We start from the raw sequence: 70906 nt of genomic DNA on the forward strand, positions 1-70906 counted from the left end.
CCCTTCTGCGTGTTTATCAGAGAAAAACACACAAACTCTGTTTTTGAAAAGCTATCAGCATCCCCGTGTTCACTGCAGCATTATCCGCAATCACCAAGACATGGCAACGGCCTGGGTACCCGCTGACAGAGGACTGGGTGGAGAAACTGCGGTTCGCGTCTACTATAGAGTGTTGCTCGGCCACATGGGAGAATGCAGTCTTGCCGCTTGTGGCAACACGAATGGACCTAGAGGGCATCATACAAAGTGAAACAAGCCAGAGAAAGACAAATACCGTATATCACTTACATGTGGAATCTAAAAAAATGAACAAACAACACAGACTCATACAGACAGACAGCAAACAGGGGTTTGGCAGAGGGGAGGGACATGGGGTGTGGGTGAGAAAGGCGAAGGGAAAAGAGGTACAGATTTCCAGTCATAAAACAAATTAGGGGGTGTCCTGCACAGCACAGAAAATATAGTCAATACTATCGTGGTGACTGCATGGTGACAGATGGTTACTAGGTTCACGACCGCACCGTAAGGTGTATAAATGGTGAATCAGTGTGTTGCACACCTGTAACTAACATGCTATTGCCTATCGGCAACACTTGAATAAAAAATAAATTTTAAGAAGCGTTTGGCCCTTTTTCCGTCCTGACATCACGACTGTGCAGCATCTGAACCTGGATCGCTCCCTCCTTGAAAATCCCTCTTCGGCTTCTGTGAGGAGTCTCCCTCCTTTGCCTTACCTTTCTAGCCAGTGAACCCCGATCAGCTCAGATTCAGGCTGAATTGTCCATTGGACTCTTTTTAGTGAACTCAAATGGAGAAGCCAGAAAAAGAACCAAGGCCTTGGGCTTCGAGTGCTGGAAACGTCACAGTCATTGAAGAGTCGCCCTTGACCTGAGCTCAGCTGGAGCGAGTAGAGTAGGATGGACTTGGTCCTCCTCGGGCCGCTCCATCCCAGTCTGGATCAGGGTCCCGCGTCGTGGTACCTCTTCCTACGGACAACGTTGGCTGCCTGCACAGCCATCTCTGCACTCATCGGGCCGTGGGTCCCAGACTCCCACTCCAGGCCGTCGCTTATGACCCCCACGACCAGCCACCTTCTGCAGGCCATCGTTACTTCCTTCCTGTACCCAATGGCTCTTCCTCCTCCAGTAACACCCATCTCCATTCGCAGGGCTGAGAGTGAGGTTCCGAAGCTCGTCCCAGTTCAGGTAACTCTGTGTCTCGTTTTCCCTGGGGAATGACATCCATGCCCCTTACAGTGACATTCAAGGCCCTCTGTGATCTATCTGGTCCCGATGCCTCCGTCCTTTTGAATACTGATTCCAGCCCTACTGCTCAGGTGGTCTCAAATAACAGCTTGTCATTGTCACTGAGTGCTCACTGAGCCGAGCACGAGCCATCCTTCCCGTGGAGGTCACAGGCTTCACCCCGAAGTAACCCTTGTCCTGCCTCGACTCTCCTTGTCTGTCTGTACCCCACTCCAACCATTAGCTCCATCGCTTCTCTTCCTTCTACCCTGGACCCGCCAGTTGGGGCATCCTGACTTTTTGACTTCTCTAGTTGCTTCTGCCATCTTTTTTTTTGAGTTCTGTCTTGTCATCCCCATGACATTTATGCAGCTTTCCTGTTTGTTAACTAGTCCTCCGGCTTGTCCCCTGGATGCCCTCCTTAGAATTTCCACTACAGGAAAACTTGCTGGCATCAGTCCCAGCGACTTGGGCCATCCTTTGTTCTTTGGCTTTGATGCCAAAAGGGTGGGCAGCTGGGCATTCTGAACCTGACTCGCCTGATTCATTATAAAACGACAACAGAGATTTCCCAGAATCTCAGGTGTGAAAGGAGTCCTAAGGTCTCTCACAGCGGGACCTCTCTCCGAGGTGAAAGCCCTGTGTTCTCTCTGTTGTTTTGCCATTCTGTATAATAAATAGTCTTCCAAAGAGCTGATGGCAGGTTTCATGTCCCCAGGTCTTCCCTTTCTAATCTGGACATCGCAGTTCCTGTAGGTGCTGTCTCCAGCCCTGATTGATTTCCTCTACATTAGCTTCAATTAGTCACTGCCCCTTTAATTAGCTCCTGCCCCCTTGTACAATGGGCAGAAGTTTAAAACAATGTCCCAACTATATCCTGACCATTTTGGACTAGGATAGGGTTTTATATTATTTATACTCACTTTTGCCTGGCCTTCTCCATGACGCAGATTGGGATCTTTTAAAGAATGTTTTCTGGAACCAGTATATCAGCTACTTCCCGCTTCAGCCCCAGCCTCATCTCAGATCCGAATCGGGAGTGGGATGGGCAAGGGCCCGAGCTTCTCCCAGTGGCTTCTCTGAAGCAACGCAGAGGTCGGCAACTTGCTGCCCCCGGACCCTCCAGGTCTGCTGCGGGTGTCTGCGGCTCGGGCGCCTTCTTCTCCTGCCAACCGCACTGCCCACGCCCCTCCCATCTGCTTACTGTGCCTGACAGTCATAGAGGGGGAAACTTCAGTCCTTGTAGTTGACTTCTCAGTATCCGTGACAGATCCCTTCCCCTACACAGCGGATCGAGCGAGACACACCCCTGTGCCCGTCCGTCACAGGTGAGAGTCCCCCACCTGTGCTCTGGTTGGCCTGGTGCGCATTCTGCTGTCGTTGAGCAGGTCAGTGTAGCTGTTGCACCTACGCCCTGAAGAGCAGAGAAACCTCATCGGGTTTCATCCCGTCTCACCCACTCCTCTGAATGAGAGCCCGCGTGAAAAAGCAGCCCCCAGTTTAGTCTGACGCGACTTTCCTTCCCCTGCTTTCACATTCTTGTTTCCACTGCTCCATCTGAGTTTTAAAAGCTTTAGAGTCTTGACTCGGTCCACGCCAAGCTCCCCGCTGGGCAGTTTCCTCCATTCACTGGGGTGAAACAGGAGTATTTTGTTCATTGATTTTTTATTGCTTGTAATTGGGATGTGATTTTCCTGTCCCGCCCCTGGGACACACCCAGCCTTTTGTGCTCACGACCTCCCCCCAGGCCTTTGCCGACAGGGTCCCCTTTCTGGCGCTGCTTAGAACTGTGGCTGTATTTGCCTCGGCTCCTCAGCTGCAGCCAGAGCTCCGTGAAGGTGAGAATCCTGTATTCTCTGTACAGTGTCTGCTGCAGAACCTGGAGACCAGCAGGAGTTTGGTAAAGACACGCTTTCTGAACAGATGAATGAGAACATTCATTTTTCTTCTCAGTTTCCTTCCTCGTGAATACCACGGCCACTGGTATCCCACATTTAAGCCTCTCCAGTGCCCAGAGTGAACCAGGGTGGCAGTGTGTATGCCTACCTAGTCCACAAACTTAACGTAAAATGCTGTAGGATTTTATTTATTTTACAGAGATATTTCTGTTTCCTTTCCCTAACTCTTTCCCTTTTAATTAGAAAGGCCACATTTGCCTTTTTCATTAACAGTATATTCATTTCCCCTATTCCGTTTTCAGGGATAGGCTGGTTTATCTCATACATAAAAGATTTGAACTTTCCCCCAGGGATCCCCGCACCAGCACACTCCCCTGCACGGGCTGCACTTCCTCGTGACCCCAGTAGGCTGTTTGGATGACGAGGCGGGTCTGGAGTGAGGGCAGGCAGGGAGCAGGACCCAAGAGTGCCGTAGGGGAAGAAGATAAACTAAAGTGGAGGGGGAGAGACAGCACCCAGTTTTAAGAAGTCTGGGCTTTTTATCTGTGGGAAATACGTTCCAACAGTTTGGGGAGGAGACATTCGTACGTGGTCCTCGGGGTGGCACGCCCCAGTTACCCCGGAGCCGTGATTGGGAGACCACTGTCGGGGTCACTCCAGTGTGAGGGACGGGGCCAGGGGGGCAGGGCTGGAAGGGGAGATGCAGGTGGGAGGGAGGGAGTGGGGCCGGTTCTGGTGGCGGCCTGGGTACCAGGGCGCAGAGGTAAGATGACTTAAGGGGGTTGTGGTTTTCCCCCCATTGTGAGTCCTGAGAATTCTCTGAGCCACAGATGGTAGGTTTGTATTGTTACTGTAGAAAATTATTACAGACCACATGGCTTCAAACAGCGGAAGTGTGTTACCTTACGGGTCTGGAGGGAAGCTGAGTCTTACGGGGCTAGTGAAGGCGTCCGTCCGGAGGGGCACCTGCTCAGGGGGGCTCAGGGGGGCTCAGGGGAGGACCCTTCCCCCGCAGTTCCCAGCTTCCGGAGGCTCCACAGAAGCCTTGGCTTGTGGCCTCTTCCTCTACCTTCCGGGGGTCTCACTTGACCTCCGTGTCTGTGGTCTCATCTCCTTCTCTGGCTCTGTCCCCGTCTTACGAGGACCCTTGTGGTTAGACTGACCCACTTCAGTCATCCAGCAGAATCTCACCAACTCGAGACCCTTCATCACGACCTTCACCGTGGAAGGTGACACCCACAGCCTCCAGGAATTAAGACGAGGACCCCTGCGGGGGCGGGGGTTGTCATTCAGCCCGCCACACGAAAACCTGTGCGGAGCCCGTCTTTGCAAATCGGTCCGTTTCAGGCGAACACACAGGAGCCAGACTCTGTAGCCCGTAGCTCACTGCCTTTCTGCTTGTTTGGTGCGCTGCCGCCCTTTGGGGGTCAGGCTGGGTCTGTCTGGGCTGCTGGAAGTCTTTCTTTTACTCTCACTAGGACAGATCACCATGAAGCACTCATTTTGCTTAAAAAAATTTTGTTTTGCTTTCCCACCATTCATCTTGCTGCACTTTTACCTCTTTATTTCCAAGTTCCCCAATTCAGAAAGTCCAAGTGCAAGCACGGGCTGTGCTTGGGACCCGCAGCTATTTCCTCATGAATTCGCTCGTGACGGCAGGTGGCCCGTGTAAACCCACGTGCTCCTTCTAAAGTCAGCTGCAACGGGGACGTGCCTGACGGACCAGCCTGGGTGTCTGACATACGCCGCCAGGGACCCTGATGTTCTTCAGACAAGCACACAGCAAAAACCTCCCTGGACCGTACCACCGGCTCTTTGTCCTTCCCATGACAAACTGAAGACCGAAGATACATTTCTTTTGTAAGATTCCTTCCATCTGTCCTCCAAAGACATCCGAGCCCGTGGAAGTCTACTTCGTGCGCGTGAATGAAGGCCAGCGTGGCGTGGAGAATAACATCGTGGGGCGTGGAAACAGACACGGTGTGGTCGGCGGCAGGTCCATCTGTCCCCAGGAGAATGGCTGAACCATCCTAGCTGGGCTTCCCCATTGGCCCGGTGACAGCCCCAGGCTGGGCCGTGTCGGGGGCAGTGAAATCATCCGCGCAGAGCACTTCATCCAGGACAGAGAGAGAGAAAGTTCTCAGTACCTGTGAACTCTCAGCTCTTTTTATCACATCCCATTAAAAAAGTGCCAGATGGTCCCAGAGATTTGCTCCCCGGCTTCAGTCCGTCTGAAAAACAGACATCGAAAAGCCCTGGGATTACTGTGACGGAAAAATTCCCAGGGCCTCCCTCCACCTGCGCTTTTAACTGATGCTGCCCCAGCCTCTTCTGGTGATGAAAAAGAAGCCTGCTGGCCTGTTTGGCCCTTCTTCTAGGACCCTGAGGACACCGTCTTTCTTCTGGAGGGAACTGGAAAGAGGGAGCTCTGAAACTGCGCATTAGGGCTCCCGAAGTCTCCCACTCAGGTCGGAGAGCCTGGGAAAGCAGGACTGTCGTCTGGACCCACCCTGGAGGAGCGGGGCTGCCCGTGCACGGCTGCATGAAGGGCCCAAGCCGCGCTGAGCCAGGCGAACCTGCAAGCGACAGACACTGGGACGGTTTCACGAGGTCGCCTAGACCCAGTCCCAGAGCCGCTTGGCTGAACATCCCTGAGCAAATCAAATGAATGAGTCAATCCAGTTGCTGAAATACAATAACTGAAAAATAATGCCATGCGAGGTAAACTGTGCAAGACTGGACAAGAGTGAGCAGACAATTCTGGAGGCATCTGGTCAACATTTAGGCGCCAGTGCTCGGCTGGTGACGCTGTGGCTGGGCCCGCAGGCCTCGGCCTCCTGTCTCACTGTGATGTGTCTCACTGTCACGTGGCATCTTAGGGCTCAGCCACCGCCAGGACCTGCCCTCTCTGAGCCTCAGAGAGTGTGGAGTGACGGACTGCAGAGTACAGCCCCCCCACCCCAACACCTTCTCCCCGGAGGCCAAATTTGGAAATTCCAGAGGGGGCTCAGTGCTGAAAGGTCCTTGGAGCACTTTCCCCTCCTTTTAATTCCCTTCAGGGCAAACATTCAAATGCTCAGGAAGCCAAAGCTGCCGCCTCACCCCCCCTCCCCCACCACCCTGAGTCTGGGTCTCAGATATTTATTTATAGCCCTTTGAGAATTCCAAGTGTCCCGGTCAGGTAGGGTGCTGTTTTTACTTGGTTGCTGTTTGAGGATACACTTGCCAAGGTTAACACACTAGAATGTAACTTTTCTGACTTTAATTGTATAACATGCAAAATTGGGGACTAGAGACTGGCGCAAGTGAGGACATCAGAACACCCGTCACACCACCCTTGTTGTTGCCACTTTGCTTTCTTTCCTCTCTGGGTACGAACAGGCTCATAGACACATGCCTTCAGATTTTTATGAGGCCTTCAAACTTTACATACAAAGTTTATTCTGCTTTTATTCGCCCATTATTTTAGTATTTCGCTCGTGGAGCATAATAAGCACTTCCTCATGTCAAGAATATTTTTTGAAAATGTCATTTTGCTAAACACTATTTTTTTGCGAATGTTATTTTCATCGCTAAATAATGTCCTGTTTCACCCATGCGTGGCCTGAGAAAAGCGATTCTCCCCCTTCTCACCGATGCGGCGGCCCTCGGACCCGATAACACAATTCTGGTGACCACCAAAGGCAGGAAGCTGGGAAGACGACCTTGGGAATAGTCGGAGGATGGGGCCCTAGACACAAAATACCAGGTGCTCAGAAAGCATCAATGTCCGTAAGAGCTGCCCTGACCCCGTTCATCCTGTTCGGGGGCTCGGACACAGCCCAGACCCCACGGCCGCTTTCAGGGTGTCCCGCACTTTGTCACAGCAAACTCTGCTCTTTCACACAGCCCGAGTTCCTGCCAAATGGGCCGATTTGCTCTTCTGGGCACAGGACTCGAGGGCCTTTGTCCCCTCCGCAGCATGCTCACCCTGTCCCTTTCACTCCACGTGTCCCCGCCCTTCCCGCAGCTTGTCTGCATCTTACCCAGGTGTTCACGACACACCTCTGGCAGCACCTCCTCCATAGAGCTTCTCTGCGCCCCCAGACCTACTCGTATGATGCTTCTGAGGTGCTCTTCCCAGAATATTCGACCCCCAGCAGAGAGTGGCAAGGACATTTGTGTGTGGTGTTTTGCCGTTCCTCTCTCTCTCTCTGGGCTCCTCTCGGCCCTAGAGCAGCTTCTCTGTCCATGTGTCACGGGCTCATCCAGCCTCCTCCGCCTTCTCCCACTAGTGTTTACACACCAGGTCTCTACACGGCTGCTATGTGAGGGGCACGTGGGTGCAGGAAAGGGCTTTCTTCTCTGCACAGTCTGCCTTCTAGAACCGTGGCCATCCCACGGATCCAAACGAGCCCAGCTGGAAATCGAAAACAGAGGGCGATTCTTTCTTTCTCGCCTGGGTTCTCTCTGTCTCCACAAACAACAGATGGGCGAGTGGGGGAGGCCTGGGACCAGCCGGACTCGGGGAGGGGTGGCCGCTGCCTTCGGTTGGAGCAGGTTCAGAAGCAAGGCAGGAGTTTCCTGCACCATGATGGGGAAGCGGGGACGTCTGTGCTTATCTCTTCTAGAATCTCGCTGTGAAAAGAAACACGAAATGGAGCTGTGACTAGTAGGGAGTGTGGGACGGAGAAATGATTGTACTTGATTGTTTTCCCCAGATGGAAGAGATTAGACTGTTATAAAAGCTAGTAGAGATCGGACGCTGAGGACAGGAAGTGCCTGAATGGTAGGCCAGGGTTCCAGAACAGGTGAGGAGATGGTGCAGAGCCGAGAATCCTCCCCAACACTCAAGTCTCAGTCAAGGCTCTGGGGAATACTGCCAGGACACCGAGTGGCCAGAGGGTGGCCGGCGTGTGACCTTCGGGGTCAGCCGGGAGATGAGCAGGCTGCCTGAGGAAGAGGAACTCAGACCAGGAAGGAGAAGCAGGCCCTCGTGAGGCTGTCACTAGGGGACGTGAACTTGTTTGTGCGGTGTCCTGCGTGGGAGCGGAGTGGTTTTCATGGTGATGCGGAAATGCCCACGGATCTCGGCCAGACGGTGACAGGCACTGCAGCGGACCGCAGCTCCCTGAGTGCGCTGCTGCTTCGAGTGAGCCTCGCGTGAGCGCTCCGGAATTTCCACACGCCCCACGGGGCCTGGGGCCAGAGCAGTGGTGTTCGTTTTCACCATGCACACAACCTCCTCTGTTCAATGCCACGTCGGTATTCGGCCTGAGGGCATTCACCATCCGGGTAATGGAATGGGTTTTAATTGCATGCAAGTTGGATTAAAGAAAGTCAGAAGCGACAGCCTTGATTATAACTGTGACTTTTGATACCAGTTCCCATGGACTGAACCCTTTCCCTTGAACAAGTTGGTTGAAGTCCTGCCCAATACAGTTTAATATAGAAGGTGACGGACTGTGTTCTCTTTGCCCCCGAAGTCGGTGTCATCTTATTCTTTTTTATTGAATGTATCAGGGTGACACTGGTTAATAACATTATATAGGTTTCAGGGGTACAATTCCATAATACATCACCTGTATGTAGTATTGTGTGCTCACCGCCCCAAGTCACGTCTCCTTCCACCGCTGTTCATCCCTCGCTACCCCCTTCCACCACCCCCACCCCCTTTCTCTCTAGTAGTCACAGAGGTCTCACTGTTGTCACTTAACCCCTTCACCTTTGTCACCAGCACCCACCCTCCCCTGTGCCCTCGGACGGCTGCTGGTCTGTTCTAAGTGCCCAGGAGTCTGTTTCTGTTTGGTTTATTTTGTTATTCTTTTTTTCCAAGACTGAAAGTTGCTTTTTCAATCACTGGATCAACTCTTTTTTTTTCATTTTTGTTTTTTTTGCTTCCCAACGCCTTCAAGAGCCCCTCCAGTGAACACAGAACTAAAACCAACGGCATTCTGTTCCTAAACAGCACTGTCCTCCACTACAAGCCCTGACATCTGATTCCACTCGGTTCAGGAACTCTTCAAGCAAAGCTTCCTGAGGAGTCCCTTTGGAGAGAAACCATGTTCTTCAACGGTAATGAAATCCTCAAAGCCACGGCATGCATCACTTTAAAGAAGTAAAATGTTCACTTCTCGTAAAATAAAAGGCACTTCAAAAGACAGCAGCCACGGCCCTGCCCTCTCGGCAGGGGGGCGTGGCTATGAAGGAATCCTTGCAGAAACTACTTCCTAGTATTAGAATTCACTTAGCTTGGAATACTTCTTTCCAGCCCCTTCTTGCCTATAAGAAGGGGCTGGAAAGAAGTATTCCAAGTCATGAAATCTGAAGACCTACATCCAAGATTGCTCTATCCAGCAAAGCTTTCATTTAGAATGGAAGGGCAGATAAAGTGCTTCTCAGATAAGATCAAGTTCAAGGAGTTCATCATCACCAAGCCCTTATTATATGAAATGTTAAAGGGACTTACCTAAGAAAAAGAAGATAAAAAAGATGAACAGTGAAAGGACAGCAAACTCACAGTTAGTAACAGCCACACCTAAAACAAAAGCAAACTAAGAGGACAGCTAGATCAGGAGTAGAACCATAGAAATGAAGATCACATGGAGGGTTAGCAACAGGGGAGTGGGAGAAGAAGAAGGGGGGAGAAGGTACAGAAAATAAGCATAGATGGTAGGTAGAAAATAGATAGGGGGAGGGCAAGAATAGTAGGGGAAATATAGAATCTAAAGAACTTGAGACACGTGGTCATAAACTAAAGGGGGGAATGGTGGGGGAGGGGTGTGCAGGGTGGAAGGGAATGAAGGGGGGAAATAGGACAACTGTAATGGCATAATCAATAAAATATATTTAAAAAAATAATTCACTTAGATGTTTAATTTGTTTCTCAAGCTCCGTTCAAGTTCATGAGCAAGGGACAAAAAAGAAGACTCCTAGCCCTTCGTCTGGCTAAAACACAAGGGAGAGCCTCTTAAATAAGCACAAGAGAATTACCTAAGGCATGTGTACATTTTCAAAGAAACGCTGTGCTGGAGAGCAGGGAGGGGAGTTGACTGGAAGGTTACTGGGAGAAGCTGAATTTTAGGGACAAGAAAACGGAAGCTTTCTCCTGCACAATTGAGCCCAACTGTTACCTTCCCCGGTGCTTTAATGGGCACTTCCATTGGAATAAATATTTTCCCAAAATCTGTCATGAGCCAAGCAGAAGAGTCATTTCTGGGGATTCAGTAAGGAAAGCAGATAAAGAAGAAGGAGGAGAAGAAGGAGAAGGAGACTAATTTTCTGTGTTAGGCCATTATTTGAATCTGCATTCATTCATCGAGAAGTTTTGGTGGGCGGGTACAACTTTCCTTTATTTGTAAACAATCTTGAGTTCTATTTGATACTTTTCAGGCATCATTTACCCAGGGCAGGAAAGATCGTGGCAATGGTTATAACAGGGGGACTGTCATGAAAGCTTCTGACCTGTTCACGAGAGGCAGTGTGACCGCCACGGTCTCAGAGAAGGAGACAGCAAACTCGCCCGTCTCATTAACACAACAAGTGCGCCAGCAGCTGAGAACAGACACTTCTGGGTGTCCACAGCGGGGCTTGAACCCATTTCTAGGAAAATGATGCTAGGAAGTCTATTCTGAGACAAATGGAAGCTCACTCCTATCCTGAAAGTGCTTCTGTTGAAACTCCCCAAGTCAGCCATTTGTTTCCTTCCCACTGAATAGTAGGCGAGTGGATGAGTGAGTTTTCAGATTTATAGACAACACGAGGTGTGTCTACCTGAGGGGCGCCTGCACTGTAACACCAAACGGCTGGAAGCACCCGCCACACCCACGTGCGAGACCAGCAGAGTCAGGTAACAAACCCCTCTTCCCGGGCCCCTGAGGCTGGAGCATGGCTTGCTCATCTTCCTTCGCCCATCTTGCATCTCGCTCTGCTCCTCCCTCTGAAAGTTCTTGGGACGAAGATCAGGAAGAGGAGGAAGGGGGGGACCTCCCTGTCCCTAGGGAGGCGTGATCCACTGTTTCTGACCCCACACCGCCACTGAACTCCTGGAGTCCGGCTCTTGGTTCTGGGGGGACTTTTCCTGTTAGCCCAGGACAGACGACACGGCACAGGATGAGCGAGGTCACCCGTTCCTCTCCTCCTCTTCCCAGGGCTCCCACCCCAGGCCCTTCTTCTCTCTAGACCTTTGATTTTCAAGAATCTTCTTTTTTAATGTAAATTTTACTAGCAGGACCCCCGCCCAGATCAAGCAACGGAACAAAAGTAGAAACCCTAAAACATTCTAGAAAGCTCCATCCTAGTCGGTGCCCCACTGCCCCGGAAGTCACCTGTTATCCCCACTTTAACACTAGGGTGTGTGTTAAAGTGTGTGTGTGTGTGCGCGCGCTTCGAGCTATATAGAAATGAAATCATATAGTATGTACCTTTTTGTAAACAGTTTTTAAAAATATCAGTCAATGTTAGCCAGGACCATGTAAAATAATGCTTATAGAAGCATTGCTCATAATAGAAAAAACTGGATATTCTATTCATCAGCAGTAGAACAGATAAATAAATTGTGGCAAAATCTTTTAATACTATACTGTAATACTGAGTAATAAATACTGTAGGCTGATGAAAAATGAATGACCTATAGCTACATACAACAACATGGGTGAATTATGCAAAAACATAATTATGACTGAAAGAATAACGTCAAAGGCAAATTAACTACTTGATTATGTTTATATAAAATGCAAAGCCTGGCAAAACCGAATAATGCTTTAGTTAGGACTACCTATGTAGGCATAAAGTCTCCAAAAAAAGCCAGGCAATGGCGAATACACAGTCCTAGACTGGTTGCTGCTGAGGGGCAGGCAACCAGCAACTCTGAGGAACATCAGCGCTCTGGCTTCGCTCTTGGTGGTCTGAACCCGGTGATCTTTAATTGCCTCTTAACATATGTGTGTTTATCTAGGTTCATGCTTTTGCATATGCTATATTTTCAATTCTTTAAATTATAGATTCCAAGGACACAAAACCAGATATTTCAATTCGATGGGTTAAGGTGGCCCCAAGAGACCCGAATTTTTGTCAGGTTTCCCCCGAGGATTCGGATAAAAGCGGTCTGAGGTCCGCACTCTCTGAGCATCACCTATCATGTCTATGGGTGTGAACTCTTCCTCCTTGGACCGCAGGAATTTCAAAAAGAGCCACAACGTGGTGAAAGCAAGCAGTGGACAATAAATAAACACGACTCTCACAAGTGCAGCAACGATCGCTTTACTATACAAAAAGACTAGCCATTTACAAAGGGGGGGTCCGAAGGAGTCACGCTCTTAGGCCACATAGGGAAAATCACCCAAGAGTGTGGTGGACAAACAGCACCGCCACACGTCTCCGTACCACGTCCGTACCATCCGGAGAAGCCCAGTCAACCATCACACCGTAGGTCCAAGAGTCTCGTACCTGAAAGTCACCCCAGCGCCCTGTTGGTTCATCATCTGCCTATAAAAAAATATAAACCCCTGGTGTGTTTACCAGTCTGAAGCTGTTGTCCGTGAACTTTATAGTAATCAAGTTTGTTACAGGAAACGAAATATAAAAAGATGAGACAAGAGGTAAGCCACCAGTCACTGTTAACGTTAAAGTTTTCTGAGTTGCGTTATGTTAGAACCATCAGTCCAGGCAACACTGTTTAGTTATTTGGAGCTCTCGTGGCAGGTGCTGCTATTCCGAGCAATCTTGCTATGGCGTAATTTTATTTTACAAATGTACAGATCACGTTGCCGTATATACACATCAGGGGCCCACGGCAGTCGCCGCGTCTCCATGGCAGTGCCTGCTTTCCCGGCAGAGAGTCTCCTGTTGGCTCTTGCTCCCAGCCAAGAGCATCCGCACCTGGTTCTTTGCAAGAGTTCCTACCACATCCCCGGAGGCCTGGGCGCTCCACTCGGGTTTTCATCACGGAGCAGGAGGAAGGATTTGGACCGATAAATAGTGGTTCTGGGGGAACATTTCAAGCATTCGCTACACTTTGGATTTCTGTGCATCTACAAGGCTGTAGGAGCCCTTCATGTTGGCTCTCCTGGCGAAGTAAACAATCGTGCCGATGGCAGGGATGAGAAGGGAGGAGGCGCAATAGAGCATGAGAAATCCAGGGGAAAAGTAATCCCTTTCTCTTCCTGGAAAATGACAAAATGGTGCGATTAATGTCTGGCACACAAAGAAACTGCTTACCAGTAATATTGACATGCTTTCACAGTGCAACTCGTCCTCGAAAGAGAAGCGGAACAAAGCAGTGGAAAGGGCCAAGGGGAGCCCAAACGCACATTCATCTGGACCAGCCGATGACCTGAGGGTCATGGCCATGGCCCTGCGGGGTCAGGAAGATATGCAGACTTCCACAGACCCGGACACCAATAGGTTCAGGTGCACCTGTAGAGCGGAAGGAAGGGTGCAACGTTTTAGGGCTCATTCACCAGCTGGAGCCTTGGAGAGGTGTGTTCACCGCAGGACACCGGGACATTTACTAAAGAACCAGGACTGTGACTGCCTTGACCAACCAGCTGTCCACTAAAATCCTGGCCACATCCGGAGCATGATCGCAAAGTCAGACCTCATGTATGTGACAGTAAGCAAAGGGATTCCTACCAAGAACTTCCTCAGAGATACACGGGAAGCTTATGTTTTGTATCTCTGAAGGAGGGCATCCCACCATTAATATTCCTCTTCACCCTTTATATCATCTCTTGATAAAGGGAAGTTTTGGGATAGGATCGTATTTTGGCGTAAATGTTACTCAAAGAAGCCTTCCCTCACCTGCATCTCCCCCAGCCTACACATTCTTTTATAACCCACCGGCCCTCGGTAGCTCTTATCACAGCACGTAATTAAACATTCGTTGGTATGCTTATCTATTAAATCTGGTCTCCTCCTGCTGACCGGATGTTACCTATTTGGGGTTTTGGTCCACCACTGAATCGCAGGGTACCTGGCTCACTGCTTGGATTAGTTGGCACCCAATGTGTGTGTGTGTGTGTGTGTGTGTGTGTGTGTATTTTTTAACAGTGGCATACTTTTTCTTTCTACATCTTATTTTTGTCATCTGGTTGTCAGCTGGGTCCAGAAGGGACTAGTATGCACAAACTAACATCAGTACTCTTTCTAATCTACTAAACCTCACCCGACAGATACGGTAGTATTTAACATCTTCACTTCGTGGGACCCGCCGAAGGAGGCAGTACTGTGTTTCCCGGGGACCCCTCTCTGTTCGTACTCATGTCTGTGTGGCCTCTCAAGTGCTGCGTGTCTTCAGGTGAAAAGTGGGTGTCTGAATTTGAGGATCCCCACCTTCCCTCTGGAAGATTCTCGCCACTGGAGACCACCCACTGGGGTCCCGCTGGGAAGTCAACTTTTCAGATCATTAAAGTTAAAAGCCCTTCACCCTAAACATAACAGCCATCTCCTAGGTATCTTCCACTTGCCCTCGCTGGAGTGCAGCGAGCTGGTCAAAGAGGGAGGGTCTCGTTGGAACAGGGTGTCCTTGGTCGTAACTGCGGCTGAGCGGCAATGTCGATGATGTACAGGGCAGGGGTTTCTGCACCCATTGTTTTCTTTAAATTAAATAAATACTATCTTTCCCCTTCATTTTCCCCTCAAGCATCTGCAGCAAAACACACATTTGCTACAGAGTCGGCTTCCAGAGCAATGTTCAAACACAACTTTCGATTCACTGTATAAACACTGAACATCCTAAAGGCTCACAACGCTGTCTGTCATTGGACCACATTCAGGTCAAAACCAGACAGAGCTCATTTTAAAACTCAGCTAAATGCAAAGGAAAAGTAGTTCGAACTCCCCGGGTGAACTATCAGAGTCTTGTCTCCATTCATTTGTAGTTATTTCAAACTGTAGTAAGTCTTGGGTGGGGGACTGGATTGCCAGCTGACTTCCCCATATGCTTTGAGCAATAAGTGGAAATGGCAAAAGTGTAAGTTCCTAACTCAATAAAGCAGTTAGAAAAGACAACGGTGTGTGAGAGGAAAAATTGGGTAGTGGAGAAGCTTTGCTATGTCTTTAAAGAGAATTGTTAGCTCTGAGCAGAATTACAGAAACGTCAGGCGCCCGATTTCCCGACTGAGACCTCCGTCCATCCAGACTTGTCGCCCACAGGGGTTGCATACACCCCCATGTCGTGCCAAGTGACAAGGTCAAGGCCCTACTGTCCGGACACAGAGTAACTCCAGTGGCCAGATCCACTCTTTTCAGGACAAGCACTGCGGGCAGATGGCTAAAAGTTTTACATGTAACCATGACATTGTCCCCTCCTTTAACATGTCTAGGTGGGCGTATTGATATTGCCCTGTTTTGAGGACATACTGAGAAGACAGAAACACAAGGTGAGACTTGCAATCCCCACAGTTTGGGCCGGGTGCATAAAATGTTACCTGCTTTGCAGCCTGGGTTCAGACTCTTTACACTGACGACTGGCTGCTAAGTCTTACAGCCCCACGCCAGGGGCCGAGAGGCGGGCTGCATTTGTGTGTCGTCCCAAGCACTGCGAGCCTGTCTTCCAGCCCACGGTGGGAGCCCAGGAGCTCACAAGGCGCAGGGGGCTGGTCAGAAAAGGCAGGTCTTACTGTTGTCCTTCACAGAGGGGTTCGGAGAGTAAGGGGTCCCTGGAGTTTCTCTGCTGAGACCATTGCCCCCCTCCATCAGAAGAGGGTAGAATGGACAAGGGGCTGGGATTTTGAGGGAGGCCATTCTGTAGTCTAAAGATTCTTTTATGTTCTACATGGAGATGGCCACTCCCAATTATTATCCTGAAAAGCACCAATCCAGGAGATGCGCAGTGACCCTGTGTTCAGGGGCAGGGTTCTCTCCTGTCAGGAAGGAAACTGGCCTGGCAGAGACCCTCCTTCTCCCATGCACCAATCCTACTTCTTAGTTTTCTTGTAACCCACAGGGACAGGTTTTGAAAATATGTTGAAACATTCGGGAGATGTAAGGCCTCAGAGGCCAATGACAAATTGTCCCCTTTGCAAAAAGCAGATGGGAGCTCAGCACTCACTTCTTGGCCAAGCCCCACAGGCGAGAGCAGCCGGGCATTATTATTTTAGGAAACATTAAGAAATAACCATAATCTGTGTCTTCTGTTATACTCGGATCCCTCACTTGTTTTGGCAATAAAAATCTGTACTGATTTCTCAAAAAAGAGAGAGCGAGAAAAAGGAGGGGGGTGAGAGACAGAGAACCACCATCATCGAATTCAGCTCCATTTTTGCCAACTTGTTCATCTAATCCTGGAAATTCTTCCCAGTCCCCCAAAGTCCTGACCTATTATTGAAAATGATGAAGAACAGAAACAAAACCCAAAGTCTAACCTTTCACGTCAAGTGTTATACTTCTGAACTGCCAGCCAAGCTCGCTTCTAGATTCGCATTCGTAGACTCCCGCATCCTCTAACTGGGCCTTGTGGATGATATAGGCACCTTCTATGGACTTTAGCACGGTGTCACCTGTCTCCGCCTTCTTCTTCAGGATTATCCATGTTTTAGGGTAATTTCCACATGTACAGTAGATAGTGACAGTGTCTCCTTCCTGGACCCTCTCAGAAGGAGAAGCTCTAAGTTGCATGTCTGGTGCAGTGACTGGAAAGAGAATTTGAAAGGCACCTCTGATTGGGTGAAATGTAAACCAATGTCTTATTAACATAATCGCGGCAACAGTAGATATCAAGGAGCTATTTGTGGTTATTGTTCGCATGAAGTGTATAGTAGGGTGGTGCAGAAAGATGCCAAGAATGGACTGGATGTTGTAAGGGATCATGTTTTTAATATAAGAGGCCATTTCCTATGCTTCTTGCGTATCTCCTAAAATAACCTTTTACCCAGCCGAGCCAAAAGACAGATGTTTAGTAAGCACCGATAGAAGTCCAATTTGGAAAGGAACTCTTTCATGCAACCAGCATGGTTTGCCCTTCCCTGAAGGACAAAGGCTTTTTATGGGCTGGGTTTTCTCAGGTCACGAAACTCAGCTGTGCTGAGGTGGCTTTATTCCCACTCCTAACAACCACGACTGCCCTTTACTCCAAGCCAGGCGTGGGAATGGGTGCCTGATACACAGCCTCCCCAGTACGGCCTAACCTGTGGACAGAGGTGCTCTGGCACCCTCTGAGTTGCCCTGTAAGTTTATCTATTCTCTGACTTGATTTGAGAGTCTCTCCTCCGCCGGAGTGACAGTATTATAACATCCATCCTAAAGGCTTTCTTTAGGGTTGTACATTGCCCTTCTAAGGTTCTCCCCTTAAAATACAAATTATCATTGAGACGAGGTAGTAACAAGAAAGTCACTAATACCTTAGTGGAAATAGCACCAAGGAGTAAGACAGGAAACAGTGCCAAGGAGCAGGAGAGCCCAGTGAAAAAAAGGGCTCTGAACCTCAAAAGGGAAAGTTATAGGGAAAAACTCCAGATTTTAATCACTTCATGGCTTTGCCTAAAATTGCCTATGGATTCAGCCTTTTTTGTCCTCAGTCTTGGCTGTCCAGCTGGAGAGAGGCTCTGGGTACGAGTCTGGTGTTTCTCTGCTACCAAAATGAACCAGAGGACACGGTCACTGCTACTCTTAACCTCAGCATTTACAAAAGGCTTAAGTGCCTCTTGGGCTTCTGAGCAAATACTAGGCTTCAGGCACCTTGTGAGAGAACCACTGAGAGTCCAATTCAGCCAGGTAAGGTCACTTTAACCCTAAGTAATTTTCAAATACAAAAATACCTCTTCTGAGTTATAATTCAACACCATATTGTCTCCTGAGGGTGACTGGAGATAGATAGAGATAGAGATAGAGATATATGATATAGAGATTTATATATATGAGATTTAGATGATATGAGATTTATATTTATATTTATAACATATAAAAGTAAATATATATATATATATATATATATGTATTTTTTTAAGTAAAAATTTTGTTTCCAAAGTGGACTTTGGTAATCATCTTGTTTGGGACTGTCTGCACTTCCTAGATGTTTATATCCATTTCCTTAGCCAGGTTAGAGAAGTTTTCCGTCATTCTTTTTTTCAAATAGATTTCCAGTGTCCTGCTCTCTCTCTTCTCTGCTGGCATCCCTATGATGCGAATGTCAGTGCACTTGAAGTGGTCCCGGAGGCTGCTTATACTCACTTTTGGGGGGTGGCTCTTAGCAGTTTGTAACCCACAAGGGAGCTCTCTTATGACTATCAGCTGACTTCTCAACGGGAACTTTGCAGGCCAGAAGGGAGTGGCATGAAATATTCAAAGTGATGAAAAGCAAGGACCTACAACCAATTACTCTGCCCAGCAAAGCTGTCATTTAGAATTGAAGCACAGATAAAGAGCTTCCCAGACAAGAAGAAGCTAAAGGAGTTCATCACCACCAAACCAGTAGTACAAGAGATGTTAAAAGGTCTTCTTTAAGAAGAAGGGGGAGAAAAGGATAAAAAATATGAATAATAACATAGCAATAAATACATTCCTGTCAACAATTATTTTAAATGCTAAAGGGTTAAATGCTCCAATTAAAAGACATATGGTGACTAAATGACAAAACAATAACCTCACATCTACTTTCCCCAGAGACTCACCTCAGGTTGAAAGCACACACCAACCCAATGCAATGGGATAGAAAAAGGTTTTTTATACAAATGGAAACAAACAAAAAGCTGGGGTAGCAGCACACACGCCGGGCAAAATCGAATTTAAAACAAGAGACAAAGAAGGGCCTGGCCACTCCCTTTCTGGGCACCGAACCAAAGAAACCCAAAACACTGCATGGAAAAGACACAGACACCCATATGTTCATGGCAGCACGGTTTACAATGGCCAAGACCCGGAACCCCCCTGGGCGTCCATCAGTAGGTGGGGGAAGAGGAAGTGGTGCGCACATGCAGCGGACCAGGAGTCGGCCACAAACAGAACACCATCCTGCTGTCTACAGCAGCTCGGAGGGCCCGAGGGGCATTGGGCTGAGTGACGGAAGTCGGACAGAGAGAGACAAAGGCCATATGATTTCACTTGTACGTAGGATCAAAAAACAAAGCAAAAAGACGAACAAGCAGAACAGATGCGGAGAACGTTTGGATGGTTGCCGGGTGGGAGGGCGGCTGGGGCCCTGGTGAAAGGGTGAAGGGATTCAGGGGCACAGACCGGCGGTTCCAGAACAGTCGTGGGGATGGAGGTACAGCACAGGGGACACGGTAACACTGTATTATCTGCCTGTGGTGTCGGGTGGGCTCTACACTTAATCGGGGCGACCGCTTTGTAAGGTGCAGAAATGTCTAATTGCAGGATTGCACACCTAATATAACTAATAGAACATTAGGCCTCAACTGCAACTTAAACATTAAAAAAATATTTAAAAAGAGGACTTTGTACAAATCCGGTAACACAACCAAAATAATACCAGCCGTAAGCTCATTAATCACAGTCTGCTCACCTTGGATAATTAGTTCAACTTCCTTTCTGCTTGTCCCAGCCTGGTTACTCCCTTCGCACACGTAAATGCCAGAATCTCCCCTTCTCGTAGAGGTCAAGGTGAGAGTCGTGTTCTCAGAGAGAACCTGCAGGCTCCCATCACGGAGCTGCCTGCTCCACTGGATTTTTGGAGTTGGAAGGCCGTGGCCAGAGCAGGTCAAGTTCACAGACTGACCCTCCTCCAGGGTGGAGGAGGGGCTGACCAAGACGGTCATATTCCTGGGGGCAACTGAAAAGGTAGGGACCCTTGTTAGTTTGACCCCATATGCCCTGAGTTCCACGGCATTTTAATAATGTTGCAAAACGGGGCAATGCAATGGATGGCTTAGAAAAGTTTATAAGCCTTGATGATCGCACTGAAGGAGGCTTCAGCCCCCTGCACTGTAGCAAATGCAGAGCCACGGACAGGAAAAATGGACGCATCGTGGCATTTTCTATCGGAAATAAGTTCTGCAGAAAGGCTCGCTACCCAACAGGGGGTGACCGGTGACGGTGCATTATCAACACTGATGGCACATTCCACGTGGCCACAAATTACTTGAATCTCCTGTGAAAAGGCAGAGTCTGTGTCTCTGCCCCTTGCATCCAGGCTGCCCTGTGACGCCCTGTGACCCACACACCACAGAGGCTGTTGACACTGTTGGGACTGTCCAGCCCAGGGCTTAAGCAGCAGCGTCCATCGTTGCCCCCTTGAAACACTGCGCTCTGGTGACTAAACCCCGGCCACCTTCCTCGAGGGGGACACAGCACACAGAGAAGGGGAGGCCCAGACCTCCCAGAAAAGACCCCAGACATGGAAGTGAGGCCACCTGGCACCAGCCACCCCGCACCCGACCTGCCAACCAGCTTGCGCGAGCGAGTTCATCACGTTTCACACTGACCAGATGACCCTCTCCAAAACTGCCCCCTCACAGGACTGTGTGCTGATAGACAGCTATTGTTCTGGGTGTTGGGGGTGCTTGGTTACAATAATCATTATTTCGGAACTTCTTTTCAGTTTCATTTTGTCACAGAGGTTTTAACTCGTAACCTCACGTTAACTATTGCCTGGCCAATGAGGTAAAGAAAGATGGTGAAGGGATTAATGGTAGAACTTTCAGGCACCAACCCCTGGACACAGACCACAGTGTGGGGATTGACTGGGGGGGCTGGGTGAAGGTGGGGAAGGGGAGAAAAAGTAGGAGCAACCGTCACAGCTTAAACAGTAAAAATAAAAACAAATTTTAAAAAAAGGAGTCCCCGTTAAGTTGCGGATTCATCATACTCACTCTGAACGTGAAGCGTCTGTGTGCTCTGCCTTCGTTTGGGTTCAAACTCCATTTCGTCAATTTGTAACTTAGCCTGACAAACAAGCTCTTTGCCAGTATCGTCCACGGTGGGGATGAAGGTCATTTCCACACTCCCGGTCTCAAGGGAGTCCTTCTCCACGGCCTCCAAGAAGTTTTTACTCTCCATGAGCCTCTCCCCCTTCAGTAGCTGAATCTGCAGCCGGTCCAGAGGGTACACGTCAGGGACCTTGCACTTCACGGTGGCTGGCTCTCCGTCCACTGGCCCGCTGCTCACCTCGATCTCTGGGTCTCTTGGGAAGGCTGCGGACGGCAAGCAGAAGCAATCTTTGGACGTGACACTCAACAGAGACACTGGGCCGACCTCTGCTGAGTGCAGAGGTCTCAAAGGCAGTGTTAAATCCCTTGGGATAGAACGATCACCAATATATAACTAATGACCTTAAGCATAAAGATTTATGATATCAAATGCATATAACACTGGAGACAAGACCACAGTAAATGAAGTACTCAAGTAATAAATATACTTTTTCCACTTCTTAGAGACGTCATGTCCCTGACAGCCATGGGTTGCCTTTTTGAAGGGCTCATGAGCTTCCACCATCTCATTTGGTAACCATTGATTTTAAATGTTTTAAAAGTTTGCCATGTTGCATTGAGGATTTACTGTGTGCCGGTGTCTTAATATAGCTCAGTCTTCAAAACAGCCTGATAATGTGGCTATTGCGTAACTTATTTTATAGCTAGGAAACTTGTAGACACCTGGTTTTACAGCGAGGGAAACATACAAACCTTGTAGAGGCAAAGAGACTTCCGTTAGGCCTTGTACGGAGGAAGTCACTGAGTTGAGATAAGAACCCGTATTTCTCTGAGCTCAGAGCCCACACTTGGTTTCACAGAGGCCAGCAGGCCACTGGGTATCACTGAAGACCCACAGTGAGGTCGTTCTCAATTTAGACATTTCCAATGGCCAAGTTTAGGCAGCCAGTTTTAAATATTCCTCAGACAATATTTGGTAGTTAAGAAAAAAACTTAAGAAGTTTTGTTTCTGAGTAACATGCATTCTACATCTTACAGGAGGCAATAAAAACAAGGCTGAAGTAGTTACCCAGAGCAAGAACAATGCTAAAAATTTTCCCCCCGGAAGTAAAGTGTCGTTAAAGTGATACATCCTCAAATATTTATGTATTGCAACAAGACCTCGCTGCTGCTTCTCGTTTCTGCTGGAAATGTGCCTGCATCAGCAGACTCTGGACCCTGGGTCACATGGAAACGCAGTGAAACCCGCCCTTTAAAGTCAGCCTCTAACTTGGGAACACAAGTACTGACGGGAACACAAGCCTGGGCGGGTTTCCTGGCAGAAAATCTCTGCGGTGTGTTCTTTTGGATTCTGTGGAATTAGGCAAGGCAGAGTCACTTCGCATACTCTGTCCCTCATTCGTGAAAACCGAGGAACCCCAGCCATGTCAAGTTCATAGAGATCGGAGGTTGTCAAGGGTTCTCATCAAGGCGACCAGAACGGCAGGAAACAGCGTAGTAATTCATACGTGTGCCGTTCAGCCAGTATTAGCACCTGAGGCTGCCTCCCGCCTCTGCCTGTCGCCTGGGCAGCTGCCCCTGACTGTCTGCTCTGACTCCCTGCCTTCCTGCCTGGCTTTCGCCTGCTCCTCGCTGCCTCATTTTCCCATCCTGCCCATCAGCTTCCCAAATATGCCTTCAAAACAGTAGGCTCGGGGTGCACCCGGAGTTCCAATACTGAGCAGCTGTCATTGCTCCCCAGTTATCCGAATGGGCACTGAGCCCCCTCTCCCTGGTCTCTATCACCTTGAACACGGCCCCTGACACACACGGAGAGGAGGTAGGAGGCAGTGAGTGTCCTGGTGTGTTCCTGCACGCACCGTGACAAGGGTGGTGACAATACCCAAGGACTGCTGATGCTGTGTGGGTATGGAACAGGGACCAGAGATTTAGGCCAGGTAAGTCGCATTGAAAATTCTGCTTTGGGGAACTAGGAACCATTCCCAATGCTGAGTCCCCTTTCTAAACACACAGATCTCATTCTGCATCAGACTTGTATTATGTTACTTCCAATGGAATTGGGGAAAAAACCCCAGCAAACAGTTCTGAAAAGTACTCACAGTAGAGGTCCACCTTAATAGTCTTCTCCTGTTTTCTGCGTCCACAGGTCACCGTGCACAGGTAAGAACGTTCGTGCTCAAAACTCACGGGGCTCAGGGTCAGCGTGGACACGGCCCCCTCACGCCTCACCTGCCCGTGCAGAGGGCTGTCTATCTGGGTTCTCCAGGAGAAAGAGGGGGCCGCACAGCCCGTGGCGCTGCACGTCAGCACGACCGAGTCACCAATCCCAGCGGCAACCTGGGGCCCAGGGGAGATCTCGACGGTGAACGGTTTTTCTGGGGGAGGAAAGGAGAGGGCAGAAGGAAGGTAAGATGATTTTTTTCTTTCGGCCTATTCCAACATAAGGTCTTTTTTTTTCCCCCTGATTTTCTTGATGGCACATCTGTGCCAAGAACAAGTTGCTCCTTTTCCCCTTGGGACCACCAGGGACGAGACCATGTCTTACAAGAATGAACCTACAATAGTCTGTGGATTTATTCCTGGAACAGAATGAACGGGGCTGAAAATTTGTCAAGAGAGAGGGTGGCATCTTTTCCTCACAATAATCCAGTTTCTGCTCAAATACAGTTTATCGAATCCCTGCCATAGGGGGAACAACACAAATAATTTCAGAGGTTCCAGTGTCTTGGGCACCGTGTAAACCATTTGACACATATTATCTCATTTAATTCTCACTGCAACTTCATAACCTGTTGCTGTTCGTTCTCCTCCTCCTCCTCCTCCTCTTCCTCCTCCTCCTCCTTCTCTTTCTTGGGGAAATTTAAGCTCAGACACGCTAAATAATTTTTATCCAGTTCACAAGTGAGAAAATTAAGGCTTGAAGCGTCTGACTCTGGATCCCAGCTTCTCAGCTGCTTGGACAGCGAGACCTGGTCAGCCTCATGTGCAGACAAGCCTCAGAGGTCTGAAAAAAAGCTGCAGAAAGATGTCTTCCGATCAGAGGCAATGCCCATAATGCACCAGTGCTGAGACTTTTGTGCCAGTGATGTGAAGTTATACCATTGGCCGTCACACTGAGAAAGCAAAGCCAACGTCTGGGCAGTAAAGTGAGATATACGCCATCTCCAAACTTCATTTGGTGCAAAAGAAAAATACTTCATGGTCAATTCGGGGGCTGGAAACTGAGGTGGAGTCTAGACTCCTAAGACTGCTGTGTCCAGAAGAGCTCTTTGGCCACCAGTGGTATCCCTGCTGGGCACGCACACCACCATCTGGGGGGGGGGAACCCAACACCCCCCACTCTGCTCCCCTGAAGAAACTAGAAGAGTTGGATGATTTCACAAATGACAGAGGGGACTGACTGCCCAGCAAATCACTGACGTTGTCTGTGTCAGTAGCAGGCTGGGGGTGGAAGGAAGAAATCTCAACACCTAAATAATCTCTCCTGCTCCAGAAGTCACCTTCCTCGGTTGGGTTTGTCTGACTGTGACACTGTAGCATCCTCCAAAGAAGGCTGACCTCAGATTAGCTCAGTCAGTTGCTAGAGTGTCAGGTTCAGAAAGAGACACATTGTTCTGAATCCTTCATACGCTAGTGCGAGAAGGGGGAACTGTAAAACAGAACCACTTCCTGCCTGCGAACAAGTCTCAGATAATTTTTTTTTTTTGCAGTGGCTGCGTCTATTACCATGAGAATTTGTGGGCCCTGTGGGAGTACTTACTAGGTAAGGAAGTCTTTTGAAAATTAGGTTCTCTCTTTACCACTTACTTAAAGTTGTTAGGATCCTGCCCTGCAAAGTGCAAAACGACCCTCCCTCCCCCCAGCTGTGTCTCCCACCCCCGGAAATGGGACGCAGGGGACGATGGGGTGGGGCTGTCCCGGACGAGCTCTGCCTGCTCCCGTCAGGGTGGCATCTCTCCTGGTGTCCTCGCCGTGCCAACCTAACACCCAGCCACATTCACCTCCTGACGGTGACTTTGAGTTTCATTTTCTCAACCCCCCAAGTTGAAGCCTCCTGTTCTCAGATACGGAAAACGGGAGTTGCCCGTGTTTATAGCTGATGCCTCCTGCCCTTACTGGGCACCACCATGTGCCTGGCACGTGACAGTGACAAGTGCAAGACAAGCAGCTAATCCTGCCACAGTAGGTGCCAGTGAGGCGGCCCATCCGGAAAGGTCCGGGGACCGACTCTGGCTGGAGACCCCACGACGGCACCGTTCCTTTCGCACGTTCTGCTTACCCTGAACGATCAATTCCACCTCCTCTCTGTCTCTCCCAACCGGGTTAACGCCCTCGCACACGTACACGCCGGAATCTTCCACCCTCATGGCAATGAGAGTGAGCGTTCCGTTTGCAGAAAGGAGCTGCGGCTGCCCACTGTCCGACGCCTTGCTCCAGGTGATCTGCGGAGCGGGCAGGCCGTCGCTGGAGCAGGTCATGGTCACGGAGCCCCCCTCCTGCAGCCTCGTGGAGGGGCTCACGGAGACCACGGTGTTCCGGGGAGAGACTGAAAGGACAGGCCGAGAGTGAGCAGCTGCTGAGCGCCACCTTGGCCCAACAGGGACTGGCTTCGCGCCCTCAGGGTCGACAGGCCTACTGCATCAGGCTGGTAGGAAGAATCTGGGTGTCCGGAAAAGCGGGCCATCCGGTTCCTAACTAATTTGACTGCGTGAATTTTTGGGGCTGTTTGGTGTTTTCAGTTGGCCACACACAGGAAGTAACAAAGCCCCTGGGCGTGGTTCAGTCTCCCAGGTGAGGTCAGAGTTCCATCTAGGCATCCTTGCCCAGGGCCATCTGAGTCACCTGCCGCACTCGGAGGGCGAGGCCTGCCGCCACCTGGCCGAACAGCCCGTGGGATTTGGGGGCAGCTCTAATTATAAGAACATCTTGCCCCTGCTGAGCTGAAATCTTCCTCTTGGTAACTACCTTCTACATGGCAGTCTCGGTTCTGTCCTCCGCCATTACAGAATAAATTAAATCTCTTTTCCACAGGACTGTCTTTCAAAGACGTCATGATAGCTCTTTTTCCCAGGTTTTGTATTCTCTAGGAAAAACATCCCCTGGCTTGAATATTTGTTTTCAAAACAGTAACGAGCCTTTCCACCTCATTCTCTCTCGAACTTGCTCTGATGGACAGCATTCCCTTTCACCGTGGTGTCCAGAGCAGAACCCCCGCGTCTGAGCCCAGGCTGGGGAGGCCCTCTCTACCCGATTCTGGGGCCAGGAGACCACCTCGAAACCCCGGCCGCCCCCGGGAATGTGGAGCCATCCCAGTCACCTCCGCTCTCACACCCAGGGCACGTGTGGACGTGTACTCACACTCACGCACAGAGCAAGTGCCCTCCTGGCAAGACCTCGACATTTCAGGGCGTGGCGTAAGAGTTCACAAGACACGATTACAAATGGTACCATTCTGAGCCCCCTTCCTGCTACCCCTTCAGGTGGTATTATCATTTCCCTGGGTAACTGGGAAACAGAGACACTGAGTGACCCAGGTTCCCATGGTCAGTGGAGCCAAACTTCAAGCTCCAGTCTCAGTAACCCAAACCCAGTGCTCTTTCTGCTGAAATACATTGTTGACAAACGTGCTGTTCTCAGGGAACAGAAACAGAGTAGAACCAGTTGCTTTGTGACTTAGCCACTAAACGCGTTGCTGTGTGCATCCAAGGCTAACTAACCCCCACGCAGGCCAGACCACGTCACACACACACTCACCGTGGACTTGCAGGGTTTTCGTCACCGCCCTCTTTCGGAGGCCCTCGTCGACTTCATTCATGTGTAGTTGAGCTTGGCAGACAAGAGCTTCTCCCATATCTTCATTGGTAGGAGTGAAGGTCACTTCCAAGCCCTTAGTTTCCAGGGACTTCGTCTCTGCAGACTCCAGAAACTCCTGATTTTTCAAGAGACGCCCGCCCTTCAGCAAATCTATCTCCAGCCTTTCGAACGGGTAAACGTCACGCACCAAACATGTGGCCGTGACAGGCTTTCCAACCTCCGGGGGGCCACTCAGCTGAATCTCCGGGTCCCTGGGGAAAGCTGCAAAAAGGTCAAGGGGACACATGTGAGTAGGCTCGTTGCTCACGGTGTGTTGGGTCCTTCGGCGACTTCCTGCAGTGCCAACCTAATCACACAATTCCGTTAACTCGGCCTGGATGCATTGCCCAAAGGGCCTTTCGCGGTTTGGACAGGTTCACGCACTGGTCGCCTTTCAGCAAAGCCTTCAGTTCTGATCCTGCATGTACTGAGGTGTGCATGCTACTTGAGTACAAGGAGGGAGAAGACATGAATGTCTATTAAATACTTATATGTGCCCATCCCTGTACCATTCTTTGAACACTAATGGTTTCGTGTTACCCTCGCAATAACCCTGAGAGAGAGAGAGACCAATGAGACTACCAACACATAGCTGTGAAACCAGGCCCGGTGTTCTCTGCACAGCCAGCCCAAAGTCACACGGCTGGTAAGGGTTAAGTCCGGGACTTAAACTCAGGGTTTCTATTCTCCTGCATTGTGACCACAGGTTTACATTGTATTGTGTCACGTTCTCCTGTTTTAGGACAGATACGTTTCCATTTCTCAGATGAGATACTGGACGCTCAAAACGTCCTTGCCGAGACCAGCGATCGGGCAACGTAAGCTAAGAAATGAAGAAATGAAGCCCAGAAATGAAGAGAGCCACAGTAAATAATGGCTATCGCCAAGGGGGCCTCAGCCAGGCACCGCTCTGCCCGGAAGGGCCGCCTGTGCAGTCTCTCACTTCTGGCCTGACTCAGCATCCTAACCAGCGTGCTCTTGAACCGCTCCGTGCCAAGGGCAGGCCCCGCTTCAGTCGGCCACCTTTTCCTCGCAGACCTTCGTGACGGCGGCACCTGGGCTGGATTCAAGCTTGTGTAACAGTAACTGGAAGGCCTCAGCTCTAAAGAACATCACAACTGAATGTGGAAAGAAGGCAGGGCTCTCAGACGTAATGAGAGGCAGGCAGACTTAAAGGAAAACTTCAAGCCAGGTCGTTAAAGCCAAAGAGGCCTTCCTCTCTCTCCCTCCCTCTCTCTCTCTCTCTCAGCCTTCAGCTCTTTGGGACTCGTGTGTGAAGGCAAAGAAGCTGCAAACCTTTTATGTGAAAGAAACACAGTTTTTCCATCTTTCCGCCCTTAACTTCCGTCCCTCCTTTTCCATGGGAACTGTGACTATAGTCCTCATAGTCTGCTGCCAGGGAACAGAAGAACTTGCTACTTTCCCCTGTATTTACATAAGGGGGCCTTTCCAGGGGCCGTGCACACGCCAGCTGCGCGTGTGCAGCCAGCATAATTGAAAGCAGCCCACTGGGCACGGTTTCTCGGGAAGCCTGAGCAGCACACAGGGCTTGTTGGGGGACCGGAGCTGCTGGGCGAGGCCGCGCCTCAGCAGAGGGGGAGCAATGTGGTTAGAAGGCAACCCACGGGGGTCTCCGTGGAGAGGCGAGCGTAAGGCGTTGCAGTTTGTTTTTTGCTTTGTTGTGTTTTGGTTTAGGAAGAGTGGCCCTCCGTAGGCAAAGGCACGTGACTTATTTCCATCAGTCTTTCGCTCCTCCTGCTGACTTGATTTGCTGCATTGAGAATAGATTGGGGGTGTGTTTTGGTAGAATGGGAATCCAGGGGTATTCATTCACGTATATAAGGCAAATCTAATTTCTTATACCAATTCCCTGGAAGCGGAGCCAGTGAACATTAAGGGTTAAGGGCGACAGAAACCACAACAAACTCTGACACTGATCTACACCAGAATCACGTGAGTGGCGCGTGCAGGTACGTTTCTTAGTCTCAGGCGGAAACGTTTGTCCACTCGCCTACCACTAGGTGACATATCTCCTGCTTCGACTGGTTCTGAGCCCCGAGCTGCACGAGACTAAGGAAGTGGGGAACCCCAGAAGGACTGGGTTCATAAGTCATTTAGATGCATGGCTGAGTAAACATGGAAGGATGTAACCCAGCAGAAATCTGGGGAAATTAAGATAAAAAGAGCCGCACAGATCTTCATTTCAGGGCTCAGAAAAGCGAAGCCCAGAGCAGCTGAGCCTGACCACGTGGTCACCCCGTCTGTGGCAGAGTTGGGGACAGCAGCCAGAGTTGGGGTCCCGGCCCAGCGCTGGACTCAGCCATTTCTACGGCTTTCTCAATGCGATAGGTCCTCTGGCCAAGAATCTAGATTTGGACAGTTTTCTCTTTCAAAAACATCCCTTACAGAAACTTGCATTAAAGCAAACTGGAAAGAAAACCAAAGGTTCTCTAAAGTACTCACAGTAGATGAGCACCTTGACCGCTTTCTCTTCTTTCCGGGCCCCGCAGGTGGCAGTGCACAGGTATGAGTGCTCGTTCCCGAAGCTCACGGGGTCCATGGTCAGCACGGACGTGCTCCCCTCGCTCCTCACCTTCCCGTTCAGCGGGCTGTCGATCTGCGTCCTCCAGGAGAAAGAGGGGGCCTCGCAGCCCGTCGTCCTGCAGGTCAGCGAGACGGAGGCGTTGATCTGCGCCACGATTTGGGATTCGGGGACGATCTCAATTTTAAACGCTTGAGCTGTGAAGGCAGAAAGAGACAAGCAGACTCACACCGGTCCATTCCGTGTTCTACTCTCCTCTCTTCCAGGGTAACGTCCATGCTATCCTCTGGCCAAACTCCTGCCTGAACCGCTTCCAGCTAACTGCAAGGCAGCCAAAAGGTCTTGGCGCCCCTCCAAAAAAGGTGCTGAAATGATCTTCGCTTAGTGAACTCTGGGTCCCGAGCACGGAGCCCATTTACCGGGCGTGTTTTGTTGTTTGGCTAAGTTTGATCTCATTATGAAGCACAGGAAACTGAAGCGATAGCTCTTACCAGAGACAGAATCCAAATACTCACTGGGGGAAAAAGCCTACAAAACAACATCCATTTGCAGCACCAACTGTGACCAGATAACGATAAGTAGCAACACTCAATAAGTAGCACATCACAAGGCAGGCTCAGCAAAGTGTCCCCACAGTGTCAGCGCCCCAGCGCAAAAGTGACAAAAGCGAAGGAAGCCAAAACCAGGGCTGACATGGGAGGCAAACGTTAGCAACAGACCAGGGAGAACTTACAAGCCGCCAGCAGCATCCAAAGAATGTTTGAGACCCCAAAGATCACGGCCATCTTCCCAGGCATTTTAAATTGCTGCCCTGCTGAGAAAGTCGTGGTCCCCAAACGCTTCCTTCTGTGCCAGCAGAATGTCGTGCCGTGCCGGGGGGGAAAAGTCTTCAGCTCCGAAAGCACCAGGCTCAGTGAGGACTGACCTGGAAAGTCTGCCCCTTATGAAGGTCTCTCAGCAGAGGAGGAGGGAAATCCCTTCAAGGGGAAACCCGCAGAGCCAGAAAAAAAGTTAAAAAAAAGTTTCGCTGGCAGCCAGCCAGTCCAGCCTTAACCCCTTCAGCTGCCAGTGCTGCTGAAGGGGACTCTCTCCCCCAGAGAAAGGACACTTCTGGGGCCAGAGAACTAAAGCTTTTCCTGATTTTCACTCCAAAAGGACATCTTTGCAGCGGAGCTAGAAAGCCAGGCTCAACAGGGAATGAGGCTTTCTGAATCCAGTGGGGGAGGGAGAAGGAGAGAGAGAGGAAGAGAGAGAGAAAATAGTGAATTACAGTTCAGTTTCTGAGGTGGCTAAATAACCACTGTGCCCTACAAATTGATTTTGCTCCAGGAAGAAGATAACATTTGCGATTTTAAAACAGAGACTAAGGTTCCTCTTATAAGAAAAAGGGAAAGCTTCTATCTTTCGGATGAGTTTTTAAAAGGTAGCACAACTTCTTAGTTTAAACTTTTTATTCCTAATAATACTTATCCTTTTTTTTTTACCACAAACATCAACTTTCTGAAATGATTGTCTTGAGTGGAAAGTAAAGAAATGCTACCAAAACAAGAGAAATAACTTTTATTCTCTTTTATTTCAGAAAAGTCACCAAATCTTTGGTTCAGTGGCTGGGTACTAGGGAATCTTTTGCAGACTTACAATTAATACGAATGTATGGAATTCATCGGAAGTGGGAAATCTCTTGGACTATGAGGCTTGACCACACACACGGTGAAAACCTAGAAAATAATTTGCTCTAGTCATATGGGAGGTGGTGATAACCATTTTTATGCCCTTTGTCCTTCCTCACGCCCCCCACCCCCACGCTGAAATGATGTTTTTAAAGCTGTTCGGACGTGGCCTTGCACTCACCCAGCTCAAGTCCTTGCAAACTGCTTGCCCATCAAAAAGAAACCGGAACAGCCACTTCCTTGGGTCCCACACGTGCAGGTCCACCTTCCCCGTTGGACTGGCAGTTCCTTTTCTGGCTGGGGCCAGTTCTGCTTCATCGCCGTACCTGGCTCCGCCTTCCCAGTATCTGGCACGTGCTTTTGCACTTAGTGGGTACAAAAAAAAAAAGAGTGCAAAGAGAAACATTGTAAGTTAGAACCTGGGAAAGAAACTGGCAGAGCTAGCGACACTATGTAACTACTGCATTAGGAAGGTGCCGGGTTCTATAAGAAAATCCCAGCGCTCGGAGACTCCCAGGGTGTGTGCAGTGAACCGCACCACAGTGGCACAGGCCGGGAAGGGGGGGGGGCGGACCAAGGCTTGGAATCTACAGCTGTTTCTCTCTGTGGCCGGGGCTGGAGGGGGGTCTCCTGCACCCCCTCTCGGAGAGTGAGGCTCCCACTGAGGGCGGGGGAGGGGGAGAGAAGCTGTTGTAAGGCTGGGATGATGCGGGAGTTTGGCGTCACCTACCCAGTGTCACGGGATCAGAAATGTGGCTTCGGGCAAAGTTGGCTGGTAAACAGGAAACCTGGAGGTCCTTGACGGTGTGGATGTCTCCAGAGAAGATGATGAGAGACATTTACGCTGCCTGCCCCCTTTCAGGAGGGACCTAAAGGGGATTGGGGGGTTGATGCATTTCTCTGAGGTGCAAAGACCAGAGACCCACAGGATCCGGAAGGAGAGTATGAAGCGCAAGTCCTGGGCAGTAACTTCGGTCCCAAGTTTGGATCTCGTTCCATTTGGGACATCGGCAGAATGCCTGATGTGTTGAACCAGTTCATGGTGGTTTCCGTAAAAATATCTGATAAAGCCCCTCGCTGTATCTTTGAGTTGGACGCCGTTTGCGGCTCTGCCTGGTTCTCCAGGACTCAGTCGATCGATGGCACTCTCTCCTCTGGCCTCTCCACACACTCCGGTGGCTTCATATTTTTTCACCTCGGCATGTAGCCCTGAAGAAGGCGTTCGTTACCATTTGTGGAATGAATGAGTGAGTGAGCAGAGCCACAGGTGGAGGGCTGACAGATCGGGACTAATCCTCCCGGAAAGAGTGCTACTGGGCTCTCGCTTTGAAATCGTGCAGGTCAACACTATTGTCAGCAACATGGAAGAGACGATTATCTAATTTATTCATGACACATGACTGGGGAATAAAACCTGAGAGGCGACAGACTCAAGGCGAGAAAGAGCTCTGAGAATGTAAAGCCAGAGCAGAGGATGCAGTGCTATTTAACAGGGATGCGTGACATCTGGCATCTCGCCGTGAGGGTCGGATACTGGAGCACAGTACAGAGGAGCGTCAACCTGACCGTGATCCGTGGGAAGACCGTGTGGCGGTGTTGGCCATCCACACGGTGAACACGAGCGAACATTGCCGCAAGAAGCCAAAAGAGAGGCAAGAAGTTCCAGCTGCTCTCGTGAAGTTCAACCTCTAAGTGCCCAAGGCCCTGGGCCTGGGCCTGGGCCCCAGGCTCCAGGACCAGATCCGGAGCAGGTGTCTGATTCCGCAGGCCATTCCTTAGGAGAGAGGCTGAAAAAGGCAGAGAGGGTGTCTGGAAGAAAGCGATGAGGATGTTCCACAGCTCCAAAACCCCTGACTCCGCCGGAGCTGCTGAAGACACAGGATATTTGTTTGGATAAGAGAAGCCTTTGAAGCCACGTGATAACTGAATGACTGATGCGCAGAGGAAGAGAGATCCTTGTTGCTCTGGGTTCACTGGTTCAGTTTATACCAAGGGCTAAAAGTAGGGTTCCCTGGTAAGCAGTTCCTACCATATCTTGCTGCATATAATGCACACCCAGGTTTTTGGCCCAAACTTTCAAGAAAACAATCTTTTGTTTTAATTTTTTAATTTAGTTTTTACATATTTATATTTAGATACTTGTTCTTTTGTGTTATCATAGAATTTTAGCATTTATTTCTGGACATATTATAGCACAAGGAATTTTATGTCACAAATAATTACAACACACAAGAACAGATACAAGGTATTTCAGGTACTACCCTTGTATGGTGCACATCCTTATTTTTCCCTCAAATACTTGGGCAAAAAAAGTGCATATTATACACAGCAAAATACTATAACTCTAGGAGGGCCGGGGATGTGCCCTGTTCACCGTTCAAGCTTCAGCATCTATCCTGGTGACCGGTAGACAGCGGGGGTTCAGTCCCTCAATACTGAACGACTAAACGATATCAACTTGAAATAGAGCTTGACTTTGAGCTCAATAGTCCTGAGTTCAAATCCAGCCATTCCCCCCTAGAATTGTAAAACCTTGCACAAGTGTGGGTAGCTTCTCTGCACTTGTTCACACATGCTCACGTGAGGATAATAGTACCACTTTGAGTGATTCACGTAAGTTTTATGACTGTCAGATCAAAAGTGATTGCGTGAAATCTCTTTAAATGAACATATAAAGGGCTATATAACTGACGTGTAACGATATCAGGTGCAGCCATATTAAGTTCATTGTAAAGAAGGACTCTCCGGTTTCTTTGTTTTTCAACAACTCAATGGGTGGCCTCATGAACGCGTCGGCTCCCAGTCCCTGGAAGTGGTCAGGCAAGGCCAAAGGCACCTCCTCACCATGTGAGGGAGGTCAAGCTCTGCCTTAGGAGAGACGTCCTGTTGGATGGCCACTAGGGTGCCCTGGAAGGTTAAGGTTCTGTTATCAGACCCCCGAGGTCCCGTGACAGTTCGGAGCACCCTCTGGCGCCTCTCTGGTGGGCCTCAGAGGCGCGGGCACACCCCTCCCACCTGTGCGGTAACACCTGGGTGTGGAGCAGCTCCCCCGCGGCTTCCGTGGGGTCCGTCCGTCACGGGCCTTCCTCAGGCAGAGTCTCCCAACTTTTCGTCCTGAGTGACCTAACAACGTCTGAGGGAAGTGACCTCCCCACGGTACCAGTGGCTCATTATGGTGGTGACTCTCACCCAGGAGAGAGGACGGGCCAGCCCTGTGTTGGAGGACACGTCACAGCAGGGTGGGAAAGTGACAGACCTTCCGCAGAGTCGGCGTCCACTCCTCCCCTCGCTTCAGATCCACGGGGCAGACGTCTCTCGCGGGGGCCTAGCCAAGGCGGGTGCTCAGGGTCCACAGGCCAAGTCTGGGTCAGCCACGGGCAGCGAACGTCAAGGACCAAGACTGAGTCTCACTCCTGGTCCTGGCATCCGGGGCACGTGGCTCACGCCATGATCCTAGGGTGGCTGGTCCATCGTCAGCGACCGCATCTGTCTTTCAGACAGGAGAACGAGGGCAAGCGAGGGCAAGAGGACAAAGCTGAAGGAGTTTACCCCCTTACAAAGGGCTTTCCGAGGAGTTCCAAGGTGTGACTTCCGCTTCCATTTCACTGAAAAGGTAGGAGACTGATGTTGCTCAGTAGTCAACTGAATATGTTGTTGTCCCGAGGGAACCAGGGTCTTGTCCATTAGAACCCAGTGGGGACAGAGCAAACACCGCCCCTGCTCTTACGGAATTTACATTCTAGTAAAATGTAACCAGGCCACACAAAGGGACACCAGGCACAGACGGACGAGCAGAGGGCAGGTGGGGGAGGAGGGACAGGGAAGCAGGGCAAACACAGGCGCAGGGCCAGCGTTTGAACAGGACGGTGAGTGTTGATCCGAGTGCTCCTCTCTCTTCCCCTTTCTCCTGTCTACGTTTGCTCTGAAAAGGTTGTCCATGGCCCGAGATGCAGAACGCAACGTGAAGTACGTATCTGAGAAAGTCACACAACTAAAAATGTCACCGGTTCCGCTCCAGCCAGGTGCAGCTGCGGCAGGTGTGTTCGCAGGGTCACGGTTACCGTGAGGGCGAGTCTGGAGCATGGGGGAGGGGGACACAGAGACAGAGCCGAGGGCCAGGCAAACTTGGCTTTGCAGGGGAGTCAATAAGTTGGTAGAAATAAGGAGGTATTGGTTGGAAAAGAGGAATCTTGATGTCAAGAGTTTGGTTAGGAGTATTATGGGACATAACGAGTTTTAAAGGACAACCGATTCCATACTTGGTGTTCCTTCGGCCCTAGCACGCTGCCTGCTTTCAAACGGTCTCCATGCAGCTGAGGTCCAGACCCCGCCCAGTGCTCCGGTACCCAGGCTGTCGGTCAAAGGCTCCTAGAACCCACGGGCCTCGCCCTTTCCTCGGCTGCGAGGTCGTCAGAGGCAAAGTATTTCACATTTTAGCTCCAACGTCACAAAAACCAAGTTTCTGTTTCCAAATCACACTGCGAATTCACTGCCCGGGGAAGCAAATAGAGCTGTAGCAAGTAACCCTGTGAAGTTAATCTGCCGATTTCTAAACCTCCCTGCTTTCCATCTCTGCATATTTTTGTTGGCTCAGAACATAAGCATGGAAATTCCAAGACTTCCATGTAAAACATTAGAAAAGCTCATTTGTGATTTGCCACATTATGGCTAAAATAAGACAAGGGGAATATCCTGTTTTTGAAGACTTGGTGCCAGAATAAAAAATGGTAAATACTAAGTGACAGAAACGTTTAAAAAGGAAATTGTAATTCAGATGTCGTGTTTTTCTTTAGGGAATGGAAAATGCTTTCCATTTTTTTAGGCAGGGTTTTAAGGGCTTGGAGTCCCTCTGATCTGGTCCAACCACATCGGATGGACATGTGACACCCCGTGTCTGGCACGGCCACCGCGGGCAGCGGCGGGGCGGATGAATGAGCCATCTCTCTTGCAGTCATAGCTGGGGACTCGGGAACATCTGCCTCCGGGACTACACACATTCGAAATAGAACGACTGTTCAGCAGTTCAAAATAAAAAGACGTGTCCGCAGGGAAAAGGAGTACCTGACCATTTTGAGGAAAAGCCCGTGGAAATCATTCTTAAAAGATAAGGCGTGCCGAGGGAGCAACCCATAATAGCAAAGTCATAGAAGGTAGTAGCGCTCGATTTATGGTACAAAAAGAGAGTAACTTCTAGAGTATTTCAAAAAGCAACACTTCATAGCCACAAGTGCATCCTTCCTCTATGGCACTTAGCGTCTCGTCTGACTGATTCCTACTTCAGTCCTGGGAAACTGGCCACGTTACTAACGTAGACAGTCAAGAGAGTGAACTTGAAGTTCTGGGATTATGTAGTTGAAGGTACTGTGGGCAGCAAATCCTCATTCCAACTTTTTGTTTCGCTTTTTTTGTTAAACATCCATTGGCAAGATAGTTTGCCACTCAAGGTTTTGTTTTCCCTGTTTACAAAACGGGGATAAAATAATCCCCTTCTCCTAGGATTGCCTCCTCGGGTTACATGTGGTAATGCAAGTGCAGTTCATGGTGCGTTTCATGGTGCATACATGTCAGCCAGTCCAGAGAAAAGGAGGGGTGGGGAAAGGCAGATGGGTGCCTAAACTCTTTCTCTGTTGGATTCTGCTGAAAACGGACGAGCTACCACCCAAAACACGATGGTTATGTCGGGCCGATTCTGAGAAGCTGACTTTGTGCAGGTTGAGCCGTGAGGAGAACAAGGGAGGGGGAGTGGGATGAGTATATACGTTTGCCCCGGTCCCTGTTTTCTGTGTTCCTGGTGTGTACGTGCGTGTGTGACGATTATCACTAGATAGCAGAGTCTTCTGGGCTCTGGAAGAGCAGGTCATGGGACAACACGGAGACATCCTGATCGTGTTCTAGAACAGTGGTTCTCCCAGCGGGCTCCCCAGCCCAGCGACACCCACCTCACCTAGAAACTTGTTAGAAATACAGAGTTTTCGGTCCCTACCCAAGATCTGTTGAATCGGCTGCTATTCTGCTGCTGCTACCCACTGAAAGGCACTTCTCCCCCTTCCACAGGGAGTTTTCTTCCTTCCTGGAAGGGAGAAAACTCGGAAGGGACCTCAAGGGGCCAGAAACACGTTCCTACGGCCTCTACCCTGCTCCTGAGCGCACGGCCCCCCTACGTGTGAACAGTGTTGCTCTGGAGAAGGTTAAATCATTGAAAACCATTTCAGGGTGAAAGGAAACAGCATTTTATGTTCTGGTCCAAAAAGAACTTAAAAAAAGGGCAATCAGAGGCATCATTTGAAATTCCCATTGTAGCTTGCTTTTTCCTCTAAGTTGAATGGCTTAATAACTTATCAAGTGGACAAGAACTTGGCACCATCCGGCCTCACTAAAGCCCAGAGAAGCCGTCATGTGCGCAGAACCAGAGGCTGTTTGCGGGGGTGTGGCCAGGTCTGAAATGAGCTCACGGCTTTCACACGGGACACAGGCTGAGTGGCTTTCTGAAAACTAAAATGTCATGGCAACTGAGGGAACCTAAGAGGATGTTTTTTGCTAAAAATTCTCACATGGGCCATCACTTTACCCAGGTTCCTAATGCTCACTGTACAGCCTGTGTCAGACATTGGCTCAGGTGACTGGTGACTGACCGCTTATTGTTTATAAGGGCCGATTGTCCAAAAGTCGTGCAGGAAATTGTCCTAAAAGTCATAGGGCTGGGCAGTAGGTGCGTGTGTGGGGGGAGGATCAGAATCCCTTAGATAAAGGCTTCTGGTGTTTAAAACTTCCCGGCAAACACACACGCCTGCCTCCCGTGGGACTCTGAGACATGCCATCTTCAGCCTCGCCCCAAGTTCACAGCCAGTCATTGCTCCTGATGAAGTGTGTTTCCATTGTGGGTGATAGGACACATCTGCCCTTGTAAAAGAATTCTCTGATTTAGCATCCAAGTTCAAAGCCCCTGCAGAAGAGAAATGTCTGTGTAAGAATGTCTGGAATGGCTGTATCAGACTTCCTTGGGGACAGAGGGCCTCTGGTTGATAAGAGAGGTATTGCAGAGTGGCCACTGGGGCTGTCAGGGGACAGCATCTGAAGAATTACAGGAGCCCTGGGCAGAGTGACATTTAACCAAGCAAAACGGCACATGCATATTGACTGAGTGGGTGACAAAATATGATTAATCTAACACTAGTTGTACCAATATTTTTATCATTAAGTGATTCCCTTCTCCTAGGACTGTCCCTGAGGGTTACAGGAGACAATCCTGTGTGTATCATCAGGAGAACGTTTACAACATGTGGTGGTTAGAAAGAAGGTACAAAATGTGTACACGGCAGTATGCGGGCATCTGAAAAGTACGGTCCCCAGGAAAAGAAAGTTTTAAAGTAGATAGCAGTGCAAAATGTGACATTATTTATGTAAACTACATGTACCCCAAACTACACGCATTTGGAAAGAACACAGGCAAACAAGAGATACACGTTTAATGCATGAGAATGGCCGCCCGGGGGAGGTAGAATGGGGTGAGGAATGGAAATCAAATAGAACACATTAAAAAATAAAAGCGGGGTCTTGCTTTGACCAGCGATGCTCCCGTGCTGTGAGCTGAGGGAAACGCTGATTCGATCTTCTTCATCTGGTGTCCAGAACGGGAAAAAATTACATAAACGGCGTTTGTTTAGAATATAATTACCAGCAGCAGCAGCAAATGCTTCCTCTGTTTCCTCCAACTCTTCATTGAAGGATTGTGTTCATCAACGATAGTGATTCTTCCATTAGAGAAACCAAGAGGGAGAAGCTCGTTGGTACAGTGTTTGGAATCCCCTTTGTCTTATTCGCTCTAATAGTTTTTTTTTTCTTACTAGAGAGAAAGAAATGCTTTAAACAAAAGGCTTTTCCCTTTGGGGGGAATTTAAGGCTAAAACAAATGGGGGACGCCCCCGGGAGCTTGGCAAGTGCGTACCCAGAGCCGGGTCTTAAACACTCAAGATCCTCAGAGATCTGCAAGCCCAGACTGAAAACTTTTAGTCACATGTCACTTGATTAAAGGAAGGACGTCACAGGTGGCTGATCACGGTCTTCTCTCCCCGGAAGCTGGCTCAGAGGAGACGCTCTCCAGTCCAAGTGGTCCCCCGACCCCTTTCTGAAAAAAAACACACACAGATTGTTCAGGGACTGTGTCTATTTTAGTCAGCGGATGCCTTTGCAATTTTGTGAGTGGGGAGAGAAAGGAGAAATGAGGTAGCGCAGAAAGGTTTGAGTCAGTCGGAGTCAGGGGTAGCATGTGAAGTGACCAAGGTCACATACAGCTTGCTGGATGTGCTGGGCAGAATGTCACCCAGCAAAATCCCCCACCCCCACCCTCCCACCCCCTCCCTCCACACAGCCCTCCAGTTCCCCCCACAGACGAGAAAGTGAAGACGAACAATGAGAGGCTCCTTTCCTACCCGAACAAAAGGGCAGGTGCTTGTAGGTGGGCTGTGGAGGAGGCTTCTGACGGTTCTTATTCTGCGGATTATGTTTAACTTGTCACCTCGTCATCCTTCTTTTGTGTTTCTCATATTCCCCCCACTTAGTGTTTGCACCTTGACTTAACTGACTGCTTTGTTCCTTGAGATGCGAAGGGTCATCCAGCTTCACAGCCACTGTCAAGACTCTGTCATGGTGTCAGGAAGATCAGCCACTGCACTTGTCCCCTTCGCCCTGGTGACTTCTTTGTGAAGTTCGGAGTTCTGAGTACACTCTTCTTGTTCTTGGCTCGCTCCGTCTCCCAGACCCTTCAAGGTAGTTAAGGAGCATGGTACATGAGAGTATTAACATCGATCTCCTCTCTCTTGCTCTCCGCCGCCTCCCAACCCCGCCTTAGGGGTGCTTCTGGAATTACTTGACGAGCAGGTTCTGCTCTATAAGATCTGGATAGTTCAGTTGCTCAGGAAATCATTTGAAGACTGCATTATTTCTGTGCTAAGCGATGGAACTTAATTTTAGTCTTTTGTGGGAGTTTAAATTCCATGATGATGTCGAAATAAGAATAAAGTCCTGTCTGCGCTTTTTGCCTGGACTCCATGTGGCTTTGTGTGGCACTGGGAGCTTCAGGCACGCGTGGAGAGGTGCCGGCCAGGTTGGGGGCTGCCGGCCACTCTCACTAGTCATGGGCTGAGGTTAGAAATGCAAGGCACAGGAAGGATGTTTTTTCTTTTTGGTCTAAGGAGAGACTGCTGCACTGTATTGACCTGAAGGGAAGAATTTGGTGGATGAGGAGAGTCCAGAATGATAAGAGCACGCGTCGCATTCCCTTGTCTTTAGGGGCAATTCCGACTAGCAGCTTTCCTCAAGGGCATTCTACTCTGGTGCCCGGGCCAGGAATGTTCAACTCGTTAAAAACTCTCTAAAAAGTGTAATGTTCATTGCCCCTTCTCTTCAGAAAGACTTGTCAGAAAAGAAGAAACTGTTCCACAGTAATGTCTAGAAAACCTAAGCCACCTAACCAAGTCAGTCATTTCCCTGATCACTTTCTTTATATTGCTTTAGTAATTTCTTAGAAGAAACCCCCAAACCTACATTTTTAATATAAAAACAGTTGATGTGAAAGCAAAGATGTGGGTTGCTAGCTTCCCCCCCACCAGCCTGATGTCCCCACACAAGTGGTAAGGGCACAGCAGAGCCCGTGTGCTAATGTTGGAACAGGGAGACGCACAGTGAGCGGGCGAGTGTGAACGGGGCTGGGGGGCGGGGGAGGGGCAGCAGGGGGACAGCACCGGTCAGGAGAACGGGCCTGAAGCGGCACCGAGACGGTTTCCACACTCGGAACGTCAGAACAAGGTAACCAAGGACTTTTGAAGGGCATACACCTCATCACTTTGCTAGCTTAGTACAGATATGTAGTTGAATTAGATCACTAATTTAGAAATCAATGAAAGCAAGATTTCTGGGAAATCCCCACATGTTTGGAAACTAAGTAGTATTTCTCTATGGAACCTAATGGGTCAAAGAGGGAATTAATGAGAAAATTAGAATTTGGAGTGGAATGAAATTGAAAACATAATATATAATTTTGTGGGATGCTGCTAACAGTATTTATAGTATCTACAGTACTAAACACCTACAAAAAAGAAGGTCTCAAATATTCCATCTTATACCATAAGAAACTAGAAAATATCGACAAATTAAAGGCATGTAAACAGAAGAAAATAGTAAAATTCAAAGTAGAAATCAAAGAAATAGTGAAAACAGAAATCTTGAAGGAAAGCTTGTTCTTCAAAAAGAACCATGAAGTTGACAAATCTCCAATAAGATGGACAATTTTAAAAAGAGAGAAAGAAGAAAAATTGCCAGTATCAGGAATGAAAGGGGTAACAGTCCTGTGAACTCTGCAGGTTTTGAAAGGACAACAAGGGAATACTAAATAAACAACTTTCTGCCAATAAATTTGACAACTTTAATGGACAACTTTCTTGCAAGACACAAACTATCAAAACCCACTCAAGAAAAAAATAGAGAAAGTGCATATCCTGTGGTAGCCTGTTGGACTCACCAGTTCACTCTCCCAAGAATTTAAAGAAGAAATGATACCAATTCTACCCAAATTCTTCCATACAGTTGAAGAGAATAGTTTCCATTTCATTCTATGAGTCAGGCATTTCCCTGTTACTAAAACTAGAAAAATACATTACAAGAGAAGAAAACCACAGACCACGGTCTCTCGTGATCACAGATGAAAAAATTCTGGTCAAAACTTTAGCAAATCAACAATATATTAAGAGGCTAAGGCATCGTGATAGCTGTGGCTTACCCTGAAAATGCAGTTTGGATCACGGAGTAGGGTCACCCTGCAAATTTTGTGACCGTCTAACCACTGTGCCGTGCACCCGAAAATAGCAAGGTATAGTATTGGATGTCAACTGTCATTGAAAAATAAAATAAAATAAAATAAAATAAAAGAGTTGAATTACAAATTAATCACCATAATTCATCGTATTAAAAAAACAAAATGGAAAAACCATATGGGGATGTCAACGGACACAGGAAAATCAGTTTATAAAATCCAGCAGCCATTCCTGATTAAAAACACTCGGCCAGCTGAGAAGGGAGGGGAACTTCCTGTCCTTGGTGGAGAGCTCATTCGGAAAGCCTGGAGCTCGCCTGGAGCTCGCCTGGAGGGAAGGAAATATTGGGGGTGATAAATTGTTTGTGTAAGTAAATCACATGGAGAACAGAAGTAGACGATGTAAGTTTTAAATCGCCAGAATAGAAGTTAACCTAGTCACCCAGAGACGGGGAAATATAAAAGCAGTGAGCAGAGACTAGTATTATTGGGAGAATCCCTGCAACAAGAGTCCGGAGGTCAAAAATGGACTTAAAGATCCAAAAGGGAGAATCTCAGTCTGCGCTGGCAAAACCAAGATCAGCGGTGAGTCGTCCACCGCCGCCACTGGATCGAAGGATAAGTTCAAAGCAAAGGGAGACACAGCGAACATGAGCCTAAGGAAAACCAGACTAGAAATGTCGCTATCGAACCACACCTCCAAGGACAGACACCCTGAGAGTTTAGGAGGGAGGTTCCGTCACGCTGAGGACATGAATGGTCCACCCCCCAAGGGTCCCAGGCGAGAGCTGGAAATCCTAACACGCCTCTCTCAGAAAGGGGTCCAGGAAGCAGAACATTTCTAGAGATTTAAGTTAACTAGTGGGATGAAAAGAGTGTGGGGTTCGATCAGTTCGCGTGGCTGTCATCTCCCCGGGCTCTGGTGTCCATCTGTTTCCCAGCTCTGCGCCTGGGACCAGTCCCTTGCCTTTGACCGTCAGCCTCTTCCTCTTGGCAGCAGGGTGCCCGAGAGCTAGCGGGCCGACTGCCTGCCGTCAGTTCGCCTCTCTGAGTCTCGATGTCCAATTTCCCAAGTAGGTGGTTTTTTCAGAAACACCCACTTTACCAAACTCACCAGGTTGGTGAGCCCAAAGAAGAAAACATGTAGTGTGGGGTGACATGCGATTTCCTACAAAGGTTACTATCATCGGTGTCCTTATCGCTGTCACAGCGGTTTGCTCGCTCTCCGGCTGGGCTGTGCCACACATTAGAACCCGGTGGTGTCCCAACACTGCCAGGTACGTGTATCGAACACAGTATCTTCCTGTTCTTTCCACCACCTGAAGAGTTGGGTACCTGTGTCCCCACTGGAAAGACCGGGGCGCTGTGGGTCACAGAGGCTGCGGAACTTGACGACGTTGCCCACTTAGAATTACGGAGTCCTCCCTTGCCAACACCAGAGTTCGTACATGACACAGTATCCACCAAGGACCGTGAACACAACCAACGTTCCAACCACATGGTGAGCAGACACTCTGGAATAAGTTAAAGCCAGAGGAGGAAATGGCTCCTTAGTCCCTGAAGAGGTGTGGAGGGCCCGAGGAAGTAATCAGAGAGGCCATCTGCTCCCACGCAGCCTCAGAGCGGGAGCGCCGCTGTGGGTCGTCATGGCGGGGAGCCCTCAGCCCGCGGAGGCCGGGGCAGGCGCGGTGCGCCTGGAAGCTGTCAACCATTGCGCCTGATGTACGGCACGCTTTCCCCCCCTGCACACGGACTTGACTCCAAAGGCACAAAATGAAACCAGATGCTGGACCAAAGGCCCGGCCTTCTCAGCAGGGGGAGGCCCGTCTCTGGTTTACCCAGAGTCCCCAGGAACTCACCGCCTTTCTAAGCAGGAGAAGCAACGTCTGGGCCGTGCAGATACGTGAGTAAGAGGAGTCTCGGGGATGGGAAGTTCGGAAGATACTGAGGCCTCTCCCACCGGGTACCTTCCCTGGGTGCCCACAGGCAGGCGAGTCTTAGTTAAAAGGCTGGGGAGGTCGCCCTCCCCGCCCCCATCCCGCCTCTCCAAAGCCTCCTGCTGCAAAAGCCCCTTTCCCCTTCTCTCGGTGACCACTTTTCTCCCGCTTCCTCCTGGCTGTGACTGCAAATGTGTTTTTAACCATTCACCCCGCACGGTCCAACCACAGAGCTGATGCTCTGGGGCCGCTTGTCTTCAAGTTTCACTCCTGACTCTGCAGAAACTCAGCCACCTCGTGGGGGGGCAGTTGTGGGAAGAAGGAGGCGCAGCTCCATGGAAGAGGCAGCGGAGGACCCTCCCAGCCACCGAGTCTCTGAGCGGAGGCCCCGCTGCGGAGCTGCCGGGCACAGGCTCGGGCAGTTCCTCCACCTGCTGACTGTGCGCCCCACAGCGCACCATTTCCCAGCCGAGGGTTTTGCGGAAGGATATTTTGTGGGCCCCCTTGCCAGTGAGTCAGAAAGAAATAAAAAATCCCATTGCGGGCAGGTGGGCTGCCCTACCAGCCACAGAGAGGAAATGTAATACTTTCCCAGCAAAGCAAGCAGCTCTGCTATGTCAGGCCAGGAGCGATCAAGCCAGAATAAGGAGAAAGCCAAGCAGAAATCTTGAGGTTTTATGATGAAAGAACACATTTCAATCTTAGACCTTCCAGCAGAAGGTTAAGACGTGAGAATTAAAACGTCCTCGGCTGTTTTCCCTTTAGCCCCAAAGGTAAGGGATTGACATTAGGGATCAGGTGGAGAGCACAGTGGGGTGGGCCGAGGGCGAGGCTGCTGGTTTCGCCCACGTGTGCGTGGTGGCCTGGAACGCCGGCCCTGTGCATTGTCCCCCTAAGTGAGCGCGTCACATCAGGGACCACGGGCGGCACAACGGTTTTAACTCGTTTGTCGACTGCTGTCCCCCGGTCGCTGTCCCTGGGAGCTCTGTGTATTTGGGATTCCAAGGCCCGAAGCAGCAGCGCTGTGATCCACGAGAGCTGCCTTCTGTGGGTGAATGGGGGGGGAGGGAGAGGTACAGACCCCCACATGTGTGTGCCAGGCCCTCCGTTAAAGTGTCCAGCGAGTGACGACAGTGCGTTCGCCTGCGGGAGAACAAGTGAAGGAGACGCTGCCAACCTGCAGATTTACTCTGTGCGGCCGAAGGACGTCTCTGCAGGAATCAGGCACCGCTTGGGCGCAGGCTGGGCACGTGCAGGTGTTGGGGGAACGTGAGGGCCCCCTGTCCCTCCCCCTCAATTGTACTGCAAACCTAAAACCGCTCTTTAAAAAACAAAGTCTTAAAAAAAATCTCTTGGCCATGTTTTCTCAGGGTCTGTCCACATTCGCCAAAAAACAAACAAACAGGAAAACCTCAGAGAGGGAAGCAGACAGAGACCCGATCACAGCTGCCTTCTGGGTCCTCCGCAGAACCACCGTGGAGGGGAACTAAACTCGGGCGTCTGAACATCACGTCCCTGACGGCGTTGTCCTTCGGCCTCCAGCGCTGATGGGTCCCAGCCTGACTCCAGGACACCGGCGAGGCCCTCCAAGCGCGCTGACCAACAGTGCGTGTAAAACACCCGTTTTGGCTGCACACTTCGGACCAGCCACGCTCAGGTTAGCTGGGCCCTTGGGTCACGTTTTGAACAGCAGAGAGATTTCCTGTACGAGAGCGATCTTCCTCTAGCTTCACTTCAATTGCACGGTAAGCTCCCTGGGCGGCCTTGAACTTGTTTGGCCTAACAAAAGGACGACTGATTGCTCCCCAGTGAAGAAGGGGATTCAGGAAAAGGAAAAGATAAATGAGATTTGTCTGCCCAGAGGAGACATTCAAACACTTGTGTTCAGCTCAGGGCTCACCTGTCCCCATCCTCCACACGCCACAGTCTCGGGCTCCAGCGGGGGGACAGTTACCCATAGCGTCTGGGCACACAAGACTCGGAGCACCACGCAGGCAGCCGCCAGACTGTGCCCAGAATATGCAGCTTCCTTTAAACCGAGACATGCCAGCAACGAGTCTCCCACTGCGGTGGGACGCTGGTTAGATGCTGGGGTGGTCCAAACGTTTCCACCTCTCAGCCACTGCCTGGATTTGGAGGAGAGAAGACAGGGAGTTACAGCTAATGGGGGGTGAGGGGCTTGTCAGGGAGATTCCGTAGAAAGGATAACCCTTGAGCTGATACTTGAGAAATGGGCAGATATCCGTCTGGAACTCTGGGAGAAGGACTGGAATGAGCAAAGGTTCAGAGGGGAGAAGCAACCTGGCAGACTAGACGCAAGTCCTCCACTGCGCCCTTGGCCTTGGGCGTGAGCCCGTGATTCCGGCGGTGGTACCTGGCCTGCCCCCGTGCACGGCTTTTCTCTCCTCCTCTCTTCCCAGCCAGTGAGGGAGCCGGATCCACTGGAGGGAGCTCTACTGTAGACCTCAGGTGTGAAGCAAAGGTAAGGTGGGCAGGTCGTACTGCAGAAAGCTCCCTTGGGCGTCAGGGAGGAGGGGCCACTGGGAATCCAGCACAAGGCCCAGAAACTGGGAGGACACCTGGCGGCCTGACCCCAGGACCAGACCGGGATACGCAGCGAACCTGAGGACGCCGACTGTCCGCCTCCCCTGCAAACGGGTAGTCTCTACCTATTTGCTTAGCTTCTGCTGAGGGCAGGGGCTGGGCGCTCATCGCCACCCCGTGAACACAGGCCTGCATCACCCGGAGCCCACCTGCTCCCAGGGCAGCTCAGTGACCGCCTGCCGTCCCACCAAAGCAGCCCTCTCCCGAGAGGGTCGTCGGCCTAACCAAGATTCCCACTGGCCTTCCAGCGAGCGCCCGTACAGGTTAGCGTCCTGGGCTCTGAGCAGGCTGGCCTTCTCCTCCATCTAGCTCTCCTTAAACTAATCCCAGCAGAGCGTTTAGGCAGGGGACCAGCATCTTTGACCCCGTGACTGGGAAGCAGGGGATAAAGGCAGAGGGAAGGAGAAGTCAGCGGGGAGCAGTGAGAAAGGTGGAAGACGGCACTCGAAATACGTGCGTCTTGGAAGCTGTACTAGGCGGGGTTGGCCGAAAGTCCCTAGGACTCCGTCACACAGCACGGACCGGTCTCACTCCTGCCACAGCCAGTGTCCCTGCTACCAGGGATCCCAGGCTGCCTCCACCTGTGGCTCTGCCACCTCCTGGTCCCAGAGAGGCCCTGGCGCCAGCTTGTTCCATAAGTGGAATAAGGATTCCATTTATCCGAGGCCCTGGGGTGTGAAATCATTGACATGGGGAATGGGGTGGTGGTGGCCAGGGGTTGGGGGAGGGGGCGGGGCTGCTTTCTGACAGGCGCAGCGTTGGGGGGGAGGGGACAGTTCTGCAGAGGGACTGGGCAGTGGCTGCGTGGCAATGAGACTGGACTGGACGCCGCACACAGTGTACTTAGCAATGGTGAAAACGGGAAATTTCATGTTCTCTGTATTTTACCACGATAAAAAAGTCTCAAATTTTCATGAAGATACTTAGCCCTGTGTGAAATGATCTAATGTCTAATATCTACCAGGCATAAACCCTCCTAGAGTAAGATCACGTACAAATAGAAAACATAACTTTTCATTTTTCTAGATGTAGGTGTTACCTACTTCCACGGAATGAACAGCCGCAGTATGATTTGCCTCCGAGTCGACCTTCCACTCCAGTGGAGGCCAGACCCCCACACAGCCTTTCGGGTCTTGGGGAAACACAGCTGAGTTTCTTCAAAGTTCTGCCTGGAGACACACCCCGAGTCCTTGGCAACTTCATCCAGCGCGCACACACACACACACACACACACACACACACACAAACGTAGACTAGACTGTCAATGGGAGAAAAGCCTGAAAGCAAAGCATAGGCACAAAATGTGACGCTTCTTTTTCACACACCGATGACATTTACTATAGGCACCCATATCACCAAAAAAATTAACCGTCATCCCTAAGTCGTGTGATTCCCAGGAGGTGACAGCTTTCTTTTGGATACTTGTCTCCTTTTTTCAAAACATGTCCATAAACATGTATTTCCCTTTAAATCTACTAGTCCAAAAAGGCAGCTTCGTGGTCATGGAAAAAAAACCACAGTAAGGATTAAATCGAACAATCAGAAGCAGCTTCCTTCTCAGGCTTTGAGCTCGGGTTTTGTTAACTTTGGAGAAAATGACCAGAATGTATGCAACACTCCCTAGAGACGTTTTCTTTCTTTAATTCAAGCACGTGCAACCCGACATGTGGGCGTAATTGTCTGCTGTAATTTAACGCTTTTCAAAGGACCAGAAGAAGATCGATCTCTTGCCAAGGAACATGCCACATAAACAACTTCTCCAGCGATTTTAACCTTCCTAACAAATACTTCTGTCGCAAAGGGTGTAGGGGAAATGACAGGATGTCCAAGGGAAATATGCAGCAACGGCAAGAAACGCCTTTGTGCAACTGCCCCCAAAGTCCGGACGGGCACGGCATTTACATTCTCGTCTCCCCTCCTTGCCCTCCATCCTTCCGACCCTCTTGTTTTGATTGTCCTACTTTTTCTGTGCTTCGTGGCCTCTGCTGCATCCTTTAGGACAGTTATTGGGCAAAAGGGAACATGGTCCCCTCGTTGTCATCTAATAAGAACAAAGGGCCTGGTCCAAAGTAAGCAGCTAAGAACTACTTTTTTAAAAAAAAATGGAGCCAAGATGGAAGACAGCAAAGGCAGCTGGAAGCAGAGCGAGGACCTAGCAGGTCCCCTCCTGCTTTCAGAAAGGCTTCTACGGGGAACACTCAGAATGAGCTAAAGCAGAGTGACTCAGTCCGTTGTCCTCTGAGTATGGAAAAGAAATAATAAATCCAATATTGCTGTTTGTTGATACCAAGGTCCATCTAATCCAAATACAAAACTTCTTGCATTTCTTCCCAGGCGTGGCCACACCTTTTTCTATCATTGCTTCTGCTCCAAAGTGACTTAAGAGTCCCGGAGTGTTCGAACCGTGTGTTAGAACTTGTCCTGTGTCCTGGGCAGGTGAGGCGCCGTGCCAGGCTAACAACGCACACACTCAGTAAGGTGGTGGTGGATGAAAGAATGGAAGATTCACTCCCCCTGATCTTCCCACAAACCCTGCAACCCCTAACTAGCCCACAAGACTTCAAAGCTTGAATGACATCCTTTCTCTCTTTTTTTGTTGTTTTTTTAAAGATTTTATTTATTTATCTTTAGAGGGGAAGGGGAGAGGGAGAAAAATATCAATGTATGGTTGCCTCTCGTGCTTCCCCTGCTGGGAACTGGCCTGCAACCCAGGCATGTGCCCTGACTGGGAATCAAACCGTGGTTGTTTGGTTCGCAGGCCTGTGCTCAAACCACTCAGCTACACCAGCCAGGGCTGAATGACATCCTTTCTATCCGCATACCTAAGTATAATACCAAAAGTATAAATACGTAGCACAGTAAATATAAGCAAGAAGTTATTGAGATGTAGGAGAAATAGAATATATAAACTTAGTATCCGTTTTAATGGGTTGTTATCTTTCTAATATCAAAGACATAAGTCAAGGCATACTGTATCTTGTTGTTCCTTAAAGAATATGTCAGAGGAAGTAAAACTGCAAGACTGGAGATGAGGCCGAGAGGCGGGGAGAATAAGAAACAGCCCCAGACTCTCTCTGCCCTGGGAGACCGTTCCATGCTGAGGTGGTACCGAATTGAACACAGGAGCCCTGTTAAAAGGAAATCTTGCAATGTTCTTATCACACAACTGTTAATTAGCAGCCTACAGTCTCTGTTGGACTTTTAGATTAATAAATATTTACACGAGGGGAACTGTATCCGACTATTATTTGCAAGAGATAATAAACAGCTGACTAATGCCATCGTCACTGAGGACACCAAACACTTCCTCGGCCGGAAGGACATGTTCCCCAGGCTAAGTTTAACTGACGAGGTGCCACTTCCAAACAAAAAGAAGAAAGTCAGATGATAATGATACTAAAAAAACTGCAGAACAATTTGCCCCCATGTTGAAAATGCAAGGATCAGGACTCATAAGTTATTTAAGCCTCAGAAAACTTGAACTGTTTTATCTTGGGCTTTGTGCCATAGTGATCTACAGCAGCCCTCCAAAACCACAGAAGGACGGACTTAGTGGTGACCCAATTTCCATCTCTGCCTTGGGGAAGAGATGGAAATTCTATCAATACACAATGGTCATTCGCGTTCCTTTCAGTTTAAATTTTTTTTCAGGCTATTAAAACAACACACAATTATTTGTAAAATCCATGCAGGCATAAAGGAGCAGGAATAACTTTACCCATTAACCTTTTGGCATATTATCATTTTTTCTGAATTTCTTACACTACTATAGTTACGTAGTTATAGTATGTAAATTTAGAATCTCGATGTTTCCTGCTTGTTGTCTTTGTGAATACATTTTCAGCCCATTCCTTATTGTTCTGTTGTAATACATTCGCAGAAGAATAAAAGGCTGTGACCCCATGAAGAACTGAAATATATGCAAGCCAAATTGCTTTCTAGAAATTATCAACCAATTTACCCATCAACCTTGATGACACTGCCCATTCCATCTCATTTTAGTTAGCACTGGATTTTTAAAAAAATTATCTTTGTTAATCAGAAAGAAATGAAGTTTCCTTTTTGTTGTAATTTGCATTTACTTTAGTGCTGGTCAGATAGTTCATTTTTGTGGCTAGTTAACATTTTTCCCATGTGAATGAAAATTTCATGTTCTTTGCCCATTTACCTCTCAGTCTTGCTGCTTTCATTGTCATTTCGTGTGAGTTCTTAATCTGTTAGGATTACAAACCTGTCTATCACGTTTCCTAGAAATTCCACACTGTCCTGATTCTAAGTTGCCTTTGATGGGAAGACGCATCATTACTTTAATAACAGCTTTTAAGAAAAAAAGTACAATAGCCATAAGATGCTGATTGTAAGACACCTGGATTTCAGAGATGTTAAAATGCGGAAATGTTAAAATGCAGTGATGATTCTGAATTGATAGAGTACGAATGTACTGTGGAATCTTAGAAATCAATCACATCCTCTGATGAGAGTATTCTCCTGCATGGGGTGATCTGACCCAATGTCTAAAAAGTTTAGCCAGTTTGATGAAATACATGGATTTTGATATAGGACTTTAAAAGATTGAGTTGTAACCAACCAAAAATGGAGGGTCAGCTGCCTGTCGCCACAAAAGCCCAAACTCGTGAGGCAGATGCTGGTGTAAAGGAAGGAGGTTTTACTCAGGTGCTGCGTGACCTGGGACAGTGGCGGACTCTTGTTTCCAAGCCCACCTCCTCAGCAACACCAAGGCAAGAGCTGGTGTGCAGAGGTCCTGCTCCAATTTAAAGCACAGTCCTCTGGGGCCCGCAGGTGGCTGCTAAATGGTCACCGTCCTCATCCTGGAAGCTTAGCGTGTTCCCAGCTGCTGTTCATTTCAGACTCCTTCCTGGAGGCCATGGCCAATGTGGCTGCTAGGACCACGTGGCCCCCTGGAGAGAACAGGTTAGCATACTGAGCGAGCGCTGGTCGCAAGCAGGTGAGAGTCAGGAGCCCGAGAGAGCGCCTCTTTGTTCCCCTGGGATTACATCAGCTTGGGTATGGGGAGGACCAGGTGCTTTCTCAAAATGACCAATCAACTTCCCAAACTTTTGCACGCTTCACCGCCCAACCAATCCCTTCTTTCCCCAGGCTAGACTGACAGTCCTCTTTGGTCTAGCACCTCCCCCTGTGCCATTTTGACTTCTACGGAACACCTGGTTGCCTTCCCCTGGCTCCACCCCCCAGTCTTATAAGGTGGGGGCGGGCTTTTCCTCCATCCAATCTTCTCCTGAGCTTTTCGCAGGCTCCGTGTAAGAACCTCCCTCTGCCACCATCTTGGCTGATGGTGGCGATTCGCTGGCTCTCTGACCTCTTTACAGTAACAGAATTGGTGGCAGTTACCTGCACTCGGATCCTTAGTTACTCCAAGATATTTGGTAAGTGCTGCTTAACGATGTCGAAATTGGTGGCCAGAACTCTGCAGCAAATGCCAAGGTTGTATGCCGAGGTTGTGTGCCTGCCGAGGCACGCGTGTCGGGAAACTTGCACCTGTGGAGGGTTAACACCTGTATATCTAGATGTGCATCGGCTGTCTCTCTAGCTCGAGTGTGTGTGTACGTGAGCGAGCGTGCCAATAACGAATGACCCATTCATGTGCCACGTTTCACGTCGACAAAAGCTGCCATCATGGGACCTCTATCCCAGAACACTTTCCGTCTTCCTCATCGAACGAGAATCACAGAAAGCCCTAGAAAACGCGGTGGTTTGGGAATGTGAGTGTTTATTGGCGTGGGGTCTCACATGGAATTGTTATAACGGCATGACCTAGCCTGGGGTCCTCTTACTGGGTCAGAGGGTGAGCATGTTGTTATCCGTCCCTGAGATTCACTGACCAGGGCCATTTTCCATGCCCCCCCCCCCCCACACACACACAGTGGCAGTAGAAACTCAGCTATCATTTATTGAGTGTATATTAGTGTGGAAAATTGCTGTGAAGAAAAAGTAGTCCAGGCAGAAGCAATGGCTTGGCTGCAACTTACTCATTCGTTCTTAAGACTGATAACTAACTTCTCTCAACCTCGATTTCTTCATTTATAACATGGGGCATAGAATAGTTCCTATCTCCTAGAGTTATGGGAAGAGTACATGAGACAGAACTTGACATAGAGGCAGCACATAACAGTTAGTGATGCTATTATTCTAACTTTTCTCTGGGGCGGAGGCACCTCTCACCTCCGATATTTGATGTCCATCTGATTTGGAAGGACACTTACCAACCGGAACTCCCTGGTTTCTCTAGACAGAATCACTGATGTTAGAAATTCGAGCTGAGACGGAGGACACTGTATTGGGAGAAGCACGGTGGCATGTCTGTCCCCGGGGGAAGACAGGGGCGTGCCCAGGCCCTGGCCGCCTGTGGGACAGCCACCTCCCAGCAGCTCAGGGACCAGCTCTGGCTCCAGAGAGCCTGGGCTCCCAGCCATCCCGGGAGCTGTCGGCTAGGGAGTTACCAATAAGGATGACATCTCCTCTCCCATTGGACTAAATTCAAACTATGCAGTGTAGCTAGAATTAAGACGTCTTTGCCAAAAAGAAATCAAGAGAAACAATGGACATTGGAATTTTCTCTCAAAGTCTGTTTCCCTCGGGGAATTTTTTGCTTGTTACCTGTAAATGTCTCAATTCACAGAAAGGATTAGTAACAACAAAAAAAGGAATATTACGCTATCCCCCTGAGTCCTAGTGGCTATTTACAGAAGAGATGATGAGCTCCGGTAAGATAATGAACATTTTAAAATTTAATTTACTTAAAACATTTGCTTCCTGGATACGGACACAAGGTAGCCAAGGGGTCACTTGAAAGAAATCTGATATCAGACACCAACTTTGGGTGTTTTTCCCCTCCCCCCTCCCTGCAAAAAATAAGAAACTAAGGCCTGAGCTACAAGCTGGGTCCCTGACCCTTGGTCCAGTTCCCATTCAGTGTGACCCATCATCCCGAGCATACGTGGGCTGGTCTTTCTTGAGTTTCACAACCCCCCAAACGCCCGCTGTGACCTTCGAGCTGCCCGAAGGCTTTGCAGCAGGACCCCGACAGCCCGATCACATGTGTAAATTCCAATTCCTTTTCATACTTGACGTATTCAAAGTGCAGAGAGTCCAGCACTGCCTTTGAAATCCTCAGCCATGTCTGTTTCAAAGGGACAGAGCCACAAATTTTCCCCGCACAGGGCTGGGACCCCAGACAAACAACATCTGGCCTTGTTAGCTGGAGCCCTGGGCGTTCTCAGACACCGTGTGCGTTTTGTCGGAACAGAGAGACGTCGCAGCTCTGGGGTCGGGGAGGGGGGTCCAGGGTGGGGGGACCGATGCCCCAGGAGATGATCTTTGATGGCACTTAGGTGTGCCTAAGTGGCACACCCAGAGCGATGACCCTGTTACACTTCTTTACTCAATAATTCAACAAATATGTGTGCGGTGTGAGGCTCTGCCCAAAATGGGACAGCCGGTCGGCCTCTGTGAGGCATCTGATAAGCACCAGCCCAAGCTCTGACTGGAGGGGTCGGGCAGGGTCTGCAGTGATGGGACCCGAGGACCTGAACTTTGCAGGGTGGGTCACAGGTGGACGGGTTAGGAAGGGCCTTCCTGTAAGAGGAGCTATAAATCATCACTGTTATTTATCAGAGAGGGTGACTCAGGGCTAAATTCTGGAGTACAAGTAAGATTCAGTTGGACAAGATAAGATAAGAAGGAGCAATCCCTGGAGAGGAAGCAGCCAAGGCTTGGAAGTTTCATTTCAGATCTGATCAGCTCCTGAGGGTTGGTGGCCGTGGGTACCCACCTTTATAACCTTACCTGCAGCCCCCAGCCCGGCCAAGAGCAGGGTATAATGGAAAGAATGTCTGCCGTGAAAGGGAGTGGGCACACAGGAGCGGTGTCTTCATTTTCAGTCCTCAGAATTCGGCACTCTATCCCAGACGGAGCCCAGGAATCTGCGTGTTTTTCCAAGAGCCCCTGAACCTAGGGCATGAGGCATCCATCATGGATGTGACCGAGGGTAACATGTGGCACCAGCTGCTTGGCCACCTGAGACACATTGACTTGCAGAGGAAGGCACTGTTTTCTTAGCTCTGCCGGGAAATGAAGAAAATCTCGGTACAGAGATAAAATATAAGCTGCAGGATAAATCAGGCGGCCCCTTCTTGGAAACTCAGACTAGGGGGTGAGGGTGGGGGGTAAGGGAGTGTAGTCAGTTCCCCCTGGCAGTGCAGCAGTCTGCCTTTGATGTTGCTTTTGAAATTAAGGATTGTTTCATGGTTTCTGGAAGAAGTTAGTCCCTCTAGCTACCCCGCTGACCGAATGCAAGAGGACAATGGCCAACGGTCCCAAGTCCCTCCACCCTGATGCCTTCCCCTGCTACGGGGGACCATGGTTCTGAGGGCATTGGGGCAAGTCACTTGCATTACATTGGGGTTTTTCCCCCTAATATAAAATGAATAAATACTGGTGGTAATTTTTTTCCCAAACAATAAAAGGGTAGCACAGTCAAGTACTTGTTGAATTTAGACAGCAAGTCAGTGGGAGGGGTGATTATCATTCTTTCTGTCCATGCGTGTTTGAAATTTTCCTTAAGAAAATGTATTTTAAGAAGGACCCTCCATCCCTCTCCACGGTCTGTAGCCCCTCAGGCCTCCAGCGCCACCCTCCAGGGTTAGACATGAAAACGACTTCCTCTACATTCTTCCAAATCTTTCTGATCAGTTTTGAGCACATATATGCATATACGGAACCTATTTTTTTTAATGGCACCTTCGAATCGCATTGTTTTAAGCCTAGATTTTTTTCCCTTCTGAGCACTGTATTGGGGAGCTCGTCCATAGAAGGGCACATAGCCCCCACCTCATCCTTTGTAAAGGGCTGCTTACTATTCCAGTAGCGGGAGGGAACTCTGTACACTCCTCAGTGTCCACTTTTTGTATCACTTCACAAATACGAGAGACGGAAAAGGATTTCATGAGTCCTGAGTGAGGGCCGGCGTGTCTTCCTACGTTTATCCATCATTCACCTTTCTTGTCATTGGTGGTCAATGCCATTCTTGGTGTCTTCCTCAGGAAGCTCCCTCGGCCGCACAGAACCACCCGCTTCTGGGTGTCCTGCCCTCACCTGGCCACTCACCCCCTTCTCCTCTCCACACGGGCAGCCTCAGGGTGCTGCTCTAGGTCCTCCCTGGGTGAGCTTAGGTTACTATTTCCAGGCGGACGCTTTTCAAATACTTGTCCCCAGCTCAGCTCTCTCCCTGGTCTGAGACGCGCAGAGCCAGCTGCCCCCGGAGCCCATCACCTGGCAAGTTCAAAGGTGCAAGGAAGTCGGCCTCGGCCCAACATCTCCTGCTCTCTGAGCTTCCTCTCTCAGAGGGCGGTGCCCGCGTCCACCCTGTTGCCCAGACGGACTTCTCGGGTGTGGCCCCCTTTCTAAGCCTCTACATCTGATCCATCATCCGATGCTCGAATATCTTCTAAATTCTCTTTGTTCTGCATGCCAGTGCCTGCGCATCCACTAAGTTTCCCGTAATTTCTGGCCTGGATTACTGCGCCCTCCCCCCACCCCTTGCTCGCCCTCCCCTCCTCACTGAGCCCTGGTGGTCTTCCTGAAACTCGGACGCGATGCCCTGTTTCCCCCGCCACAAGTACCTGGGGGGCTGCCCGCGGCCCCACCCATGTCTTCACCCGGCAGTCAGAGCACACGGCCGGTCACCGGCACCTGCCGCACAGCTGACTCCTGTAAATCCAGAATTTTGCGCGTGGCTGTTCAATTGTTGGCCGCTGGAATCAGCCACGATGGGAGGATCCGTCGCGTGCAAATGGGGCAACACCCCAGGGCTGGCTCGCCGGCTCGCTTCACCGCCCAGCCGCACCTATCAACCCTCCCCAGCTCCGTAGACAGACAGACAGACAGACAGACCTCAGAGACAATCCGGGTTTTTTTTTCACCACAATAAAGCAAGCCGTAATCCTTATGCTGGTAGGATAAGGTGCATTTTGTGTAAAATGCAACAGTTGTCAAGTGCAATAAAGAGATGCCCAGTCAAACAAGGTCGGCCCGCACTGCACCTCGGCCAGTGGTCTCCCTTCCATGCCTCTGGAGGGGTCTCCTCTCTGCCAGCTTTCTCCTACTCGCTTTTTTTTTTCCCAATTACGGTGTACATGTAATATTGTTTTAGTCTCAGGTGTACAGCATTGTGGTTACACAATCATATACTTTGTAAGGTGTTCTGCCTGGTAGTTCAAGTACCCCCCCTGCCATCACACAGAATCACTACAATAATATTGACTGTATTCCCTACATGTCTGAATAAACCCAAAACGAGAATTTGAAAGAGCATAAGCATTATGTTCGTTGCCGTGTTATTTACAATCACCAAGACATGGAAGCAGCCCAAGTTTGTCCATCCATAGATGGGTGGATAAAAAAGCTGTCGGATGGGTATACAATAAATACTACTTGGCCATAAAAAAGGAATGAAATCTTACCATTTGCCACAGGGCGGATGGACCTAGAGGGCATTATGCTCAGTGAAACAAGCCAGAGAAGACAAATGCCACGTGACTTCACTTATACATGGAATCTAGAGAACAAAACAAACGGAACAGAAACAGCCTCCTACTCATCCCCCAGGCCCCACGTGAGCACCCACCTCCTTGAGGAGTCCTTCCCGAGGTCCTGCCACCCTGGTGACTGCGGGCCCCTTCTCCGTGCTCCCCCCGGACTGTAGATAAAACGAGGGTTTGCTGTTTGCCACACAGTGTAAAGACAGCTTGAAACACAAGACGTCCTTTGGGCCTCGCGACCATCGTAGAAGACGGCATCTGTCTCAGAGGCAGAAACGTGGGTGTGGAACAGCTCTGTGAGTTCCCCAGGGTTAGAGGCTGCCTTACGTTGGTTCGTAATCCCAGTGCCTGGTGCTTAGTAGGTGGTCAGCACAGGCAGGTATTGAATACGTTCATTGTAAACCGCTGAAATAAGTGCTTGCCAGATTCTACCTTGTGCCGTTCGCAGCTTTGGGGCTCGGGGCCCTGTTAATATTCATCAGTATTCTAGAAGCGTAGAAATCGTGCTGGCTTAGCAGCTCACCCGGGAATCTTCTACGTAGCTACTGCAAGGTCCCTTTTTCTGGGAGCAGCCATCAAGGGTGCTCCCCAAACTGTCATCAGTCACACCCAACCCCGAATTTCTCCTGGCCTGGGTTTCTAGCTGACCGCCATGCCCCAGGGTGCCTGGAACTTCTCTCCCAAAAACACTGGCTTCCAGCTTGTTTTCAGTGTTTTGTTTTGAAGCTGCAATTTCTCCATGACTACTGCTGAGATTCAGATGACCTTTTATCACGGTTTCAGAACAGCAGCCAAGAAATGGCTTCTTGTATTCTCGTCTATGTTTCGCTTCTGTGAAACTGATTCACACGTGTTATCTCACATAACAATAGCTTGCTTTTTTCCCATTGTTTGGCAATTTTTCTACTGCAGATAGACATTTGAGTTCATTTATGTTGTGGGTTATTATGCATAAAGCTACTATGGACATTCTTGCATATCTTTGAGGTGGGCATATTTCTCTTGGGTACGTACCCAGGGGTGGAATTGTCAGGGTATGAAGCAGGCTTTGCTTAGAATCTCTAGCCAATTGAAACAAGTTGGGGTAGAGATGAGAAAAATGACCTTTTATTGGCAGCTATTGTGTTACTTGGCATTCTCAGAGAGTACTTATAGCTATAGCTGCCCAACTGGAATAGTTGTGCTTCTCGGTAAAGTCTCAAGGAGCGAGTAGGTCAAGTCCAAAGGCACTTGAACTGTAGATGGGCCCATGAGAATTACTGATGCAATTTGAGCCTCTCCGGAATTGCCAAAGCTTCAAATGTGCTGGTCACTTAAAATTCTTGGGGAGACGAGAACGCGCTCATTAGACTCAAGTAGAAGAACTTTGATGTGGACACAAAGCTGTCGAAGGAGCCCAAGTAATCACCGCAAGTCACCTTTTCCAAGAAAGGGAATGATGTTCCCTGCCAGGCCACTGCGGGGTCTGGAAATTCCACTTGGAAGTCACTGGTGAGGATAAAAATATTTCTACTTACCATCTCAGCCACAGCACCCACCTGCGGATAAAGTGTCTCTTCTCTCTCTTAGGGTTTTTCCTAGGTTTGAGTTCAAAGCCTTTGTGTTGGGAACAGATCCAGTGCCAAGTTCACGTTCATAATTCAATTATGCTTATCCTCTGGGGAAGCTGAAGTCCGATCAACTTCCTCCACATTGTGGATCTGTTTCTTCTTCCCCTTGAATACTTCCCTGCCCTCCCTGCTCTCCCCAGAACCACCAAACACAAATGATTTGTGTTCACCTCCCCACCCTGGTCTCCTTTTGAACATCCCTCTATTTTCCGTAGAGTCCCTTGGATAATGCTGTTCTCCCAAGTGCCTTCTCGTGTCCCGTTGGCGTTAGAGGAGTAACGCAAAGGTTATCTTAGGGCTTTGTCTAGACTTTAAAAAAAAAAGCACCCTGGGAATAGTTCCAAGCCTTTTGATTAACTGGGCTGTTCTGGAAATTGAGTCTGCTTTTGCCACTCCTCTTTGAATTACGGTATTCATCACGGGCTGTCTGTATCAGGGTGTGCTCCGGTGCGCTTCTGCTAACACCGGATGTGGCAGCTTGGATTCTCATAAAAGTGTTCATTCTCAGGCCATTCACTTTCATAAATAAATCCTTATCTAGATTTTTTTTAAGTAATGTCAGACATTTGCTTAAAAAAGTTCTACTAAGTCTTTGTTATAGGGTGTGACCCTCAAGACTTTTCCCTCTGGTGATCTTTCCCTCTGGTTGGTCTGGTTGAACTTTGTTTCCAAGGAACTTGGATCGGAGCAGACTATTTCAGGCACTTGTTATGCAACCGCTCTCGAAGGTCCCCAAATTTGTGCATTGGAATCTGTATGCACAGTTCAGAAAACCATGACGACTGTACTTTTTCTCCAAATTGCTCGGTAGTGTGTGTCTTCCAGGAAAGGCAGCAACCAACTGAGACAAGCCAGCATGCTGATTTCCAGGTCAGATCAGCCCAGTTTTCATGAGATGTGGCCAGGAGCTGCTTCTTGCTGAGAGGCTTTTGCACACCTTGCCACTGCAAGGAAGGAAAGGAAGGGACCGACATTCATCGGGTGGCACATGCCAGACACTCTGCCAGCGTTTGACATGATTAACTGAAAATCTGCAGTGGCAGGAGGTGCATGAAATTGCTCTTCACAACAAGAGTGGGGAATTCCTTAGCCTGCGGGTGTTAGAATTTCAGACTCTTGTCCAATCGGAGGGAGACTTCTTTCAGGATGACTGGAAGGGGCTGAGCTAATGAATTATCCAAGACCTTCCTGTCTTGGATAATCATTGGTCCAACTCATGAGTATTTTCTCAGTTGCTGCTTCTTACACTTTTGACCTTGCCCCAGCTCTTTTAAGTGTTTAAAGCAGCTAATTAATAACTTGCTTAGCTGCTTGTGTATTGCTTTCTAGCCGATCCTTTGGGGGTGGGTTTCTCCTGGGTAGCCGCTCAGGTCTTGTGTCGGCTCCCATCCTCCTGCGCCTGTCCGACTTCCTCACTCTTCCAGAAACCCCTTGGCAGTGCTCTCGCTTGGCTCCAGATGTTACGCCTACTGATTCTTGCCGATTCCTCCCACATATCGTTTCAACTCCCAGTCTGTTCAAGACTTGCCCCGCCTCCGGCTGGTCTCCCGCTCTTGGGTAACCCCACCCGAGCGTCGATCCACAGAGCATGATAGACCGAGGCTCGAGTGATTGTGCACGTCTACTGCACCTTTGTGACACTGAACAGGTCACACGGAGGCCGAAACCTGTGGCCAGGTTGGGTTCCCAAATGGCTGTCACCTGTTCTTTGCTGTCTTCTTTGTGCATGCCACACCGCCATCAAAGGATGCAGTCCATTCCTCTTCCACCCGGAGTCCCGGCTGACCCCTGACAGCTTCCACCCATGAAGTATGGTGGCAATGACATTGTGCTGGTTTCCCGCTGAGCCTTTCTGAGGACTGGAAATTTCCACTTCCTGCCTCTCGGGGCCCTGAGCTGCCTCATCAGAAGTCTGAGTTACTTTGGTAGGAAAAAAGACCACAGAGGGGCACCAAATGTGATTAAGTAGTCACCTCGGTCCTGGCTGGTGTGACTCAGTCGGTTGTCCTGAAGGTCGTGGGTTCAGTTACCGGTCAGGGCACATGCCCTGGTTGTGGATGCGATCCCCAGTCAAGGCACCTGCGAGAAAGCAACTGATGGATGTTTCTCTCTCTCTTTCTTTCTAAAACAATGAAAACAAAATGTCCTCAGTTGAGAATGAAAAAAAAAAAGGCATCTTGGACACTCAGGCCAGCTGAGGTTTACAGCTCTCTGACACCGCTGAGGAACCTCAAGGGAAGTCTGCCCAGGTGAGCTTGTTCAACTCAGAAAATTAGAAGAGAAAACAGCAAATTGTTGTGTTAAGCCAGTAAGCTGTGTGATTGGTTACACAGCGATAGATAACTGGGCCGAAGGAGTCCCCAAGGTTCGTGATAGAGCAAGAATCTAGACCGAGTATTCCCCAGTAGGAAATGTTCCCTCCCAATTTCCCTTTCCACGTGCAACTCACTTGGCCATTCTCCACGTAGTGTTATCCGTAATTCTAGTAATGGATGGGAATTATTCCTGTTAAGCCTAAGTCTTAAATATGTGTGTATGCATATGTAAACCTTGAAGTTGGTTTGTAAATTTACTGTGGAGTGTAAATTTACAACTCACAACAGCCATCGGCATGTCACAAAGCCGGGCCTGGAGAATCAGCGGTGGGGAGTCCCCCTGGAGATCACCAAATTTTACACGTCAGTGATTTACGGGGCAACACGTCACCCCGTGTGATGGATGTTCGCACTCTCCTTCCATGAGAGAGCACCAACGGAAGCCATTCTACGGCCCACTAAAGATACAACGTGAGCATTTGCTCTCTCGCTTCCTAAAGAAAATATTGTGCAGGAACATTGGCTGTCTGACTTCCAGAAGAACTCAATCTTCTGCCGGAACTCGGAGACCACTCCAGCCCCTACAAAGTCAAAATATAAATGTTTCGAGAGTCACAGCCTGGCTACAGGGCAGCGGCTCGGTCCCCTGTCCACAATCCCTGACTCTGGATCCTGATTTCAGTCAATGGACCTTCGATTTGCCCTCTGTGTCCAAGAACTGGGAAGAAATACTATGTAAGAAAAAGAACAGGCAAAACCACATTTTACATTTACAATATAGGAGGTGTTTTTCTAGGTGCTTTACAGCTCATCTCCTACTCCAGAGATGTGGGTGCTTATCTTGTCCCCAGTTCTCAGCACATGCCACCAGGGTCCCCAGTCCAAGTGATGTCTTTGACGCCTTCTTCACACTGTCAATCAGCTCCACTGTTGAGACCCGTCCGTTCTGCCTCGGAAACCTCTGAGCCATACCCTCGGGGTGGGCACAACTGAATACGATTTTATTCTATGTGAACTATATCTCAATAAACCTGTTACTTCAAAAATTCAAAATATGTCTGGAGTGTTCCCACCGTTCCCCCTCTCCAGAGCTTTGTGGGGGCAAACGTCCCAGCCGCTTCCGAGCGACACGGCAGTCTCAAAGTGGCAGAGAAAAAGTTCTCAACTGCACCCTCCCAAAAGGCTGGGAGTGGCCTCCTCCTGCTGAGAGCGCACTTGGACCAATTAGCGAGCTCCGCTCACAAAAACATTGTCCCCAAACCATCAGTCCTGAAGCCCAATCACACGCCTTCCAATAAGCATTTCTTACGTGTGACTGTGTATGGCAGACCCTGAGCGGGACATTGAATGTATAAAAGTAGGTAGAATGTAGTCACTTGGAAGCTTCCTTCAGCTCCTCTGACTAGTTTTACATACATGGTTTATAAATGAAACCAGCCAGGCTTTTCAATAACATAACTATTTTTTAATTTGAAGAAATGGGCCTATTTCGCACACTCCGGGCTGGTAGGGTTTACTTTAAGATCGCCCCTTCCCAGTGACAGTCTCTCAGGGTCCTTCTTTTCAGAGGTTCGCCCACTCACCCTGCTGTGATGACCTTCCAGTGACCCCTCCATCCTTCCATCGCTGTCTTTTTCCTTATTGGAAATCTCAGGAGGGTGCCCCCTTTCTGCCCCGGAGTTGTCTCTTCCCCATCCTCCGCGCTCTCCACCTCGTCCTCTGCTCTCGGCCCCTGGTGCTCTCTGCACTTCTGGACCCGCCGACCTCTCCCTGCTCCTCAGACCCCTGCCTGCCTCCGTCTCCCTGCGGCCACAGGTGGGGAGCCCCTGGGCCCTGCCTCCCAGTCCCTCTTCCCCTTTGGAATCGCATCAGCACCCATCTCTTCGACTGTCACCCCTTTCAGGGGTCCCAGAGGTCTGCATCTCCCACCACAACCACAGTCCTAACTCTGGTCCCATGGACTCTGGGTGCCTTGCAGCCCTGCTCCCCCGCAATGGATTTAAAGGTGTGGTCACTTGAGAAATCAGTGGACAGTGAGTCATAGTCAGTAAGGGCTGACACTTCTGTGTTAAGGAGATGACATCGGGCAAGTGAAATGTTCCCCAGGATCGAAAGATGGTGGCACTGAACATGTGAGTGGGTGAATTTGCTGCAACTTGACGAGAACTTACTCATCAACACTGGCACCTCCTAAGCTCCCATTACTTCTCGTTAGTCATGTGGCTTTCCCCCCGACCCACGCCTCTGGCAGGCGGCCGGAGCCGTTTATCTCGTGGTCAGCAGCTGCAGCCTCCCTATTTTCGGTTTTGTCCTTCACGGGAACCGGGGGGCAGGACCTCCGGGGCTGCCACTTCCAAGTTCACTGGGGCCCAAACAACTCAGCCCGGGCAGCAGCAAGACCTCAGGTCTCCCAGGTAGGCAGGGACAGCCGCCTTCTGCAGCCCGGGACAGGATTTTGGGTGGAAATTTATCTTCCCCTCCTTCATCTGTCACATGCTTCGAAAATGGTTCAAATGATGAAAGCCCTTCCCTGGGTTCATGAGTTATAAAGAATTAGTGGACTAGCTTCATTACTCACCCAGTGTCACAGCCTGGAGGAGTTGAGGGCGGAAGGTGGCCGGGAGGGCCCAGGGGTGACCTCCCGGCCCAGCTTTCTCCTGACCTGGATGGAGCTTGAAGCCCAAATTCTAAGGTCGCCCTGAGTCTAGGACATGACATACATTCAGAACGATTGGCCTCTAGGGAGGGGATCGCCTACTGTCATTGGACGTATTTCCAATTACCCCAGCTCCCCTGGTTCTCCTGACGGAGCAGGGTGAGCAGGTTCTGTGAAATGCCAGCCCAGCGGCCACCGCAGGGCGATGACCGTAGGGACCCCACTCCCACACCCGGGCTTGGACCCCAGCACCCCACACTAGCAAGAGGTCTTCAGATAATGACAGCGGGCTCTCCCCTGTGCAAGGAGAGGCCGTTCTTCCAAGGTAAAGGATGCACCCCAGGGTGCGGAGACCACGACAAGTTCTGCGGAAGGAAAACCTACTTTCCACCGTGCACACCTGAGCTCACAGCGCAGCCTCTGCCTGGCCGGCCCAGGCTGCAGAGCATCTCCGTGTCTCCCCGCCCAGGGGTGTGGGGCAGCCCCCCGGCACAGCTGCCCCGAGGCCGTCATGTGGATGTGAAAGTTCCAGACACTGCCGTCAACTTCAAGGACATGCGGGTTCTCTTCCGCTCAGGGATCCCCCCCAGCCCCTTTCAGTTTCCGTCCTGAGTATCTTGTCATGAACTCTAACTTTCATTCAAACACTGCTTTCACCCACGGTTCACGTGTCTTATAATAAGTGGAGGAACCTCACGCCCACCCAGTGTGGACAGTCCAGGGGGAAAAATGTGCCCAACTGTCCAGGGTAGAGCTACCCTCTACTCTGAGGTTTATGAACGGAATTTGAGATCTCTCGTCCTCCCAGAAAAACTGCTTTTGGCCCATAAACACTTCAGCTTTTAAATGTCCTGAACACTGACAGTTATTTCCTGGCTCATTCTTCATAACCACCCCAGGAGCTCCCTCCCCCACGGCCCAGCTCACTCAAGTTTCCGCACCCACCCCACGCTGACCTTGACCTCCACCCTCGAGCTGCTCTTCCCACTACTCCCTCCCACCAGTAACCAGGACCATCCCCCTCACAGCGTAAGGTTTCACATTCCTCTTTTTTCACCCTGTCCCTGCATGTCAGTATGTTTGGGAAGAACACGGGCTGTGCGCTTTGCTTCTCACCGAGCCTCAGTTTAGAGGGAGGAACGAAAAAAAGGAAAGATGGATGGTTGACTCAAAGCCCAGAAGGCACAGCAAGGGTCCGTGTTAGAGCTGAGCCCCTGCCTCTCCTTGATCTTAGCCTTTCAGTGGGTCGAGGGGCCCCCATGAGGGAAGGCCCCTCATAAACACAAGAATGGATGCTCAGGCTCCTCCGTGGCCACCTAAGGGAGCGACACACTCCTCCGACACACAGGAGCGTCCTATTGCTGTCTTCAGGATGGGGCGTTAGACGGTCGTCCCCCAGGAGTCCAGCTGTCTGTGTTCAGTTCTGCTGCCCCAGCTCAGTAAGGCTGGCCGGGCACACACAGCGCACACGCACAGTGGCCCAGCGCTCAGATACTTTAGAAACTGAGATAAGAAACAAAAAATGGAAAAGATCGTCAGAGTTCCACTCTGTGAGGAGGTCAGGGGAAGGAAAATAATCACGCCAGGGCTACAATGATGAACTTTCCTGAAGCTTAGCTCATTCGACCCTGCCATCAGCCCTACAGGAATCGGGGGCCAGCTGTTATCACCTCCGCTGGCCTCTGAGAAACTGAAAACTCATTCTCCCCGGTTACTAATTCAGTGCCTGGTGGAACCGAAACTGGGGCCCAGGTCTTCTCCTTCGGGGCAAGAAGCGGTCATTCTTGGGCTATCTGTCATCAGGCATGCCCTTAACCCTTCCTGTCATGTTTGGCTTCTTAAAATAGGGGTGCTCTGTCTCCCCACATTAAGGGCACTGAGGGCGGGGCAGCACCCCGTATGGGTTTGATTTCTTGTATCTGAGCACAATTCCTTTCCCGAGCTGGACCCTCAGTCATATTTAATAACAGATTATTTGGATGGATAAAAATAGCATTTTTAAGCCACACAGAGGGACAGCTGTTTTTTTGCGGATAAAGGGAACTCAGAGGCGCCACGGTGCGGGGAGCCAGGGCGGGGTCTGGCCGACCAGCCGGCTCACTCATCACCGACGGCAGCCACCACTGAAGAACTTGTGAGCCAGGTGCCGAGCTCTCCGAAGGCCACAGCAGGCACGCGCCAGCCCTCCGGCTTCTCTGTCCAGGGTGGCGTCACTTTGGATGATTCCTCTTTACCGCTAAGGTTCCAGGGAGCCCGTGTGCAATGCAGCAGGAGGCACCTCGCCCTGAGCGTCCAGCCTTCGTTGCAGACAAGTCACCTCCAGGTGACCACACTTTGTGGTCAAATATGGTGGGAGGGGGTCCGGAGCTCCGCATGGGTGTTCACTGAAAAATCTCCCTGGTAACCTACAAAGCCAAAACGGGAGTTAGGAGTCTGAACGAAAAACCTTTGGAAGAGACATTTTAGAACAACACTTCATTGTAAGTGTTACCGTACTTTGGAAGGAAGTGCATGTCCTTTGTATTAGATGCTGCTGGTTGTCTTGTCCTCCCCTCCGCTGCTGGACTTCTGGACTAGAGTCCCTGCCCTTCCCACAGATTTTGTCTTATTTCCAGCAGAAATGGGATTCAATGGGTCGCGTGTCCTAGGATTCTTCTCGTAGTTTGTTCTAAGTTATTCGTGCCCCTTCTCCTTGTCTGTCCTGCAAAACTGGAGCATTCTGCCCACCATCCTGAATGAACACACCCAAGCTGGAGGCAGAATGACCCACGCCAGAGCGCTGCAGATGAGAAGCCAGCCCACGGGACTGGGGCCAGGTCGCCGTCCCTGCCTGTAGGAGCTTCGTGCCCTGTCCCTGCCATGGGGACGCCGTCTTGCAGGGCACTGTGGTGCTTACTAAACGCCATGTCCCTGCAACAGCTCTGCGCCATCTTCCAGCCCACAGAAAGGGGGCTTCAGGAAATGCCGGAGAGTTCCCATCCACCGCAGCCGAACGAAAGGTGACGGCTTTGCTGCTGGCTGCGTGTGCCAGCCACCAGAAATAAGATGGTGAGTGGCCACAACACAGGTGGCCACCAGGCACAGGACTCATAGTCCCACTACGTGGTAGTAGAACAAGGGAGAGATGTAGTGTCCCAAGGAGGCCACCAGGGAGGTGACTAATGCACCTTTGTTTAGGGTGTGTGTGCGTGTGTATGCACACATACATGTGGATGTGTGCCTGCACACACATTTGTGTGTGGGGGCATGAGTGTGTAGTATGCATACATGTGTGTTGTGTATTGTGTGTGTGTGCATGAGTCTGTATGCATGGGTGAGTGGGTGCATGTATTTGCACATGTGTCTCTGTGCATGTGCCTGTGTGTGCATGTGCATGAGTAGTATACATGTGTGCATGGGTGAGTGGGGGTGTGTACATTCCCACTGGCAGAATGGTTGTCAGGGCTCTCAAGATTAAGTCATTGTGGATGATTAAAACCTGAAATTCGGATGATTAAAACCTGTGGATGATTAAAACAGAGTGCTGGGCGTGTAGAGAAGAGGGGACACATGTGCAAAGGCCCCGAGGCTAAAAGGGACAGACCATCAACTCCGTGGCGTTCTGCATTTCACGTCTCCCCTCGGTGACAGGAGGCAGTGCCGTGGCCAGACGCAGGGCAGAGCCGGGTCCAGAGCTGCCGAAAGCTATTGCTTCCCATAGCAGTTGTTTTCTGTTCACAGCGGCGAGGCTGCTCGGGTGCGTCTTTTATTGCATTCCCACATCAGATGAGGCCGGCTCACAGTAGTTCCCAGAACCCGGCGGCACTCTGTCCACATGGGGGGCTTAACAGAGCAAAGCAGAGATAAACAAGGCAGCGAGGTCGGCCACCAGGCTGGAACTCCCAGAATTCTCAGGGGAGCAGCAGTGTTTATTCCGCAAGGCTTTTGTGGTCTTTTATAGCCAGCATTACCTAAGTTTTAATGTGAAAAGCTCCATTACAGAGATCCTCACTGGATGGATGTTGGAAATCTAAAAAAGTTGTTGCCCTCTGACCTGAGTCAGTTGAGTTGGTGGATTAAGGAGGCCACAATCAGGAGCCCCCAGTCGCGTGAAAGGTTAGCTAGCTTCAAGGAGTGAGAAGACCCACCGGCCCCAGACTGACCCAGCTCCGGATCTCTGGCCAGGCTGAGAGAAGCAGCATCACATGCAGCGTGGGTCCCAGATTAGGGACAAGGCCCTGTACCAGGGTCATGGGCATGAACATAAAGAAGTGGTCACTGCCCCTCTGGTGGACCTGGAGCGCAGTAGTTGCTCAATAAATGTTTGTTGATAAACCGAGTGAACACAGTCTCCCATATTTAAACAAAGCTCTTATCATAAAGGATATTACAGTTTTGTTTTTATGGTGGGACTGTCTCCTAGGCTGCGGAGATTTCTGTGTCCTGTGAACTCCCTGCCCTCTCTACAAAAGACAAGTCTGCCTCTGAGGTTGGCGGGACCCCCCACCTGGCTTCTGAAGACAGGAAGAGCCCCAGCTGCTGAAGGGGTCGGGGTTCCCCCGACGGAGACCCCGAGGAAGCTGCTGTCCCCGCCGCTGGGCACAGCTGTCAGACCGAGGGCCACAGCACATGTCTAAGTGTCCACAGTCATTCTGAGAGAATGCTCATTTCCAAGCAGCAGCAGGACTCCCCTCTGGCCCTGTGGGTGGCCAACGCCATGCTCACGGCCACCAAGAAGAGTGTCCTGACAGCAGGGACCGGTGACACGATTTCCTGATGCCGAGGACAGACAGACTCCCTTCCTCTGGAACCTGGAAAACTGTGTTCATTGGCATCACATCCACGCGCAGACATACTTGACCTAGTTCTCCCCCCTCGGGCAGGACAGTCCCACATCTCAGGCAGTCAAGCCTTTCTGTTCACCAAGCTCAGTGACGCAGGCCAGAAGCTTGGGCCCTCGAGGGCCCTGCGCCGGGAGCAGCCCATTTGCATCCGGTCACTTTCCTCTTCGAGTCACAGCCAAGTCGTGGCTCTTTCCTGGGTGAAGGAAGCGGCTTGGTTGCTCATGTAATTTGGATTCCCGTGGATCTCTGGGTGTGCTGAGGGAAATGGAGAGAGCCCCACGCCCCCTGGGGGAGGGTGAGCCCCCCAGTGCTGGGCAGCAGGGCGGGCAGGCAAGGTCAGCTGGTGCACAACACTGTCCCGCGCCAGGAAGCCACTGCAGGACAACTCACACTGATCCGGGAAGGAACGAAAACCCGGACGAGCTACAGTCACTCACAACTGATATTCACCGACACAAAAATGTTCTCCATCAAACCCCAAGCTTTTTCACCTGTTTCTTCCCAACTTCCCACCCCCTGAAGGTGACTGGGACGATTCTCTGCCCAGGTTTCTTTCATTCCGTTGTTCTATCATCCGTCACTCGCTCAGCAAAGATGTCCTGAGTCCCCATCCTATACCAGGCCCTGGGAGTCAGTTCCAGAGTTCCCCCTGGTCATTAAAAACATGGAGGACAGAGTGGCGAGTGCCCTGAAAAGGAGCCTATCTGCAAATTGGGGGGCAGGGAGGGGGGGCCTGTAGCAGGACCTGTGTCGTTCCTGCAGGTGAGACAGGCTGGAGCGGGCAGAACACGCAGGACCTTCCGGGCCCAGATGAGGGTGCAGGGGGCAGTGCCGTGTGTTTCCCGTGTACTAAGCATTGTTCTAGGTATGCTCTTCACCTGCATTGACTTTTTAATCTTTTAAGAATCACAGGAGGTGGTCTCTATTATTATAAGCACTGCAGCAACTGAAACACAGCGAGACCAAGTCAGGTGGCCACAGTCACACAGCCAGGAGGTGACAAAGGCCCAGGGAGAGCCCGAGCCCAAGCTCCTGAGCACAGCAGGGTGGTGTGCACAGGGCCCAGGGTGATAACAAAAGAGCTCATAGGATACAAAACCCCTAAACCACGCAGCACCCAGCCTGATGCGTAGCAAGCATAATAAATGCTTGGTGTTGCTTCCAAGTATTTTAAATACTATAGGAGATGTGCATAGACAGAGCTCTGCCACCACTGAATGTTGGTTTATACTCGTACATCCTGCCCTAGAAAGGAGAGGAGATTGAAAGTACGGGGAGGTGGGAGGTGCTCTGTGCGTGGGTCACCGGAAGCCTTTGGACAAGATCCTGCCGGGAGCACACAGGGCTCGGCAGGTCCTGTTTTCTCGGGCACCTGTCAGGCACCGTCACTTCCCAGGTGCCTCAGAGAAATGAGAATTTATTCTGCATTCAGTAACTCACTCTAGTGTTTAGTAACTGTTGCAATCGCTTGTTTGCTTGTTTTTATTGCAATTTGTCTAAATATATTGAGAGCTCAAATGTTGGTCCCAGAAGGCAGCTCCTTAAATCCTAATATACGGTACGATTGCTTCTGTGTTCACCCGACCTGCTAGGGCCCCTGGAGGGCTGTGCGAGGCAGTGTTCCCGGACGCAGAGTGCTCACGGCTTTCCAGCAACTTCGTTAGGAGTCTGTGTTCTTCCTCAGATCCATTGCACAGCTGGAGCCCCGAGATTCGCCACGTGGGCGGGACAATTGGGGGGAAATGAAAACCTGTCAGATGTCATGATTTCAGCATCAAGCCTTTAGCGAGTAGGAGAAGTGTCACTCACAGCGTCTCTGCACTTGCCTGAGCGGCATCAATGTCACCCGCTGCCTGACACACTCATCCCGAGTTTGCTGAGGCTCATGTCTCCTCCCCCCGCCCTTGAAGCACTGGCCTCCCGCTCCTCATTGTCAACAAGACTGGTGTTTGTTCGGACTCAACGGCAAACGGCAGTAAGCGTGACCTTGGTGTGGCCTCGACCTCCCCGTCGCAGTGCCGGGGGCCAGGCTCAAGGTGATGGCCCAGCACTGGCCTGACCCTGCAAGGTGGCACCTACTAATACCCGCATCTTACAGATGAGGCAGCTGATGCTGGAGAGCTTAAGCGACCTGCCCAACTAGTAAGAGAGTGATGGAGTTCCCAGTGAGGCCCACCAGCCAGCAGAGAACAATCTCCCAATGGCGGGAATGCCCTGGGGAGCCCAGAGGACAGGCAGGGTTGGCTGCCCCCCCCCCCGCCCACCCCGCCACTTAATCTTCAACCGCAGCCAGGAGGCTCCGTGACTCCCTTGCTGAGGGCACAGCTGAGTGAGTAGCTCAGCCTCTGTGCGGATCTGGAGGCTTCCCTGGCCAGCCCACCTACCCAGGCTCCCCCACCCGCTCCCTCCCAGCCCGGGCCTGGGGTGCTGCGAGCAGGGCATGGCCTCAGGCCTCCCAGAGGAGGGCAGCTGGGTGTGGGTGCCCTCAGAAAGTGACGGTTGCTTAAGTTCACACCATGCTAGACGAGCCGTGTGTTGAGACCCATCTGGGCTAGATTTGGCTATTAGA

The 70906-nt window shown here is 50.1% G+C and overlaps 1 protein-coding gene across 2 annotated transcripts; it reads right to left on the minus strand.

Annotated features, from left to right (window-relative positions):
- Positions 1–12366: 12366 nt before the first annotated feature.
- Positions 12367–30513, minus strand: VCAM1 (vascular cell adhesion molecule 1). 2 transcript variants are annotated; one of them, XM_037152964.2, is made up of 9 exons: positions 30072–30513; positions 29260–29535; positions 26698–27018; positions 25223–25489; positions 23043–23318; positions 20887–21207; positions 19581–19847; positions 16486–16752; positions 12367–13284 (listed from the first exon to the last, which is right to left on the minus strand). In XM_037152964.2, exons 1-9 carry the CDS (start codon positions 30133–30135, stop codon positions 13130–13132), a joined length of 2214 nt encoding a protein of 737 aa, XP_037008859.2. In that variant the 5' UTR covers positions 30136–30513; the 3' UTR covers positions 12367–13129. The 2 variants fall into 2 exon arrangements, with proteins under 2 accessions (XP_037008859.2, XP_037008861.2); XM_037152966.2 differs by lacking the exon at positions 16486–16752 and having other exon boundaries at positions 30072–30512.
- Between the last annotated feature and the right edge of the window lie 40393 nt (positions 30514–70906).

The sequence above is a fragment of the Artibeus jamaicensis genome, unplaced genomic scaffold, assembly GCF_021234435.1.
Source record: "Artibeus jamaicensis isolate MK-2021 breed Jamaican fruit bat unplaced genomic scaffold, CSHL_Jam_final scaffold_1689, whole genome shotgun sequence".
NCBI classification, from domain to species: domain Eukaryota; kingdom Metazoa; phylum Chordata; class Mammalia; order Chiroptera; family Phyllostomidae; genus Artibeus; species Artibeus jamaicensis.

Excerpts from the sequence above, each read along its gene's own strand:
- VCAM1 (XM_037152964.2), bottom strand. The coding sequence starts at position 30,135 with ATGCCTGGGAAGATGGCCGTGATCTTTGGGGTCTCAAACATTCTTTGG. Across the intron at positions 25,490-26,697 it reads GAAAACCCTGCAAGTCCACG|TCTCTCCCCGGAACACCGTG; the intron begins GTGAGTGTGTGT and ends CTGTCCTTTCAG. Across the intron at positions 21,208-23,042 it reads TATTAAGGTGGACCTCTACT|CCTTCCCAAGAGACCCAGAG; the intron begins GTGAGTACTTTT and ends TGCCGTCCGCAG.